Below are 62,504 nucleotides of genomic sequence, written 5' to 3' on the forward strand. Positions count from 1 at the left end.
CCGAGTATATCCATTGCTCTTGGATAGTGGCTGCTAAAAACATTTCTTAAAAAATATCGGTTAACTTCAAAAGATTATAGATACTCATTTCTTTTACCTATTTTCAGGGATGCAGTCCATACCTGGAGAAGTATTTCCAGTTTTCTGGATCATATTAGATACTTCCTGGAAATGGATTAGAGTATTCAGATAAGTATTTTTGTAGCCATTAAAATCCAAAAAAAAGGATTGTGAGTTGTATTATTAGAAAAAACATCCATAAAAAATTATTCTGTTGCAGAGGGCTCGAAACGTAAATATTATTAAGATGAGATTTGTAGCATTTGCTTATTTTTAATGGTTATATATTCTTTTACAATTGAATGGAACATGCCGGGTTCCGAGTAGGATTATTGTTGGATTTGGGTGATATTTTGCCCATTCTGGTTGTGTTTGGCGATATTGTTCTTTTTTTATGTCTGAACGTGATTTGCTTCACCGCTCGCCAGTACGTTTTGTAAACTTCTATAGATATGTTGTTTTGTCCAATTTTTTAAGTAATTTTTGATAATAAATGTTTAATCCAGCTATCTAATCTTCATTTTAATCTGAAATGCTACTAAAATTTATCAATGACTCATTTTCTCCCAATAATTTGTATTCACCCATTTGTGTTAAACCGAAGTTTAGCTTCATATTTTTATATGTAATCCAATCCGAAGTTGAAACATTTTGTAATGACCTGATTCTAATTTTTTTTTTTTTTTTTTTTTTTTTTTTTTTTTTCTTCAGCATCTTAAAATTGAGGCAAAAAAGTTTCTGATGAGGTTTTTATGATGGAGTTCCAGTCAATCATTTTAATGGATTTTAGGATCTACCCAAAGAATAATTAATTTGTGATCAATGTATTGTGGTTACTTTCAAAAGTGGAATCCAAAACGAAACAATCAGACCTGTGACAAACTGAGGTAGGTCCAAGTAGAGAATTAGTACCCATAAATGAAGTAAAATCAAATTGGAAGTATTGAGCAGAAAAAAATAAAAGTCAATCTTCGAAGTTGTTGCTAATCTGTGTAAAGCTTTTTAAATCCCATATAAGATGACGGAGGTTAAAATCCTACTGTATCTAAGCTATTAAGATATAGCTTTTGCCTGCTCATTGTCAAGACCTTGGGGAACGTATAAGTTAACAGTAATGAATTTCTGGTTATTAAGATGGATTTTAGAAGCTAGAATTTCAAATTTATTATTTTCAAAAATCAAAGTAAGGAAAATTCTTCCAGAGGAAATCTTTGTATACTATAAGAAGAAATCCTCCTGACCTAACTGGTCTGTGAGAGTAAAGAATGCCCTATTGGAATTGCAAAGATGATCATATGGTAAAAATGTTTCTTGGAAAATCCAAAACTGAGATGTAGAAAAAGGTGAAAGTTGAAGCCAAATCCTCGTATTTCGTGTTCCTCTATAGTTCCATTGAGCAAAAGGCATGAAAAAAAGAGTAAATGCAACAACGAAAATTAAAAAAGAGAGTGGGGAGAAACGAAATCTAAGTGTAAACAAATTGTCTGGGAAAGAAAGAGAGAGAAAAAAAAACTAACTTGGGGGGGGGGGTCATTAATAGCCAAACGTAGCACGGTGCCCCACTCCTCCAGTACCTAGTTGCATGGGTGTACTAGAAATATTTTACAAGAATTTTATATCATTTTTCTTTCTAGTTCTTTCTAATACGCGATTTTGTATTAGTTTCGATTTGGTTCATCATGATGAAAAAATTTTGGAGCAAAGTCTCGAGAGTTTTTTGTAACCTTTTCATGAGAACAATGGTTTTCTGGTCCATATTTTTCTCTCTCTCTCTTGCATGATGGACTCTACTTTCTTCGTTTGCCGTGGTTTCGAAATTTTTGTTAGTGACGTTTAATTTCACTGCTGTCGCATAATTTGCGTTGGAGGCTTGACTGAAAATGCGTTTGATCTCTCCTGTCTTATAATGGTTTCTGAATTTTAATTCTAAAATTTGCTCTTCTTTCATGTACATAAAGAATGTTTTATAAGTGCCAGAATGCGACTCTTGATAATTGTTACACTTTACTAGCCCTTGGCACAGATTAACGTGAATCGTACCTGCACAAGAGGCAAGCTGGAAATATTTTCACAAATTCTGGTTTAATTAAAAAAAAAACTTAAACATTTTGCTCATTGCCTAGGTTGATCCATGAACGGTTTAATTTTCTGATGTATGAACCAGATTTTAAGCAGAATCCGGTGAACAGGTGCAAAAGTAGTTACGAGGGTGAAACTTCGTGCAATGAATTTTTAAAATCTTCTCATATGGGTAAGGCAATGTAGTTATTAATGTATAATTCAGTCGCTAATTCTTCGGTTGAGATTTTCGTGGGAATTTTGGAAATGAGAAATTGACAGGTAATATTTTACCAAATCACATCAGTAGATACTATAGGCCGGCGTCCTGGCATAGGGGTAGAGCATCTTCCTCGTGATCTAGACGTCCTGGTTTCGAGTGCCGGTTGGGCATGGCGGTTCTTCTTCTGTGCTCTATCTGTGAGGTGCGTGAATGTCCCCCCCCCCCTCCCTTGGAAAAAAGGGGATGTGCAAGCGAATGTGACGCATGCAGTAGCTAAGGCTTACTCTTGGCCCTAGTTGGCTCTACTGAAAAAACAAGAGACGCTCACTCGGTTTAAATCGCTGATAGATAACTGTCAGCGGGCTTGTAAAGTGCCATAAGTCACAACACAACGCAGATACTATAATGTGTCTAGAACTTTTTGAAGGGTAAGAAGTTTAGCTGCACAACCAAGATTCGAGATGGAGAAGAGGAATTTACCTTGACAAATGTGCTACATATTAGTGACATTTAAATGCACAGTAACTGCTTGTTTGATAAATACTTGGAATTTAAAAAGGTTCAAACCGACCGTTTTCTATCCTTATTAGCCATAACAGTATTGGTTGTTTCTAATTACTTTTGACATGAGAGCATAATAAGCTCATTTGTGGGTTTACCACTTAATAAAAATCTGTCAATAGATGAAGAGGCTATATTGGTGGTTCTTTCATATTACTTAATAGCAAAAAATCATACCGATCAGGGCCGTTCAAATCAGAAGAAGTTTCAATTGAGTGACTGAGCTCGTTTTAATTTTTGTAAAAATACTTATCAAAAGCAAGGGAAAGGCAAAATAAAATGGGCAGATCTTGTTTGACTACAACAGAGTAAAGAAATGAAAAAGAACCCGTAAGAGTATCAGATTCGCTTTCAGAAAATCTAACAAAAGAGCTCGATAGAAAACAATCGCTATCTTCGGTCCTCAAGAGCAACTTCAAACACTGAATCGTTATCGTATCGAGCTGCTGTTCAGTTCCTAAACAGAACATCGGCGCGCAGGGTTTTGAAACTTTTTCATCTATTTGGAGATGCTACTTTCGTTTTTAAGTTTGTACTGAGTTTAATAATCGAATTCATCCTATGCTTTAAAATACCCAGCAACCATAGATGGAGGATTATCTTCCAAGAGTTGAAGTTCGTGTAATAGATGATGAAAAGGTAATATTTCGTTTTTAAAAATCGTTTATGTTTCTCCTATCTTCCAATTTTTTTTTCTCTCTCAAAAATATCATTGTATTAAACTATTTTATAACTTGCTCTGCATAGAATCTGTGTTTTTGTTTGTTATATTTATAATATTTATAAATGAAATGATTTAGCATCCGTGATTATATTTAATTTTAAAAAGAGAGACACAATATTGTTTAACAGAAATAATTTCGTAGACCGATACATTGTTCAGCCAGTTGTTTGCTTATTAGATGAAACTGTTGTTGATTTTTTAATTGTTTTGATAATTGTGAAATTATCTGATACTGTTGGAAGAGTGATAGATAAAAAAAAAGAATATCTTTTTATTCAGTTAATGTCTTTCACTTGTTTGACTCAATTTTTTTTCTGCATGTGATATCGAGAATTCCTTTATGAATCATTGCACATCAGATTTTCTGGATTACCCTTCCAAGTATTTAATGATTCCTTAGTTAATATATTCTAAAATTCACTTTTTACAATAAGATGTTTTTAACTTTTTGGCAGGGGGGGGGACATATAAATAAAACTCATACTCATGGCATTACATTTTTCATTCTGTACATGCTTCAAAAACTTCTGTTGGGATAGATATCTTTCTATTTAAAGCAATCTCAAACAAAATTTCCTCAATATTTTAATTAAATACTTTATACCAAGTTTCTGTAAAGAATTCGTGTTTTTATGTTTTTTATAATACAGCTAAAAGATAGTAGTGCTATTGGAACAGTTATTAAAGTTTTTCTTTTAATTGAGAAGATCTTAAAACTTTATTCATTGTTAATATGATCTTGTTGTTTATAAACAGAAAGGACTATTTATTTATTTTCTATACATCAAAATTCTACTTATATCATTTCTAATTTCATCTAAAGTATATGCTTTTTATTTTTATAATGTTTTTCACATCAATGAGTTGTTAACTTTAAAAGAAAAAAGAGAATAAGCACAAAAGTCTGCTATTAGTGATTTTCATTTTTTTACACAAAATAAAAACATTTGTTTCTTGTATCAGTGTTTCTTATTTTATGACATATATTAAAATTGGTATTGATTCAATCTAATCATTGCTTCTTGAAATATGTCTTTGTTATGTATTTTATTATTTCTTTCACATTTATTAAATATTATAGAATTCTTTAAAGCATTTAAAAATAAACATTTTAGTCTTTAATGTAAAAACCTATTTGAACCTTGTTTCTGTATTTAGTCTTATTGTTATGAAATTGAAAAAATATATAATATAATTATTTATTTTAGAATTTTGTTTAAACAAAGATGGAAACTTAATTCTTTACTTAATATGATTTGACTCTGATTTTTATTTAAAGCTTTATCTAATTTTTCTTTAAAGCATTAAAAATATCATAATTTTTCATCCTAATTTTCAATTAAGATTGTAAAGGAGCTTATGTATCTTTCCAAGTCATTTTAGCTAAATTATTTTTTTAAATATCCATGCTATTATTTATTGTATGATATTTTATCTGCTACCTGTTTTAATTTTCTCTCAAAATTCTATATTAACTAGAAAGAATATTGGTGGGTTATTTTTTAGTCTCTGTAAATAATGAATATTAAAATAAAAGTCAAAGGCAAATATTTTAAAATCTGCATATACTAAACTGATTTTAAAATTTTTGAAGTTATTGGAGATGAAAAGTGAGGTCTGAATAATCCAATTTTATTTACTTTGTCTTGATTCTAATATTGAGTTTATTCAGTTTAAGAATTTCTGTAATTTCATTACCATAAACTTATATAAGGTTTTTACTTTTAAAATACATAGCAAATAATTATCTCATGAAACAATTTGTTAATTTAGTATTGTTTCTCCATTCAGCATCTTTTAACTGTTTAATTCTTTTTGTTGTGTCTCGCCTGAGTTTAATTTTTGTGATCACTATCCTTATATGATGCAAAATTAATATTATGAGAATGTAAAATACATCATGGTTAGTACTATCTATTTGAGTTGGTTTGTACTGGATAGTCCAAACTTTTATTGAACAAAGTGAAAATTAATTTTTATTCAGTCATATGCATAAATAATTTTAAATTATTTATACATAAATTATTAAATATTATATTTAAATTATTTATGCATAAATAATTTTAAATTATTTATGCATATGACTAATAATGTAAATGTATTTTAAAGAAGCAGAATATTTATTTACCAATGAAGAATTAAAAAATGAATACATTATTGCAAATAAGAAAAGTATAATTTGGAGTTTGAATTTTCTTTGCTTATATTTTAAGAGTAATTTATTACTGCATAGAAAAACTTGTGTTAATCTAATATGTCATTAAATTTTAAGGGTAAAGGACTCTTTGCGTTGCGTAAATTTAATAAGGGCGATGTGATTTTTGAAGAGCGTCCTTTGGTATGTGCTCAGTTTTTATGGAATCAAGCTTATGGTTACCTTGCCTGTGATTATTGTATGAGACCTTTGGAAACTGCTGAAGAAAATGTTAGAAGACTAACTGGAGTTCCTGACTTGATTCTGCCATATCCTGAATGCTGTGCTACTAAAAAAGATGAATATATTGAATGCCCATATTGTGAGGTAGAGTATATCTAGTGTTGGTTAACTTTAGTGCGAGTTATCTGATCTGTGATGCGATTATTGTATAATGAGCTTTCTCTCATAAAATTTGCAACTAAGAGAAATTGAAGATCTGAAAAAATTTTATATGCAATTATTAGTATTTTGAATTTATCGGTAAAACTATTAATCTATAGAAGTAGTAGAATCAAAATTGAAAAAAATAAAATTATTGTTCTTTGTATTCTTGAAACTTTTTCTTAGCAATTTAGGCTTATGATCTGCAGTCTTTCAAATATCAGCTATAGAAGCATTCTTATTAAAATTCCAAAGAAGTCAAAGTTTTATCAGTGTTGTTATATTGCTATACCACTTTGATATATTCATAAATACTAATGATTTAAATAGTTAGTTAAATTTCTATTAAATTTTAATTCATAGTTATTAATATTGTTACAATTTTCTCACAGAAGATTACATGCCAAATTTTCAGAAACCTCAGTTAGGTATTGAAGGCTTTCAATATTGAAATGTACCATGTCATATTCATCACATCTCATTATTATTTGGATGTAAATGGTTCAACTTTCTCTTTCATTAATGATCAACTTTCCAAACTTTATTCATCATACGACTTCTTTTACTTTGGCATATATAATGGTGTATAAGCTGTCAAACAGTAGTTTTAGTTTCTAATAGACAAATTGATTTCTAATAAATTAAAAAGGAGAGAAATGGGCATAGAATATTCAGACAAATTACTGTAATATTGTAATATAAATTTGTGGAAGAAGGCAAACAAAATTCTTCCCAAAAGTCATACAATTTTCAATCTTTAATAATTTGTAAATGGGATCAAATATTAATTATTCTCATTAATTGTGAAACAGCAAAACAATAAAAAAACATATTCAATTAAAATACAGTTGAGGATATAAAAATACATGTTGCAAAGCCGATATTTTTCAAACTTGGAACTTTTTCATTATCCCCAATTTATGACTTATTTTCATTGATAAGTTATAAGTAGAAATAATCTTGAAAAATGCGGCTATCTTGTGATGCTGTTTTGGAGAGAGAGAGAGAGAGAAATGTGGAAATTATATTGCTGTAAAAAAACCCGGTCAGAATGACTTCGAATTTGAAGTGGGGCCGCGGTGGCTGGTGGTAAGGTCTCGGCTTCGGAACCGGAGGGTTTCAGGTTGGAGACCCGATTCTACCGAAGAACCGTCGTGTAAGCGAGTCTGGTGCAGGTTAAACGTCCTCCCGCTGGTGTGGAGAGGGAGATGCCAGCTCATGTGTCGTCTTCGTCATCTGACCGCGGTTCAAAATTTCGAGGTCCGTCCTCAAATAGCCCTAGTGTTGCTTTAAAACGGGACGTTAATATACCTAAACAAACTCGAATTTGAAGTGAATATACTTGAAGGGGGAACCGGTAGGGCATAAGAAATAAAGTTATAAAGTGTAGTTATAAGTGTAGATGACGCTTAAGTGGCATCACGAAAGTGGATTCGGCTACAAATAACATTTCGAATCGAAATACGACAGCTTTGGCATACGTTGCACTTTAAACCAACTGTACTGTCCAATGCGCATGATTGTTTCGATTTTTTTTACTTAAAAAAATGATTTCCAAATCATTTAATAGTCGTGGTATTGTTAGTGGAAAGCTGATCTACCACGGCAAGATCGTGCCACACTGGATGAGAAAAAAAAATTGGTTTTTAATTATCCTTGCCGCATAAAGAAATTAATTAACCGCGTAAAGGAAGCTAATAATTTGGTTTTTAATTGTTATTAGGCCGAAAACCGTATAAAAAGCAACAATGAAACGCCTGTTAATTATCGCTAGACGCGCAAAATATGTTCAATTTGCTGAAGATAACCCCATAGCCAGAAGTCAGAAGGATTGAGGTTCGGTTAACTTGAAGACCAGGCTGTTGGAAAATGACGGCTGATAATTCTATCATTTCCGAAATGCCTCTTGAACAGTTGCATCAATGACTTTGCAATGTGCGGAGAAGCGCCATCTTGCATGAAAAGGATTCAATCTATACACTTACGCTGTTGAAGTATTGGAATGACTTGGTTGCGCAAAAGACTCATAGCATTTACCATTCACGGTACAGGTAACGGAACCCGCAGGACCATCTCCTCGAAAAAAAATTGCTCAATAAACGATTCCATCAATCCGCACCCCAGAGTTGCTTTTGCAAAATGATGCATGTGCTAATGGATTTACCCATTGCCCATATCCTGAAATTTTGTGTATTGACTAAACCTTGGCGATAGAAATGGGCTTCGTCTGTCCAAAAATTATTCCATGGCCATTCATTGTCTATTTACGTGCAAGTATGAAATTTTAAAGCAAAACCGTGTCTTACTGGCTGACCAGCAAAAGCAACTCCTGAACATGGGTAATTTTATATGGATAGCAATGCAGGATATTGTTTAAAATTTTATGGACCGTGCTCTCATGCATGTTTAAAGATTGGGCAATTGATTATCTTTGCACTGGACGTTTGCACACCACTTCTCGTCCCTTCCTGTAATGCTGTGGCCACATCTTCTATCGATAGCGAGCAATTGGGCTTTTCTCTGCCAGATTTCGCTTCAAATGGACTTGTCTCTTCAAATTTCTTCAAGGCCCTTGGAAGACATCGGACCACAATCTTTTTCCCTATCCTTTAGTGACCGGAATTTCTTTAAAGCTGCTAGCGCACAGTTGCGGTTCTTGTAAAAGAGCTTCACAAGCGGAGCACAATCCTTCAGTGAGAGACTAATGGCAAGCTGCTTAGATGCAATATGAGGAGAACACCACGTACCCGCGCTTTTATAATAAATGCAATGTGTCGTTCGCATGAGTGTTTTTTAATTTACATAGTATGCCGCTTACAGCGCCATCTATTGATACACTTTGGAACTTTTCTTTCTAATTCCGTACCGTTTCCCATTTGTTAGAGTATATTCTGTTCAAATAAGTCATTCTTTTTTTTTCTTAAGTGGTTCATTTTTTTACTGCATTTTGAAAGTTGGACTTTAATTATAATCACTCTGTATATGTAAAAGATATATATGTTAGTTTAAAATAGTGTCTATTATCTGTTTTGCAGTTCTGTAATTTTTGACTACTTAATTTTTTGTTAGCAAAACACTTGTAACATTCAAGAAAGTCTATGAATAAACCTGCAACAGGAAAACTAGATAATATTTAAAATATTTGGTATATCCAATAGATTCAATAATTTTTAAGACTGTGATGGCAAGTTGCAGCTGCAAGCTTGAGACTTTATACCATTAATTTTAATTTTGGCAGCTCAGCATTCAATTTTGCTGTAATGTGAGTGTTATTTGAGAGGACTTCATAACTTTGAATCATAATTAAACTATGATGTAATTCTTGAGCCATCAATCACCCTACTTTCCTTTTTTCTATACAGCACCAATGTGGATATGGTAGATCATCAATGAAGGAGTTAACTTGTACTAAACCTACATATGAGTAAAATTATCTATAGAATCTTGTCTCAAACCTGATATCCATTGTTTTAGGTTGAGAATATATCACTAGGCCTTTACTAAAGGTCCACAATGTGTGTGTACATCATGAACTCACAATGTGTGTGTACATCATGAACTTTGTGTATTTAATATTCGTCTGATCCAATGTATAGGAAAACCAATATGATGGCTGAAACACCCTATGTAAGTGTGTTGCAACAATTTGGAAAGTGATTGCAATTTGCGTAACCATTATCATGTGATGTCTGTCCGTATTACCTAGTCAAAATATTTTCAAAACAAAACATTAGTTTAACTATTAATTATGTGTTTCACATTAAATTATCATTTCTAGAATTCATTTAAAAGAAATTCTTTCCATGAAAGGTATTTAAAATGGTCTTATAAATCTTAAGAATATTTAACATGTGAAAATATAATTGCATTATTTCAAAATATTGAATATTGAAATGCAAAATCAAATTAATATGTTATTTGTTGAGTTTTATAAATGGAAGAATTATGTATGATCATATTTTAGTAGGTGAATATGAATGATGGAAGTTCCTTAAATCATTTGCAATAAAGTCATTGGTCTTTTATATAAAGTGTAATTAACATTATAAAGCAAGCTCAAAATCATTCATGAGTTGAAATTAAATCATTCTTTAGTCTCCACTCATTTATTGTTAATTTTCCTCCCACCTCTGTTATATTTCTAGAATTATGTAGAATTATCATGTCTTCTTGATTGATTCAAAAATGTTATACTTTACTTTGGCATAGGTTTGTTATTGTGGTTATTCTTGCCGGGAACAAGCTTGGGAGCAGTATCATCAAGTTCTTTGCACATCATCTCTGGTAGGAAATACTAAACATCCTCTTGATCAGCTTCAAGATGCTTGGAGGTTTGAAACTTTTCTTGTCTTATTTGCTTTAATCAACTGAAGTGTCATTTTCTCATTCGAAACTTTCAGTTTCAAAGTCTAACATCTCAAGTATTTCTCCCAGTTTTTTAATGTAAACCATTTCAAAAATTCTATATTTTTAGTATGTATTTGTTTTAGTTTTGTTTAGATCATGAGAATAAACATTCAGTTTTATTGAAGGAATTTATTTTAGTTAATTTTATTTATTTTAACTTTTCACTTTGTGAATGTTCAATCACAATTGTCTAAATTCTCATAACAAAAATAATTAACAGAATAGAAATTTTGGAGAAAATTCATTTTAAGTTTAAATCCTTGATGAAATATATATATATCTTTGTTAAAATATCTTTATTGTTAATAATCTTCACTAAATGAAAAATGTAATAATTTTTATATGCCAATTATAAAATGATTGAAATTTAATTTAAAAAGTGTAATTTAAATTATGCCCTCTCAGTGTTAGTGTATTAGTCACCCCTGCCTCTAAGTTGATTTTAAATTACTAATAAAAAAATGTTTGTCAAATTTATTCTAAAGTTATTTTAATGCTTTCTTACTTCATAAATATATTTGGATTGTAGAATGAACAAATTTTATATATGTAGGGAGATGCATTATCCTCCAGAAACAGCTAGTATAATGCTGATTGCCAGAATGATAGCAACAGTAAAGCAGGTAAATTATATATTTTAACTCATTTTATTTCTCTAACTATCTGTACAATTTATAATTATGAATTTTTTCTTTAAATGTCTAATCTGGAATTTTCTGGAATGTCTACTCTGGAATATAGTGCTATGCTCTTGATACTAATGAACTTTAGCTTTTAAATTCAAAACAAATTATTGGAATGTATATTAAATGACAGTACTGAAATGCGTTTCTCCCCCCCCCCCCCCAGTAAAGCCAAATTTAATGATATTACTGGCAGATAAAAACATCTATTGAATTCTTTTTATCTTGTACAAATGAACTATAGTAGTCTGTAAAATGAATTTATGAAAATTATAGAATTCTACAAATTCAGTCTGGAATCCTGCAAATTTTATGTGTTTTAACTTATACAGAACAATCATATAAGAGCACTAGCCTTATATGGAAGCAGTTATACAATTAGAAGCCAACTGTTGTGAGGTTTTCGAATTTCCTATTCAAAACTTTTTCTTATTTTAAACAAATTGCATTCAAAATTGAGCCAACTACAATCTCTCCATTGCTCACCATTAGGTTAATTATAATAGAATACTTCATTTTTGCAGTTCCAGGCCATCAAAATTCTATGTATTTTGCCATATGTGACTTTTGACATATGACATTTTAATGTCAGTGATGATAGTTGAAAACTGGTTCACTTTACATTATATTATAACACATTTATATCAGCAAATTGCTCTAAATCTTATTAAAATCCAAGCTTTATTATTGATTATGTTCTTTGTGGGGATTTTACTTATAGGCCAAGGATAAAGCAGGTGCTGCTCATTTATTTTCTCAGTTTTGTCATAAGACCAGGAGTAAGAATGGGGATATATCACACAAATTGCTGGGCAAGCAGTTTCAAGTAAGTAAATATTGTTGATAAATCAATCATCAAAGAATAAGCTTTCAAAAATGTGTATTCAGTATGCATATTTAAATTAACTAACACTCAGTGATTTGTGAGAGGTTTTTTTTATTTTTATTTCGGGTAATATGTTATTTTGATTCCTCACTTTGAAGTTTTCTTTGTTTAATTTATTTAAATTGTAATTTAGGCTCAAGTAGAACATTTACGTCAGTTGATCATAAAGGGACTGCAAGATGAAGATTTATTACCAGTAAGTCAAATTTATTCCATTTCAGTTACTATATTCTGCATTATTAAATTAAAATGTACTCTTTTTTTATTCTAAAGTTTTTTTCGTTCAAATTTTGAGACAAAAGTTTTTTACTTCAAAGACTTAAAAAGAAAGGCAGCTTTAAAGAAAAATTATAGGATGAACAAATCACAACTTAAGAGTTTTATTTTAATATGTTACAGTCCTGCTATTTCATTTACTTGAGAAGAATTGGATGTAATAAAATCATTTATACTTCTCTGGCAACTGCCTCTAACTTCTGCACACACAAACAAATGGGAATTTTACTCGTAATTGAATAATTTTTTTGGTAACCTCATGCTTCTACATTAATGTTGACATTTTCAGAAATAATGTATCCATCCAAATTAACTTATAATTTGTTAATTTTATGAAATGTTGAAAAAGATCCCAGATTTTTATTGTTAATCTCATAAAAATTAATTTTTTGGTGTGATAATTTTATTTTTTTCATTTTTATGCTTTAGTCAAAACTGAAAATTTGTTTTACAACAGAAGACTGTGCTTCTGCAGTGTTGCAAAAATAAATATTAAAATTTAAAAGCGCATTTAAAATTAATTTTTAAAAATACACGTTTAAATTTAAACATTTTTACCAATCAATACAATGCATTATTATAAAACCAATCAATATTAAAAAAAATATCCTGTGCTTAGAAAATGCACATGTTTATGTGTGTGTGAATGTAAAAAGGTGCTTTTGGGCTAAGATGCTTCATTAGTGTAGAAATTTCCCACTTTATTCTTGTAGCACCCTGATTACTGATTACAAATTCTCTATTCAGGATGTAAGATTTAAACAAATGCAAAAATTGAAAAATAATACAAAAGTTGATTTGAAATATATAGAAAATCATAAGCAAGAACACAGGACAGAAAAGAAATAATCAATAATGCACTGAAATATGAATGTTGGTACTTCTATGACTAATATTATACAGTATAGAGAAGACTTGGCAGCATTCCATGTGTAAATAATTTGAATTATCCCAGTTTGACAAGACTTTACTTTCCAAAATGCTATGTTCATATAATGTTCTATGTTCATTCACTTGCTGCATGCACCAAATATTTCAAACCAATTTCTACATCATCATTTGACATATATGCAAACGTAAAAAATAATTGCCAGTTTGTCGTACTTTCATACAAATTATTACAAGCTATTTGTTCTATTCACATGTTCTGTTTTCCTGCTAACATTATTTATAGAAACCTCTGTCTTTAAGTTTTGTCTGCCAATATATATATATGTAATGAATTTTCGAATCCTGTAGGCTTTTTAATATGTAACATTATTTTATGTGAAGCAGGATGCAGTTTTGAAGACAGTGAAGACACTTTTTATCTTTTTAAATTCTTTTTAATCCATCGGGGAAGCATAATTATTTACAAGCAGAGACGCGGACAAGACGTCCGCCGCAGCACAGTACAAAAGCCGAAGTGGGGAAAAAGGAGCGAACTAAATTATCCCTCGCCTTATGTAACCTTAGATTTTGATAGGGAAAATATTTCTCCACGGTGCTAATATATTAATAAGATTCTGATAGGGATTTCTGACGCCTGTCAATCACATGTAAGGGAAACACAGGGATCTTTTAAGAAAGAATGTGCTGACTGGACATTTTTACCCCTTCACGCCGAGCGTGTGAAAGTATCGGCGTTTAGCTGACTAAGCAATTTTATAAAGCTCCTCTTGAATTAATTAAGTAGAGAAAGTGGAATTGTATCAAGAAATAAGAGAATATTTCAGAATGAAGTTACTATGGGCTAAATTAAGATAAAATCTTAGAAATTAATTAAGTTGAAATTGAAGTTTAAAATATCATTACATATATACATTATGAACTTTGTCATCAATATCATTTTTAAATATATTCTTTTTTTAATTTGCTTTTGTAGAGCTATTAAATATTGAAACATTTTATATTTTAAAAGAAAAATAGAATATTAAAATATCATTTAATGCTACTTTATCATTAAAGTTTAAGATTTTGATTGAACTCATTTTTTCAGCTTTTATTCATGCACCGTATTATGTAGATGTCTGTAAAGAATCGTTTTTACAATGTAGAGGAATTTAACAATTGACTTGTCAATCAACAATGCATCTTGAGAATATTTAATTTATGAAGGAATAATTTTCCCTTTTGTCTAAGAATATTTGGTTTTGTTTGTTTCGAGAATTCAGTATCATAGTATACAAATTTATGTCTTTGTTAAGGTTGTGTGATAAAAAAACGTGTAAATATTATTTTTGAAAAATGTATCATTATCTATTTAAATCTAGTCAAATTCAACATACTTTTATATTTTTTTTCAATTCTAAGTGCTGAGTTTTCCGTACAGTATATTTGTATTTGTTTTTTAAAAGCAACTTTCTTTTTAAATTGTATTGTTAGTGTGAAAATTTACAAGAAACAATCTATGAATTATTGGTGCTTCATCAGAAAATATCTGAAACTAAGGAAAAAATCTTTAATTCAGAAAAAAGCAGCACTTCAGGAGGGTTTCTACACTCATGTCCATAAATTAAGGATAATGTCAGCTCCCGCAAATGAAGGTTCCGAAACAAAACTAACGTGACTTGTTCGTAAAGCCCATCAATTAAACAAAAGGTTAAGAACAAAAAAGATGGTGTTTGTATGATGCCATACATAAAAATTACGATTTTTACTCCCTGAAGCAATTACAAAAAATATTTCCCTTACAAAATCTTAACTTTACATGGTTGGTGTGATGATTAATACATTGTATGTCTCCCAGACGATGAAATACAGTCCATTCAACGCATGTTGAGTATCAAATTATCAAGCTAATCTTGAGGGAGATTACTCCATTCAGCAAGCTCGTCGGCCAAGTATGTCCCACACATGCTCTGTCGGATTCAAGAAAGGTGAGAATGCTGGCCATTCCATACGGGTGATATCCTTAGATTGAAGGCATTCGTTTACGACGTGTGTACGGTGAGGATAAACATTGTCATTCATAAACGCAAATTCTGCGCTCATGGCACCCCTAAGCAAACGCATGAGTCGAGAATGATGTCTCGATAAATTTGGTCTCTCATGGTCCTGATCTGAACGTGCAGATCTGTTCTGGAGCCCAGTATATTTTCATCCCAGAAGACCAATCTTGCACCACCATAACGGTGTCGTCCAATGATGTTTTCTTGGTGGTAATGGGTCCCTGGCTTTCTCCATATGAAATTCCGATGTGAATCAGGCTGAAAACTAAATATGGACTCATCTGAAAACATCACACAAGCCCACTGTGACCGTGAGTGGAACACATGTAACAGGCCTGCGAGCATGTAGACCAGTATGTCCCAAACGTCTGTTCACGGTTTGCATTGAAACTGTCGTACCCATGACTGAAGATAACTGACGAGACAGGTCTGATGCTGAGCTCTGTCTGCTTGTTTTGGCAGTTACGGCAGTCGTCATTCGACGTTGTAACTAAGGGGCGACCTGTAGTGTAATGTCTATTGACATTTCCATCATCTTGGAATCGTTGTAAAAGCTCAGAGATGACAATTTAGGCGATTCCAGGTTCCTAGGATACTTCCATCAGAGTACGCTCACATTCCAGACGGCCGATAACTCTACCACTTAAAAAAACAATTATATTTTTTTCTCTGTATGCGTCCTCTGTGTCCTAACTATTCGGTTATGGCAATGAGCGGCCTACAGAATGCATGTGAACAATTTTACTTCGTTTTCACCATTCCCTATATACCGCTCTCTTACACTCTCGTCATTGTGACGTGCTATCTTGTGGCATCCTGTAATTTGCATATTATTCTTGAAAATGTGTATGATGATTCTACAGGTAAAATTTTTACTTTAAGATTCTATTTCCTTGTGATTCTGAATTATCCTTAATGGATATGAGTGTAAATAAAAGAGATAAAAAAATTTAAGTGGTTCATTTGTTAACATTTTGTTTTAAGAGTTAGATTTTAAACGTTTTGAAAAATGAACTATTTTATTGTTTTCTGAAAAATTGTAATTCATAACAGAAAAAGTAAATGTAAAATTAAATACCATAGTTACTATGTTGGTAATGATACCTTTTCGCTAATAAAAATGCAAAATGTTAATAAAATTAATAATACAGATGTAAGAAAAATTATTAAGGAGCATGATAACTATTAACCGAAAAACAGGACCAGACAAGTGGTTCATATTTTTCACTATAAAAGTTATTCTTTGCTTTAATAAATCTGCTCGGAAACATTCATCATTGGTGCACAAAAGAAAAAACTCTTATGACGGGCAGTTATTTCGTAACCTTTCAATAGTATGTCGAACGCAATGAATAATTCATGATAATACTTGAATACAAATGTTTGCAATTCTTTACATAATTTTGTAGCAAAATATTTTTAAATTATTAATTATGCAGTAGTTCATTGTATTATTTCACAATAGGACTTGAATTTGCCAACTTAAAATCAGATGAAATGTCTTTTAACTAGTTCGTAAAAGCCATTCATTCAGAAATTGAGGAAGTTACTGACTGACAGGAATATTTAAACAATCTATTCAAAAAAATATGACATGTCTTATTTTTAATTTTATTGTTCATTATATTGCGTTTCAGTATTAGTTGTACCTTAAATTTGCCTGGTTTTCAATAATTTTCAGGCTTTTGTATAATATGAATAAAGGAATCTTACTGGTTTTCGTCCGTTTTACAGAGATTTTTGTGCGAATTCAATATTTCTCATTGAAAAATATATTAACTATGTTTCTATTGTAATATTTGCAGTGGTTTACTGCTGATGGTTTTAGATCATTGATTGCATTAGTTGGTACCAATGGGCAAGGTATTGGAACAAGGTAATTATACTTTACACATTTTATCTAAGTTTGTAAAATGCTTGTAATATTCACTTTTGTTTGTTGGAACTTAATTATTATGTTACAGTTAAGAATGTACAGTGTGTGTGCCAACAATTTTTTCCCCCGTTTTCAGAAGTCAAACATCAGAAAATAAGTTAAAAGTGTGTAAAAATTTTGAATTTAAAAAAAATTATAAAATTTTATTTTCAACATTGTGTAAAACTATAAAATAGTTTTGCATAAAGATCTTTTGTATCCTCTATTGTGATGCTGTAATAAAAACATGTTAATGTCTAATGTGGGGGTACAAAATAATACTCCTGTCTATTTATTTCTTCAAAAATCGGATTCGTTTGTAGGAGCAGCTTTAAATTTCACATTTGTTTGTGCAAGAGTGCCACTGGAAACATTTATTATCAATATAAAATTAGAAGACTGTATGCTGTTTACCTATGATGCTTGTTAATCTATCAGAAAAATTGACCCTAAGTCAATTTTTCTGCACTATTCCTATGGTTGTGCCACAAGCATATAAATATGAGAGAAGAATTCTAAATTTGGGAGTCAAAATGGTTCATCTCTTTAACTGCCAATTTTTATCTGAATTATGAATGTACTGAATGTCTTCTGAAAAATATTAAAACTTTAAAAATAAATTTCTTAGTGTGTTTCAGTTGAATTTTAATCTATTTCTTTCTTCATTTGGATAAAAATAATTTGATATTTATTGTAAATGCAAATTCATTTTTTAAGACTTTAATGTCTTCCTGACCTTTTTATGGTTCCTTTTCAGTGCATTTGGAGTTTGGGTAAAGAACTGTGACTCCTTAGATTTATCTACTGAAGAGAAAGAAAAGTTGAATGTATTTATTCATGATCTTTATGAAAATATTGAGAAAGGTAATTTTTTTCAAAGGCTTATTTGTTGTATGCATTTGAAAAGCGTATCAATCAGGTGAAGTCCAGAATTCACTATGAACTATTAGAAGTTTGATCATTTACTTTCTTCTTAGCTTGAATTACTCGTAAATATAAAGAAGCTGCTATATATCTTGTACTAAATTAGCTTTTGTTTTATGTCGCACTCCTAGAAAAATAATATTGATTGAAGAAATGTTTTTAAATCCTTTTAATTGATTTTTCATGTTTGTAAGTGTGTGATAAAAATTCCATTTTATTTGGGAACATTTCTGTCAAAATCGCAGAAACGGCGCCACTAAGGGGCATCCACCCTTTCGTTGGTGAGAAATTAAAACTTCCATCGGTAGAAATTTTTATTGTTTGTGAAGGACATGTAGATCAAAGATTCATATAAAAGAATCTGCTGATTTAAATCCCATCTTCAAATTATTGTATAGTAAACACTCGAAATATGCGAATTTTCCCAGAAATTTGACAACCCGAATAACAAAATTTTCAGCCACACCGGACATTTGATTGAGTTGTCCATTCAGCCAGTAGTTTGCACTACATTTGGAAAATAATGTAATGCAAACGACGGTATACAAAGTGTGTCTTATGTTATATTTTGTCAATTAATCATTCGTCTAAGAAATTAATACAGTGGATGTCCAGTGGATACGGTACGTTTGATTCAGTTGTCGCTCATTCAGACTAATTTGTACTAAATTGCACCGAATGACCGACATGGTGATAAGTGAATGAAATCACTGTTTTTGGTTGATTACTTAAGAAATCAACTCAGTAGATGAAAATTTGTATGAATTATTACTGTCATTGGCTGTTTTGATTACTTGTTGGTTGAACTGTTTAGGAAAATTAGAGTATTATTATTATACAAAGATTGGGGTGTCTGGATAATGCAACGACTTTGTTTTTCCTGATTAAATCTTTACAGAACCCATGAGAAAAGAAAGAAAAACTGTTACTTTTTAACGCACATCAAACTTATGGAAAAAAGGTTTTTTATATTTAGAAAGTTTTAAAATATTTGAATGAATTTTGCAGTGTATGAATATTTTCTCGTGTTGCTCGCTCTTGTCTCATTTTTAAAAGAGCTCAATAGTGAGTTTATTTTAAATAAGTATTTATTAACTTCTTCAAAATGTTAAAATAATAGCACATAGTCGAGGTAATATATTTTGGTAAACAATCCAAATGTGACTAGAAAAAGTTCTTTAACAATTGATTTAAATGACTTCATTTTATATAACATCCATTTGATAAGCATAAGTTTAATGGACTTACCTTAAAATATCGTTCAATATTCAAATTTAATTATTAGTTATTAATTATTTTCACTTGTTTTTCCTATCATTTTATATTGTTTAAGTTTTAAATTAAAAAAAATGTAAAAATTTATGCCCAGTATCAGTTTGGAATATCTCGAAATTATTACATACTTTTACTTACTACCTATTCCCAACCACTGGTTCGATTTCACCAATTTTTATTTCCTATGAAAGCTTGTGTGCTTTCTAAATATGCCATCAATGATCGTTTGGCCTCTTTCACCTTCAAATTTCGAGAGAAAAGGGGGAAAGCGCTATCTCATAGTCTATGAGGGGGGGGGTGCGATAAATTTCCCTGCCATGGTCATTGTACTGATTTTGTTCCATATGAATGCCTATGGAACAAAATCACGTCATCTTGCTACCTCATCAACAACCGATGCGCAGTTCCTCTACATTTCGAGAGATATCGCAAAACAAAATGTTGACCATCAGCCGCAACAAGTCTGATTTCTCTAATTTTCAGCTCTAACTTCTAATTTCGCCACTTTGAAAATTAGCTAACCAATCAGATTCTCTCGTTACTGTGTAGGTGATACTGATATTATTATAACTGTTTTTTTATTATTATTATTATACCTTTGTTGTGATAAGATGTATTTTCGTTTCAGTGTACCGAGACTACTACTTTTCGACGATTCTATCTCGCTAAGGAGTGAAACGCGGAAAAAGGAGCGCATTTCCGGAATTATTCGTCATTCTTTGATAATGATTTCCGTCCCATTAAATACTTTTTCATTCCGTTTTTTCCCCCAATTTGTGTGGGAGTGCCATGTCTTTTCTAACCATACTATTTTATTTTTACACAAAATTGTGTATTGATTGCTTTATATGGTTAGTTCAAGCGCGGCTGTCTGAAGATATCTCCCGGTGTCAATGGCTCACGTGGCAAAAACGCTTTCAGGAGTGGTGTCAAGAATATGTGTTTTAACATCAAATTTTTTATCATTTTGTAAAAAAGTGAATTATCAAATTTTAAGAACAGAAATCTTCAATTTATTCATCAGAATTTAATGTTTACGCCTTTTACAGTAAATGAAAATGGTTTTAAAGTATTTTATTGCCAATTAGAATCTTTTTTTCCCGCAATATTATGAGTTATCCGCGATTTTTTCGCTTTCTAAATCCTCAGATGATCCGATTTCACATTGTTGTTAAATTTAAACATCTCTTTTCATCTTTCCTCTCGCCCCTATTTTGACTAAATTAACGCATCCTGACGCATGCGCAAAAGTATAGAGGGTTTTCGAATCTGTGAATGAACAGTTGTTCATTGAAATTGTTTGACTTGACTCAATTAATCTTATTAATTTTAGCTTCCTTCAATGGCCTAATTAATGATATTAATTTTGTCATTTGACCAAATTTGATTAATGTTATCAACGCAAAAGAAAATACTATTTTAAATTATATAATAATATTGATAGAGCATATTAATTGCTTATCTATGCTTTCAAAGTTTGTGAAATCTTCCGTTGTTTAGGATAGAGCTTCTTTCTTTTATAATGTGATATCTCACAAAGATGGAGATGGATCTTTTATGCCTTATGTAACAGTCAAGAGCTTTCATATGAAATAAAAATTGGTGAAATAGGTGCTTTAAATATTTTATTTAATGGTGTGACTGAAAGTTCTATCGAATTTTTTCCTCACAAAGAGTATACAGTGAAACAGATTTTGAGATTTCATTTTAAAATGAACATTGTGTGTGTGTAATATTTTAAAATTCAATTTAAACTTAATTAATTTCTTAATTTTTAGCCCATATTGACTTCATTCTAGAATATTCTCTTATTTCCTGATCCCATGTTGTTCTATCTAATTAATTCAACAGAAGCTTTGTAAAATTGCTGAATCGGCTAAAAGCCTCAAGTTCCCACACTCCGAGTGAAGGGACAAAATACAGCTGACTTTAACAAATTCTTTTTTAAAAGATCCCTGTGTTTCCCTTGCTTCGTCGGCGCGTGTAGCGAAATCCCTATCGAAATCTCATTATATATAACCACTATGGAAAAAATATTTTCCCTATCGATATCTCATGTTATAAAAGACAAGGGATAATTTATTTCGCTGTTCTGCCCCACTTCTGCTGTTGTAACGCGCTGTGGCGGACGTGCTTTGTCCGCTCTTCTTGTAAATAAATCATGCCTGTCTCCCTGGAGAGAATAAATCGAATTTAAAAATGCGAAGTCTCTTCACTGCTTGTCGCACCTGTATTCTGCTTCACATAAAATAATGCTTTTATATATATATATATATATATATATATATATATATATATATATATATATATATATATATATATATATATAGCTGGAAGTAAATATAAAAATAAGAAAAAGAGGATTAAAATATTCTTAAAATAAAAAAAAAGAATACTAATACGGGCAAGAATATTTATTCCTTGAAAATAAGAATTTCAAAAGGTAATTTTCATCAAGATTCAAGAAAAGAGCCCGACTTGGTAAGGTGGTTTACGCATACTGTTACAACATCATAATGAACTGGTTTTACACCCATGTAAATCTTGGGTTGTAAAAGCACGATTCCTGCTACATGTATCTCAATAACGCAAGGCAGTATCACTTTAATGTTTATTATTTTGTGGATATATTAGGGACTAAGAATAGAAAATTATATTTATAAATAGAAAACAAAAAAACTGCTTTTAAAAAAAAGCTTTTACAATATATTAAAAACGAAAATTAATGTTTTTAACAAAAATTCAATGCAAAAATCATCAAAACTTGTGCCGCAGAAAACAAGATATAAAACCGCTAACAATATTACTTGAAACAAGTAATTCTTAAACATTTATTGTGTACAAATTAAAATGTATCATAACTGTAGTTCCAATTTAATTTAGTTTGAGCATCTGTCTGCACCTCACGCTTTTGCAATTTTTATTTTCACTTCCAGATTTTTGATAAAAAATATTGTCAGTAAATTTAAAGGCGTTTTTTTTTTTTTTTTTTTTTTTCCCCTTTCTTTCTTTCTTTTATTCTGTATCTCGTATTGAATAAAATAAATGTAAATAAGGCTGGAGCAAGCCAAAAAAAGGACCAAAGAACACTATGGTTTCTTTCAGAATATAAGTATAATGGGCCATCGAAAGAAGGATTCTTGAAACTGATAGAAGGATTCTTGAAATTCTAATCTACCATTTTCATTCGATCGGACGTTTGGGATCAGGTGCTTCCTCATTTATTGAGGCATGATTTTTTGTTAGTAATATCAGAAAATTAAGCTGGTTTTGAAAACTGTGGGTCAAATGAACCTTAATTTGTGAAAAATATATTGCATCATTCAAAATACAAAATAATAATAATAATCGCATCAGCAAATCTTAAACATGATCTCTTTGTGAAAGATAATCAGATCTGTGAACAATATAATGGGACTCCATACAATTGCTCTTGTACATGAACACATGCAAAATCAACATTCCTTAAATCATAATGTCTTCTTTTCCCAAACAAGATTCTCTAAATTGAAAAACCCGAATTACGAAGATGAGTTAGTCATCTTTTGAGTTTTGTAACGCTTTGGTTAGAATAGAAATTTTTTTTTTTATCCTGTTCAGCTGCATCTATCATTGTATTAAATGTTTTATATCTTAAGAAGAAAATAAAGGACCCATCTGAAAGCTTTATAGATTTATTAAACCTTTTTTCCCTTGGGCTGCAATCATGAGTGCTTCAGCACTAACGGTTTATATTAGTTCGCATATTTTAAAATGTCGACCAAAATTCTTTTTATAAATGTATTTAAATCAAGCAATCCTCACTTTCACATTTCAAGGGAAAAGAATGGGAAATGATTTTAATGTCTGTTTGTGATTTTTATCAGCAAACTCTCTTCTTCTGTGGTTATTTTCCAATCAAGTATCTGTTCTGATTTTACAATGGAGAATATTAATCATTTACAGAAAATTATTAGTTGATTTGTAATCTTTTTTTATATCTTAAATTTTTTTATTGTACATTTTTATTATTTTCTGTAGTTCAGTTTGCTTTCAATCCACATAATGATTGAATATTTGTTTTACTGCATGGACAAGTAAATCCTTTTGAGGTAAGTTGTTTTTCTCCCTTTTGATTTGTTGTTTTTATGATTTGTTTATTTATTTTGTTTTAAATTATCTTATTTTGTTTGCTTTAACAGTTTTCTTCAGTTGTATTTAATGGAAAAATTGGGAAATTAGTGGAACATTTTATGAAGAAAAATTATATCATTTCCCTTTCTCTTTTTGCTTGCTGTAAATATGATGCTTGGGGGCAAACAACCCATATTGCTTGTCTGTTTATATATCATTAGGATGTATCCAACATTTGGGCTCTGTAAATTTTTTTTGTTGGTCTATATTTATCAAATATATTATTAGAAACAGATTTACTTCTAGATAATTCTTTAAAATGAATGGTGTTTTGAAGTGTAAAGACATCTTTTGTACAAGATATGCTATTTCTAAAATGGGTTTGATTATGTAATGTATTTAAATTGATATTTTTAAAAAGAAATTTGCTTCATTATATTTTTATATATATATATATATATATATATATATATATAATCGTCGATTATAACATATATTCTCCTTGGAACTGTCGTTTGCTTGTCGAGTAAGTGTGCTGAACCCTCACAAAGTGACGATGAAAAATTTCTCATCAATCTCTTTAATGCATTGTTATAACATGTTTAAATTTGTAGCTGATCTTAGATTTTTTATTCTCATGTTTAATTTATTTTTTACCTTAAATTGTATCTCTTCATTCTTCTTTAGAAACTGGTCCATTTTTAAATAATGAAGGTTCGGGTCTCTATCCCCTACAGAGTGCTTGTAAGTATAATATACTCTGTAGTTGCTAAAATGCTCCACTTTTCAAAGATTTTTGTTTTCATTCATTCAAGTTTCACTTTAAATTTTAAATATTTTTGCATCAAAATGGTAATTTTATCAAGCATTCTTTTAAATTGAGGTAAATTCTAATTAAGTGGATGTGATTGCTGTGCTTGCATTGCTCTGCTAAAAATAGACTAAAATACCTGACTTATGCCAGGAATAAATGCTCGAATTGCTGATGAACATTTGATGATTTTGAATTTTGCAATAATGTTGATCAAATCTCAGCATTCTATTTGAAAGTTCCTAATTTCTCTTCATAGATTAAAAATTAATAATATTGTGAAGGGGTAGACTATATTAGGCGATTGCATGATCTATGAAATAAAAAAAATAGCTACTGTAATTACATGTAGTGGCTTATGAATGGTATCGGATGGAATTTTGGGAAGCATAGCAAAGTAATATCGCCCTGAGAACGCGCTGATTAAGATGCTATTCTTATGCATAGTTGGTGTTGAGCAGTGGTTATTGGTTGCTTTAGTATCTGTATTTTTAAAAACCATTATTTTTCACAAAACTTTATTTGGAGTTTGCTACATTCAAATGATATAATCAAGAATTTGGCTCACTCACTGTATCATTTCAAAAATGTTTCAACTCTTTAAGATCGACTGTCTCAAAGTTTTCTAGTGTATAATGAATATTTTATCGCTTCAAATGAGTAACAGATAGTATGTGGTAATAATTTTTATATGAAAGCAGTTAACATAAAAGCAATATTTGTTTGATGGAATGAAAAAATAGTCTCTACTTTTTGGCTAAGCCTGTTCTGTTTGTAATCTTTTCTTCTAAAAAGAAAAAAAAAAAATCTATCTTTATTTTTATAAAAAATTCAAAATCCTCTTCCATAACAAAATTAAGTTTCTAAAAGTACAGAACTACATATGTTTTTGTGCTACTTCAAATAAAGAATTGTGTACGTGTAGTAGAAAGAAAGGAGGGGGGGGGGTAAACCAATAGTAAATGAAGAAACACAAATCAAAATGGTCAACACATCGATTGCTTATCCGCGGATGGAAAACACATGGACTCCTAAAGACGACATAGCGGTTTCGATGTTAAGTGAAAATTACATTATCGCACATATAAGTGAAAAGATACTGTCTTCACTTCAGATGTTATTATAGACCAATGTGGATAAGACAGAAAGTGCAAAACAGGGATACAATATAAATAATTCAAATGAAAAGTGCAAAATAAATAAAAATAATTCAAATATTGATGCAAACTAGAAATGCATGTAGAAACTAAAAGAATATGTAGATTATAAGATAGAAGAATAGCAGTAGTTTTCTATATTTATTATGATTTATTGCAAATGACTGTTCGAAATTTATCATATGGATTAATCAGTAGTACTACATGTTGAAAATTGTAACCCGTTTCAAATAAAGCTATCAAAAACAGGAAAAGAAAATTGCTTTTTAGGAAAAAAAGAATGGAACTGAAGCTAAATATGGCTTTCTTAAAATAAAGCAATTTGATCACTTTATTTGGTCATGGGAACTGCTGGTTAACATTGTAAGGCGTCTTCATGAAACAGAAGAATGTTTCATTTAAACTTATTATTTCGTGATCATCCTAATTCATTCTTTGAATCAATTTTTTAATGGAATTTTCAAAAATTGCTAATTTTCCAGAATGGAAAGCATAAAAATGGTACTTTAAAAAAATACAATAAATTCTGGGAATATAGTTTTGTGAATTAATTGCCAGTACTGAAGTCTACAATTCAGATTTGAATTAAATAAAATTTATTTTTATATGCCTGTATCATGTAATTATTTGGTGTAAATATTGATATTGCTTAATTATTCTTTAAATTATGTGTAGAATTTCTTTTTTTCTGTTTCCTTTATAAATTTTTCATACTTAATTAAATTTTTAATTTAATTTTCCTTTTTTAAATTAATTTATTTTCTTCATTGCACCGTATTTTTCATAATTCAAATTGCAAATTTTTTATGGCTCTAAATTCTAAATGGTTAAAATTTGCACATTGACTTGTTGTGTGTAAATAGCTGAATTTTATGCTTTTATCATAAAAGGGAATGCTGAAAGTTGTTAATTTTGGAAATGGGGTGAATTGTAACTATTAAATAGTTTTTTGTGTGCAGGTAACCATAGTTGTGTACCAAATGCTGAAGCTACATTTCCTTACAACAATTTTACTTTAGTGATGGAAGCAATAAGAGAGATTCAACCTGGGGAGGTAAGATTTTATAACTAAACAAATTTTGTTAAATAAAGGTTTAGAGTTGCTCACGGCTGTACTGTTTTGTGCTTTAAATTACTTTTTTTTTTTTTAAATCTTCCATTTAAATAAAGAAAAATAGTTTTAGCATGGTTACTGTCTTGTGCTATCTTGTATTGCAACAGAGTATTCAAATGTTGTATTTAAATCTGAATTTTAAAATACGGGAAACATAATCGTTTTACCTATGAAACTAATTGTTTCAATTTGTTTGCCATAACAGGTTGTTTTCTCTCTCTTTCTGTCTTCCTAGAAATTAGATGATCATTATTAATCAGCTGAGATTTTTGTTTCAATCTTAAATTTTCACACGAAATTTTTGTACTGTGTCTTTTATTGGTTACTTTACTTCTTAAAAGCTAAAAACACTGAGTATCAAGATTTTTACAATTTCAATAGACTCAAAGAGAAAAACTTATCAAATCATCCATAGTCTTTGGCTTATGATATTGTTTTCAGAATTTTTCTTAAGTATTACACTTTCAATATTGAAATCAGAGTGAAATTCAGTTTTTTCTATGTGGTCATTTTTAAATTAACAGTTCAAAAATAATGGTTGAGTATAATAGTGAAACTATAGAAAGAAAATTGAAATCGAGTTCCTTGGTAGCAAATTATTTAAAGACATATTTTTTAAACTTTAATAAAATTGAAATCAATAAAATGGATGTTGACAGTATCATAATAAGCAAACTATTTATTAGTATCTTAGCAAACAATGTTTTTAAGTACATCACAATATTAGTTGTGTCTTTTCTCTCTTTTGAACACTGATCATTGCTCATGCCATAATATATTGCATAATAAGTAAGTGAAAGTATATCCAAAAATTACTTTTTTCAAAACTATTTTATTTAAGCACTTTGAATTTTGCTGCCACTAGGCTCCAAAGAGACACAATTGAAAAGGACAAGTTATTTCATTCAAATTTTTTATATTTGATTTAAAATGCTCAGAACATGATTCCATTTGGTGCTTCTTTTTAAATTCTATTATTTGGTTAAAATACTTTCATCTTGGTCCATCTACTGAAACACTGTGTAGCAGAAATTATTGTTAAAATATAAATTTTGTCTTTTATTTTAGATTATCTTGTAGACAATTATATATTTTTTATAATGATATAAAAATTAAATGTTCTAAAATTACTTTTCTTCTTCTTCTTGTTTGTTATCCATTGCTTTCTAATGTTTAATTTCTGTTACAAATTTACCTATAGAGTTTCAAAATTATAATTTCTAAAGTTATTTCGTCTCTAGATGTTTTTGAATTAGCTACTACTTTTCTACCTATACATTTCCTCTTTTTTGATTTATATTCCATTGATTTCTTTTCCATTGCTGGTGGTTCGTTTCAGCAATAATATATGTTAACATTAAAATGCAAGCAATGATGAAGTATTAGTGATACTGTGCATTAACTGTCATGATCACTTTGATCTACCATTGCTTGATTTCGTTTTTGTAGCTCACCAAACAGATCTGATGCACAAAAATCCTTATGTCAATGCAGGCATACTATTATCATATTTCTAGTTGCTCCGACCTTTCAAAACATACTGAAAATCTTACCAAATAATCATAATGTTCTTATTTTATGCATGTGTTATTGCTTGGGGCACAATTTATAACATTTCCCGTAGCCTCATACTTTTTCAAATTTCCCTGTTAATGCATTTTAAATTCTAACTTTATCATGCACTTGATCTACCGTGGATCAGAATGATGAGTATCGTCGTTAAAATGGAGACAATACCTACTTCCTTTAAATACTACTCCATACCAATTTTTTAATTTTTGCCAATAAATTAAATATGTTTAATATGCAAGAAGAAAGCAAATTCTTAAAAATTGTTACCGAGAAGATTAATAAAGAATGTGTTGTTCATTTAGTTGTTTCCATTTTTGTGTTCTCTCTAAACTAGCTCATGATAATGACATTCCAAACCTTTCGTAAGTAGATTTCAATTCTTTTTTTAGCACTTTATTCCTTCTGGAAGTTTCTTTGTAAATTGTCAAATGTACGTGTATGTTAGAAACCGACGTGCTATTCTTTAATAATCTTTATTCTTCATTATTTTAAGGAAGTTGGCATATTTTTATTTATTAGCAAGATAATAGATCGCATTTTGATTTTTATTTGATTTTTTCCCATCTTAAAATACATAGATAATATATTTACAGGAAATCATTGTTTGCTACCTTGATGAATGCAACAGAAATCGAAGTAGACATAGCCGAATAAAACTTCTAAGGTAAGTAGTTATTAGACTGTTGAATGATTCCTAAATTTTATTTTTTAAATGCATTAATATATTTGTTCTTTGACTGTAGATTTATCTCTGCAGTTATATGTGATCAAAAGCATTTACCGTTGCATTGTTAATGTATTAAATGAAATGTTTTTTAATAATAATTTTATATTATATTTTTATGAGTAAAAAAGTGAGATTAATTTTGTACTTGAATTAATCAGTTATAAAATTTAAACTCTACTATGTGCTGAGTTTTAAACAAAAAGTCTTTGACTGAAAAAAAAAAAAAACTGTGTTTTCAAAAAATTGAATTTTTTGTATGGAGTTTTTATATAGAATTTAATCAAAATATATAATTTTTAAACACTTAATCTTTTAGATTTACACAAAACTAGACATTCACTAGATGCATTGTAGCAAAAAAGGAAGAAATATGCTCATTCTGTTCAAAATAACCTTTACAGTGGCGATCTTTGGCGCAGCATGGCCAAAAATAGCTTTTGTGCCAAAAAACCAAACTAAACCAAATCCTCTTTTTAATTTCACTATTCGATTATAAATTTCGTTGGCTTAGTGTCAAATAGCACTATCTCAACTACTTTAATGTTGTTTGATAATAAACCAACTATGAAGAATTAGAACAATATTATTTGTTCAAAAGAGGTTAAAATTTAAGCCTTCCAGCTTCAAATAATTTTCAATTATTGAATACCTCCAAATAAGTCGTATCTTGTTTGAGATTGTTTTTTTATGGCTGTTGAGGATCAGTTAAATGCAGTATTCTTGAAAAATCTCAATTTTGTTATGTTCATTTAACATTTTCAGACACATTTCATTATGTTTAATTTGTTCTTCCTCTTTCTCATTATCTTCAATTCATGATTTCTGTGGTTGTTTTTTCAGGGAGAACTATTTATTTACTTGTACATGCCCAAAGTGTGAGAGTCAAATCGGCGATGAAGATGTTACTAGTGAAAGTGAAGCAGAAGCAGAGTAATAATCTTCTTTTGAAATTGTTAAATATTTATATCAAACTGGAATTTATGTTGCTCAAAATACTTTGTGTAGTTCTTTGTTAGTGGTTTTGATGTATGTGTTAATTGTGTTTTAATTGCTGTAATAGTAATTTTTAAGATTAAATAAAGTTTCTTAAAGTATATAGTATGTAGTTAAAAAAAATATCGGAATTTCTTGTAAATAATTGTAGTTTAATACCATTCCAACTTCACCACTCTGTTTTCATTGATAAGTTATTCATACTTTTAATGTTTTATAAAGCTGTTATACTCTTCCACAATTCATTTGTTCTTATTTTTTCTTTGATTAATTTTATGCCTGGCTTATTATTATTCTTCACAAAACAGGGAAGATTTCGAGTAACAGAAATCTATTTTCAGTTAACAAATTTATAAACGACAAATTGTAATTCATTTTTTTTATGTGTGTGGTATAAAACAAGGATGATGCTCAGAATTTTGTGGTTTACCTTAATACTCTTTTTCCTTCAATTGTTCTGAGTACCTTCTTGTGTCTCCACAATATGAAACTTTTGTGCTCCATGAAACATAAAGAATGAGATCGAATAATCCTCTATATTTGCGTTTTGTTACATTTTCCAAGAGAAATAAATTCTAATAATTAAAATAAATTATAGTTATTGCTTTGGAAAGCTAGGATGAGAATTTAGTGTAGACTGTAATCTATTAAAAATTAGTAAAAAATAAAATCATTGAAATTATAATTTACATTTACCCATGTGTGGTATCTTAGACAATTTCAATTTTACCATTTAACTTAAACTTTACTGTATATTTTTTACTTGTTGACAAAGCAAATCATAAAGTGATGGTGAATTCTTGCTTTTTGGAATGGGGAGCGTTATTTTAAAATCAAGTAGTTGCTCTTATGTTGTGCGTTTTCTGCACTTTTAATTGAAACCATCTTTCTTTCCTTGTTTATTTGCATTATTAAAGCTGAACTTTGCAATTCATCTAATGATTCTTATTTTTTAAAATTATATTTATATTCTGAAGAAAAGAAATGGAAGAGAAAGAGATATTTGGTTATAACATCATTTAAGAGTATGGTTGTTGTTGTTGTGTGTTTTTTTTTTTTTTTTTTTTTTTTTAAGCTTTTCCATTTTTATTTTGTTTGATGTAAAAAAAAGCACTATTATTGACTTAGTACCAATAAAAGAATGATTTTTGGAGTACACAGCTTTGTGAATTTTTTATTGATGGGTTTTTTTGTGCTCCTATATATGTACTAGCTCAGTTTTTGATGTGCATTTACAGCATTCTTCCTTGTGACGTTTATATTGATAGTTGTTTTGTCCATCATAGGCAGTTATTTGCTATTCCCTTGTAAAGGCAGGGGGAAAAAACGCTCCTTTAACCAAAAAGAGGTATCAACTATTTCCAGTATCCCACAGATTTCTATGGGATACTGCTTTAACTCTTTGATCGTATGAATATACAGAGAATGCCTAAGATAGTTATGCATATCTAGATATTTTTTGTCTTTTATAATTGCTACTTTAACATAATATCAAATTCAATTATAAATTTTTAATGCGATGTTCATGTCAAGCATGTTGTTGCATGTGAAAAGGGTGCATTGTGATCTAAAAATGGGCTTTTCAATTTATTCAATTCATATTTTTTTCATTTAAGTCAACCTTCATTCAATATTTAGTCAACCTTCATTCTGAAAGGTTGTTTAGCAATCATTCTAATATTTATATTAAGCATATTTACTTTTCAGTATAATTTTAGCATTTGTATATTTTGTCAAGGGAAGTAATTGTAAGTATTGCTTCACAAAACGAAATAAATGAAGAAAATTCAAAACCAGACAGCGTCTGATCGTTTGGAAATTATTTCCTACAAAATTGAAAGCTCATCTGAAAGCTATGTGCACTTCTGTTTAAAACATATTTGAATATTTTAAACCCTAGATCAGAAAGGAAGAAAATGTGTGCAGCTGTAAATAGAGCTATAGAAGAAAAGAACAGAGATAATATTAAATTTTATTATTTAAATTTAAAAAATGGGCATTAATGGCAATAGGCATTTGTTTTGATTTTAATAAAATATAATTATTAAAAATTGATCCTGAAAATTTAATAAAGTATATATTCTCTCCTACTGCACATTAACTTTTCATACTTTCAAAAAGATTCATATTTACAAAAAGAAAGGTGAACTTTATGTTTAGAGTTCCAGTTTTTATGATAATCTGTCTTCTATTCTGGAATAAAATTTCTTATGTGCTCTAAGACTGGCTATCTCTCAAGCATATTGTCCTCTTGTTTTTTATAGGATTAAGAATTTGAAGACAAATTCTGGAGCCAATGTCTTTATTTTGAAGGATATTGTCATCAGGATTATACAATGAGAAAACATGCTATCACTCATGAATATAAATCCATGGCCAGTAACATTTAAAAGGCTCAAGAATTTTGTCTATTTTTGAAAAGCAGTAGTCTCTGTTTCAAATGTGCATTGGTTTGCACAAAAGGCCAGCACGACGTTTATGCAACACCATGACTCCCTTAAAGGAAAATTGTCTTTTCATGCTGTTTCTCTTTTGAAATTTATTCCTGTGCACCTTTTTATATCGTTATATCATAAAAATCAGTTTACAGGTCAGATCTGGAATCATCATAAATAAAAAAAATTTCCTCACTATCTTTAATTCCTTTCACAGAATTCCAACTCTGAGCATTTCTGTGAAAACAAGGGGGTGCAAGCTTTTAACTGTCTAACATCTGTCTAATAATATTGGGGAGTAATTAGATTTATTATTTTTTGAGTGCCAAGATGCCCAAATTCTTCATGAGCATTTTGTAAAACTTTTCTCCAAAGAGAAAAATGTTTAACTATTTTATATAGATTTTTCTTTTTAAGTACAAGTGCATTATTAATATTTTTATATTTAGCATTATTTAAATTTTGATAATGTTTTATCTCATCCATCTCCAATACATGTACAGAATGTTGGAAGTATTGAGCAATAGAAGGCCTTGATAACACATCAGCCTTAACATTAGCTATTCCTTTTAAATATTTAACTTCATAATCAAAAATACTTGATTTTAAAGACCAACGAAGTAAACTTCCCCTTAAATGTTTAACATTTTAAAGCCAAACATGTGCTGCATAATCAGTGTGAAATTTTTTCAAATGTAAATAGTAATAAAATTTATCAAAAGTATCTACTATTGTTAAATATTCCAACTCAGTTATATAATATATATAAATGTGTGTGTGTGTATTTTCATAAGGGCATAAAGTTCTTGAATAATAAGATACAGGGTGTAATCTGCCGGAACAGTCAGGCAGTTTTAGAACTGCTGTAATTGCTGCTTGAGATGTGTCACAGAAAACATGAAGAGGTAAATTAAGATTATATATCTATAATACTGGTTTAGTTATTAAGTTATTTTTTCTATAGTTCAAAAGCATTTTAGCATTCTCCAGTCCTTTGCCGTGGGATATATTTTCAAGAATTAAGGATTTCTTCGAATTTAAGGGCTTTAAAATTTTAGCATTAAAATCAATAAACTTACTATAAACATTTACAGAACCAAAAAAACTTTGAAGTTTTACATTTTTTGGTGGTTGTAATTTTTTGATGTTTTCAATGTTGTGGTTATCAGGAGAAATGCATCCTTCTTTCACTTCAGACCCCACAAAATTAATTTTGTCTTGAGCAAATACACATTTAGAAAATTTTAACTTAATGTGTTTGTTTTTTCACAAATTTGGACGATTTATTTTAAATGATTATAGCGTTCCTATAATTTAACAAAACTAATATGTCATCAAAATAGTGACATGCAAATTTTGAAAATTAATTTTTTTTTTTTAAATTCCACGAATAGTTATATTAAATATTGCAGGTGCATTTTTAAAACCAAAAGGTAGTACTTGAAATTCGAATAAACCTTCAGTAGTTACAAAAGCCAAATTGAATTTATCTTGTTCATGTAAGGATATATGCCAATAACCAGATTCAAGATACAAAAACGTGAAAAATCTTCAGCAGTACTTACTTTGTCTAATAAAGTATATATTCTAAATAAGAGCTCTGCATTAGATTTACAAAGAGAATTAATCTTACAATAATCAATGCAAAGACGACTTTTTCTATTTTTATCTCTTTTATATGCTGAAGTCTCAGAGGAGGAATAATTATTAGTAGATTTTTTTTTTTTTTTATCTACCAACATTTTTACCTGCTTATCTATCTCAATTTCATCAAGCTCCATAGGTCCTTTATGAAAGTGGTAAATCAGATCTTAAAATTATTCTAGGAGGTTCCATTCTTATTCTGCCAACATAATATTTATTTTTTTCAAAAACGTGAGAGTACTCTGACACAAAAGACAACATAGGGTTAAATAGAGTATTTACAATCAAAAGGTGGAAAATTTTCCTCTGAGCCTTATATACTACCTTATACTGATTATCAGCAGTGTTATCATTTTTTATTATATTCAAAGACATTGGATTATTATTTGTATGTAAATTTATATTTTTTTCATTTTGCAAAACTTTATATAAATTATTTATAGATTATGACAAAAATAAACTACAATCTGGTAGTTCCTAAGATCATATACGGAAAGGATTTTCATTTTATATAACTTGATTTAATTTTATTTATTTATCCAATTTTTAAATAAATGCCACAAATTTGGATTAATTGGAACGTTCCATGAGCTTGTTTGACTTGGATCGGGTTTACATTTTCTCTTGGTAAATTAAGTATTTTCACAATATCTGCAAATATGATAGAGGGAGTGGATCCTGTGTCAATAACAATATTAACATTAGTAACTGCACTTTGAGGGTTAGATAGATTGTCCAGTTAGCTAGACTTAGTAAAATGTGTCTTGACGCTAGTAATTATCACTGAACTGTGCCAGTTGCCTCAATAAAAGAATTTTGTCTTATTTCAGTATTTTGTGAAGAACTAAGAGGAACATTCGTGCACAGGGAAACCAAATTGGAAAATTAGTCACAATTTGGTGTTGTCGAAAAGGACACACTTATACCAATGATAGGCATTTCAAATGCCTGTTGTGTTCGAATTTTACTGGGAGAAGATGGTTATCTCTATTGGAAATGTAGATTCTGATTTTGGTTAAAGTTTTTATAGTAAATTGTTTGGATGTGAGCATCGCGAAATTTTGATAGTTTGCCTAATATAATTTTTAGCTCGAGGTACTGATTAAGTTTGGGATCTACTATTAAAATTTTACCTAGGTAAAAAGGATGCGTAACAAAACGGTTCTTTTATTTACAGCCTTATATATGTACACAAAAACAACTTGTTCTCATCTAGGTTAATATTATTTACAAAATTCACACAACAGTTGAAAAATTTATCATGAAATAGTTCCACGATCAAATCAAAGAAAAGACACAAAAAAAAAAAAAACGCTACCGGGCCGTTAACTCAAACGGCTACTCCAGGGGCCGCTCTGGAAATCCACCGATCTTTATCGGGTGGATCGTAATACAGAAACCCGAATCACACGGAGCTTCTCACAAAATCAGGAACACCTTCTTCGAATACGGACGTCTCCGAATTCTTCGACGCTTTTCACTGCTCTCCTCTCTTCTCTCCTTTTTTCTCCAAACCAAAAAACCCGCGTTTTATTTTCGTCAAATCTCCGTCTCTGACTTTCTCATTGGTGAACTTATCACCCAATGGATGCTCAGCAATGCTTCCTTCAATAGTCTTCAGTCGATCGTGGGAATGTCTGTTAATGATCCATCTTTGTAGCTGACACTTCCCGAACACGTTAACTACAATCAATTCACAGTTGACACCGGCTGAAGTCCACCTGACTTCGACACTTAATGACAATGGTTGCTGGTAATTGATCGTTTCTCGAAGATTTGAGGAATCCCTTCATAATGGAAAAAAAATGTTTATGCATTAGGAAATGAAATCTTTAACAAAATTAAACATGATATAAAAGCAGCCATGTACTATAGTATCCAAATAGATTGTACTCCAGATATGACCCATAAGGAACAAACTTCAATCATTATTAGGTATGTAAATTTTGAAGAGAAAATGTTAACTATAAATGTGTTATTTATAGGGTTTATTGAAGTAACTGATGTGAGTAGAGAAGGACTAGCTAAAGCTGAATTGGAAATATTACGTGAGCTTGATTTAGATATTATGAATTGTTGAGAGCAAGCATACGACAACGGTAGCAACATGAAAGGGAACTATAATGGCGTACAATCTAGAATGCTTTAAATCCGCATGCAATTTATGTACCTTGCCTATCACACTCTTTAAATTTATTAATTTGTGATGCCGCTTCCAGCAGTATATATAGTAAAATTTGGGAGGCGGGAATATTGCAACGCTTACACTGCTTATTTCTGCATCTACAAAAAGATGGGAAATTCTACAAATGCATTTAAACTCTATTCTTATACCATTATGTGACACTTGTCGGGAAGACAAAATAGATTCGATTAAGGCAGTGTATACACAGTTTGAACAAACTTGTAATGCCCTAGAAGAATTTATCGATGTAAGTAACGATAATACAGCTGTATCGAAGCTAGAAGTCTATTGGTTTCAATACAAGAAATGCTATTTATTTTATGTTTAATGGTATGATTTACAATATTGTTCAAAATCAACACTCAATAAACTATTTCAAGCAAAAACAATTGTTCTTGACTCAGCCTTCAATTTAGTCAGTAAAATTAAAACTGAAATACAAAATTTGAGAGCAAAATTTAACACACTTTTAGATGAAGCAAAAGTCCTAGCATGTAATTTGAATATTTCAGAACATTTTCCTTAAAAACAAACGAATTCTAAAAAGGAAAAGATTATATTCCGAATTAGCAGAAGACGACATTATAAAAAACTCGGTAGAGGAATTTAGGTGTTATTTTTTTAACACTGTAATTGATACTGGTATTGTACAAACAGTAGATAGATTTAAAAGCATACCAAATATTATTTCTTATTTCAAATTAATCACTGATATAAAAACTTTAGAAAAACATGAATTAGAGAAATGTTCCAAAAACTTTGTAAAGTTTTATAACAAAGATGTAGATGAAAACCTAATCCAGGAAATTTGTTTGCTACGGGATTTGATTTTGAATGAAAGAGATGTAAATAACGCACAAGACATATTGCAATACATACTAAATAATAATTATAATGAGTTATTTCTAAATGTATAGACTGTGTTAAAACTTTTCTTTACTTTGCCAGTTACTATAGCAAGTGATGAGCACTCTTTCAGCAAATTAAAATTAATAAAGAATTAATTTCGGTCAAACATGTGTGCAGAACGCTTAAATGCACTTGCTATATTAAGCATAAAAAAATTGTAATTTTTCTGAAGTATTTGATTTTTTAGCAAAAATAAAATCGCGCATTTAATGTAGATGCATTAATAATATATGTTCGTGTTTGTATTATTATTATTATTATTATTTGGCTTTACAAAAAAAAAAAAAAAAAAAAAAAAATAGAGCCCCAAATGGCTTTTTGCACCCAGGCAACTTTATAGAAAAGGCTGGCTCTGATTCCGGTGTCTATTCAGGACCAGATTAAACACTGAGAAGGCCTTTAATGTATTGCAAATTTCTCGGGCTCTCTTTTCCAAATTCTAACTTCCTAAAGAGTTAGATATCAGGCCTTACTAATTTATATCAGATTGATTTTAATTATTTTATTTATTTTAATTATTTTATTTATTTTAATTATTTGTATATGCAGTTTTATGCAGCAAAATCTTATAATCGGACAAAACATTTAATTATGGGGCCCTTTCGAAAGAGTTGGTTTCAATATTTCTCATTCAAAATATTTAGATTTAGAACAAATTTAAACAAACAGAAAAAAATTTATTGCAACTTTCAGATTTCTTATTTAATTTAAATTGAATTATTTATTAAATTTAAAATTTTTATTGGATTTAAGAATAGGTTTAAAAACTTTTAACGAATTTTTATTATGCTGACATGTTCGAAAGGTTTCAGTCCCTTTCATCCATGGCATGCCACAAAGACCTTTCCTTCGATGATTTTCGTCTTTCTCGTTTCTGATCTGACTCTTTCTTAAGAGGAGAAATGTCCCATTCAGAAAATAAAAGTAAGTAGGAATCTCGGATGCATAAAGAAGGAAGAGAGGAAAATCCGGAATTTGAGGGGGGAGGAATCCGAATCATCATAAAATTAGGAATATTGAAGAACCTTGAACACCTGCTGAAAACATTTGATCCATGTCACCGAAATATACTAACATCATAATGATTTTCTATGATGTTTAAAAAGGGCTTTATAAATATTTTAACAAAATCATTTGCCGTTAAAAATTAAAATGGCAATGCAGGCCAATAAATTTATACAATTGTTAAACTTTTGAGATATTTTCTTCAGTAAATAAAAATTTTAAAAAATCTAATGAAAATTTTACTTTGAATTCTTGTAGAATAATTAAAAGTACTTGGTTTGTATATTATTTTTGTCACGCTTTTTCGAAAAGAAATGGCAAATTTTACTACTAGAAATCTACGTATTATCGTTACATATATTAATTATTTACAAAAATATCCAAACATTTAAACATGAAAAAGCAGGCTCAATAAATATAGAAATAATTGCTCTATAATGCAAAAGTAAGATCTTGAATTTTTAAGAAAATTTAAAAACAATAAATTTCAGTTTAATAAATATTCACTTTTAACAGCACACACGTTTAAAAAGTTCATATATATTTAAAAAATAGATACATGTACTTTCAGATATGGTTATGATTATCAGGGTACATATTTGCATGTTTCATTTTAAAATAAATAAAAGGATTATAAATATAAAAATCTCTAATTTAAAAGTTCTCAGCTGTCAAAAAAAAATTTCATCTTCGCTTTCGCGAAAATGCTTTCACTATCATCTTGTAAATTGATCTCAATCCTTTTGATTGCATCTTCTCTAGCACCAGATTTTGCGAAGTCCTCTTCTTGTGCTTGTTATACACATTTTTTTCAGTCGCCCGCTGTTACGTTTAATAGCGCTTCATTGAGCAATTTCCAAACATCTTTAATTTTGAAATATTTTTATTTGCAATTTCACCTGCATCCAGATAAGTTATATTGTGTTGTGTTGCCAGTGAGTCTAATCACTTCATGTCCACCACTCACCACTTTATTTCGGCAATTATTGTCTGCGTCTAAAAAGACAATTCTTTTACCTTAGAAATCGGTTTAGATGACATCAACTCTTTTAAGGGATTGTATATATTATAAACAACCATCTTTGATTGCCTTCTAACCCTCTGGGTATTCATGATAGCAGAGCTTTTAAAAAAAAGACTTTTTAGCACTATTTTTTAAAAACGATTTAACTTATAATCGAGAACCAATGGCAATAGATCCAACTGTAATGCAAGAGGGAGAAAACGAAAAGATATCGAAACTCTCAACCGTGTAAAAAAAAAAAAAGAAAGAAATCGCTGCTCTCTGCATTGTTGCTAAGGCGGCAGAGTAAAAAATGTGGTCTTTGAAACGCCTATTCTATGTACACAGACTGATAAAAGAAGAAAGTAAGGATTTTTGTTTTTGGTTAGTCTCATTCCTCAGTAAATATAAAAATGTATATTGACATATGTATATATTGATTTAGTATTACAATTATACATTGGTACTGGAAGAGTTAAGTTACATAAACTGGAATAAATCTAAATTTTCTTTTTAAATTATGCTGCTGAATTGAAGATTATACATTGTTCTTTGTAATTTAATTCTTGATGTTTAAAATTCACATATCAAGCATTTATTTCAAATAAAGGCATTACCAATTTTTAAATTGCATAAGTAACCACAATGATTAATTATTTCATTCTTATTCAGATTTGTCAGAAATAATGCGTATATGTCTTCAAATTAATGGTTAAAGACTTTTAATTCAAAACATTCGTTTTTTACGAGATATTTTTGTCTGATTCTTCATTCTACTTTAATAGTGTCCATCTTGTTATTGGAATTGTTTTAAATGTATATATCTTTTCTTGAATGATAATCTTGTTTTGTTAATGATTTTATACGAAAGATCAGAAATAATATGCATAATGTTTCACTTGATGTCTAAACTTGTCATTTCTGTCTGGTTTTTTCATATTCTATGCTTTTAAATAGTGCAGTTTCCTTTTCAGTTACTTTTTTTATATGAGTTTTTATTCTTGCATAGTTTATTTTTAATGTATTCTATTTAATTTAAGACTACCATAAAGAAAATACTTATCATGGTCTCACAAATGTTGTGCATCCTGCGAGAGCAATCCTGCCATTTTTTAAAATTTTTTTTCCGAATTTCATTTAAAATTTTTAACTGACAATAGACTTAATCCTAAATTATTACTTACCTGCAATCTCTTTCAAGCAAAATGTTTACTTTATTTTTCTTTTTTCATTTAAAAAAAAATTTTCTTTTTAGCTAAATTTTTGAAGAGAAATAAAACGTTTTCAGCAGTGTAACACATCCAGAATTTTGTTTGTACCTTATTTATTCTTTACTAATCGCTTTTGGCAACCAACTGATTCGTCGAAATTATTGGTTATAATCAATTCTAGTTAAATCCCTTAAATGTATTTTCATATCCATGATTCTGCCAAATTTTCTATTAAAGCCGTTTTATTTTAATTGCCTTACATATGTTCTCTTCATTGTGTACATGAACCTTTCTAATGGAGACAAGTCTCATGACACTATAACGCTCTTAAACTTAAGCTTGCCGTTCATCAATCTTCTAAATTTCTCAATATTCTGGTTCTTTTTTTTTTTTTTTTCCCATTCATCTTGTAAATTGCATAGATATTAAACAGAATCCCTCTTCTTCAGCTTCCAACCATGGAAGAAAACACATGATTAAATATTTGATGAAACAATGAAAAAATGTGAATTTCTAAGCAACAATGTAATCTATTGTTGGAAATTAAGTAAAAAAAAAAAAAAATTTTTTTAATTGTCAAAAAGATTTAGAAAAATTTGCACGAATATTTCATTAATATCTTTAAAAATTAAAAATTTTCAATTTTGACATGATATAAAGTTTATTTTTGAGCAATAATATTTTCGGAAGCTGTGGAAAAACGGCAAAATTGAGCTTAATTTTAATTAAAATTTCGAAAGAAAAACTCTCCGAGGTTTATATTCCCTCCTTTGAAGTTATATACAAGCCAAACTATAAATATTGCACTGGTATCTGTAGCTCAAACGATCTGGTCTATAGAGCGCCGATACACAGACACTCGCATTATTAGTTTAGATTAGACCCTACAAATAATTTTTTGGGTTAGCTAAAACAATTTTCAGAAAAATAAGTTATGAAAATCTGGCACAAATATAATGTTAATAGCCAATGAGAATTAATTAAGGCACAAACTAAAGTCTGAGAGTTTTGTATTATTACAAACGTTTTGTTCTAAAAGCGGTAGCAGTAATTTTCCGACGGGGAGAAAACAGTTCTACGATGGGGGGGGGGGCAATTTAATAATATTTCTCTTATTACAGAATAAAACACTATTATTAATTTCATTTTAAATAGATATAATTATTTTATATCTATGTTGAATATTATAATAAATTATTTTTGATTAACTATTTGTATGATTTCGGCGTATTAAAAAATGTACTGCCGAAAACAAGCAGTAATCGAAAATAAAGCATAAATACCATAATCTCAAATGAAGTGTATCTCAATGATATTGGAAGCAAATATTCACGTTATTTAAATAATAGCCGAAACATGTGAAAATTCTTGTTAAATTATCATTAATCGTGATCAGCGATTGACAGTTTGCGATAATTGAATGAGATGTATCGAATTAAATAAAAATTTATGATATGAAATCGGTTTAATCAAATGTTAAAAAAACCTTTTATATACTAAATTTGAATTTTTCATTGAGGCATGTGATAACTGGCCTTTTGGCGAAATACACATTTTTTCAGTCATGTTTATTTCTTAGTCGACAGATCAAAAATAGTCGACTGTCGACAGTCGGACAGATCAAGAATAGTCGACAGTCGACTGTCGGCAAAATGCGACATTTGACTCATGTCAGTCATTTTGTCAAATGTTGTCATGTCGGTCATTTTGTACTCAAAACCATGGGCTGAATGGACGATACTTGAATTTTGCCTATATGGGTCTTCGAGTTTCAACAAAAGCCTCATATTTCGATTATTTATTTACTATACACTAATATTAAAAGGTTATTTTACTTATCAGATATCTAGCTCTCTACACCACATTTCTAAAATAATAAAAAATTTTGCACTGGAAACTCTTAATTTCTTGCCTGCGGAAGGGAATAGGAAACAATCACTAACAGGGAGGGAAATTCCTTCTCTGTGTCACTGCTCTTGGTCGTCAGTTGGTCAACTAAGTTGTATATTTTAAAGTTTAAAAGGAGGATTTTCAATATATCTCTGTTTCCTGTATTTTTATTCATGTGTATGTCTTGGATTATATTTTTAAAAATTACGTCGGGTTTTTAGAAAGACAATATTGAGAAAAAGGGAAAAAGTGTTTTCTGTCGTTTTTTAATTTTCCACGACCTTATTTATACAGAGCTAGTGGAAAAGAAGAATAAATGTTATGGAACGCAGTATTAGCAATTCAGAAGCATTATGTATATACAAACTTCCTTAGATTACATATCTTTCAGTAACATTGCATATTAAAAGAACATAATTCAATACTACTGCGAAAGATATATCGCGTTTATTATTTGATAATGTATTACTTAAACGAACTTATCTACTCAATTTTTATTATTTTATATATTTCTGTTCAATAATATATTTTAAAGATAAGGTGGCTATTTTGAATTGTTGTACCTGAAATAATACAACAGTTAGTTGCAACGTTAGTAGAATTAAAAATTAAGTTGCATAGTTGCATCAATCATTATCATGGTAATTAAAATTGTTTCAGTATCTTTACGCAACAACATTAATTAAGCATAAAATAGTATATAATGGCTGAACGAGTTTTATATATTGTGTCATTGAATTTGTGTTTCAAATATATTTCCTATTAGGCTTGTGGTTTAGAATCTAATTCTATAATGTCTAAGTTTATTCTAATAAGCTCAATTTTACTATTTAGTATTTTTCATAACAACTAATTTTACAAAGATGGAACTCACTCCGATTTTGTAGAATTAGTTCTATTAGAATTTCTCAGTTCTAAAACAATTTCATACTTCTTCAAAAATCTCGCTTTAGAAATTAGACAACATTCTAGGGGAAAAAAGCTTCTGTAAAATTCTGACGTAAATATTGAATGTAAGAATGAAATACAAGATAACGATTGCAATAAATATGCCAAAATTTTAGTTATATAACTGCTATATTGATTCGGCAGAAACAAATTCTCAATCTTAAATTTCATACGTGATAGTAGGAAAAAATTAAGTTTAAAGAGGTAAACAGCTTTCAAATTTGACAGAAATTAATATTGAATAGTATCTAATAATCTAATTTCAATAGTTTTTTTGAAATCTCAAATAAGACTTTTTACGACCGTTCAAATGAATTGGAGGATTTAAAAATAATTCTCTTGCGATCACTGAAAACAGAATGCACAGATATATTTAAATACAAACATTTCATTAGTGAATACAATTTTTTGTTTATTGTCAAAACATGATGGGATTTTAGAAAATATCTTGGTTTTATTTTAATTGGAAATTCGTGCGACTTATAAAAAAGAATTCAAATCACCCGAAGAATTTCAATTAAAAACGTTTCCATTTGTCAGGTGTCGCAGTAAATAGAACCGTTTTGATAATTTCTATAAAATATATAATACCTGCATAATTTTTTAGAAATAGGAACATGATATCATTTTAGTTTCCAAGCATTGATTGAGCATTTTCTACCACTGCACTTCCCAAGTCTTGCATATAAGATATTTGTAACCCCTGTAAAGTAGCGCGTAGTCTTCTGATAATTCTAGGTTTAACATTTTCGTTGCATAACTTGTATTGAATATGTGCAGCTTGGTTAATTCTGTTATCTTTCAATTTTACTATAAATAATTAAAAATCTGATGATGATGCTCTAAAAAAAATTTTTTTTGGAGCATCATTTGGTGTGTACTAAACAACTCAAAAAATTGCTTCAACTGATTTTCTGATTCAATTTTTTTTTTTTTTTTTTTTTTTCCCTTTAATACTTAAATTACTTCGAGAGAGAGATTACTTCGAGAAATTACCGATTAGAGACAAAATTTTACAGATAATATTCCTTTTGATTACCCTTTCAGATTTTCTAACTGTGAAACTATATTTGTGGAGGGGATGCAGCGTCTGCTCCTACCGCTTCATCGATTCCCAAACGCCTCGCTGATTGGTCGACTCTTTAACCCCAGCCTCCCCGCCACTGCTGCCTTAACCAGGAGACCGCAGTTCTCCTGGCTGCTCCACTCTGTTTGCTTTCGGCGAGTTTTCTGCCGTTACCAACAGATGGCAGTGTTCAGAAAGTTTCCTCTCTCTCCTCGTCACTGTTTCGCGGCATTACCTAAGCAATTTGGAATCCATGGAGGAGTTTTACTTGCTATAATTATGGAAAGCTCACTTTTTCGAAAAAAAGAAAAGCAATCAGTAACATTTCTGTGACATATCGTATGAAACAAAAAAATTGCAAGTATCTTCTGTTTTCAAGTAAAAAAGGCGAAAAGAGAATATTGGGGGGAAATTTGCACTGTATCTCATAATCTTTTTTTTTTAATTCTAAATGAAATTTCGTATATAAATCCGCTTTATAAATACAATATTATTTTACAAAATAATCGCTATATTTAAGATCCATCACATCAAAGTGAATTATTTACAATTAACTTTCTTCAGAATATAAATATTGAAACTATTCTCTTGGACTTTTCTGGAATAAACATTTTCCTTAACAGAAAATTCAAAATTTAAGAACTTAAGAAATTATTCTATAAAATTAAAAAAACCTACCTCTGAAGCTGACAGCATTCCAGCCATTTGGTTCAAAAATTCAGTAACGATCAATCAACTTCAAATAATTTTGAAATTATTTCAACATCAGTTTAACTCGGTTTACAGCCTTAAACAATGGAAACATGCTCTATTCATTCCGATTTCCAAACCAAACAAAGACAAAACCAAGACTTTTTCCTATCGTCCCATCGCCCTAACCTTAGTTTTTGGCAAAATCGTTGAACATATCCTCATTCTACGCATTACTTATTGTAATGAAAAACTTTATAATATCTGCATGGTTTCATACCCTTCAGAGATATCCAAACTGCAATTTACAACATTCAGATAAAAATCACAAAACCTGATGGACGAAAAAAAAAAAGTTGTAGATAGTGATATTAAAATTGCTTATGATTCTGTCCACAGCAATAGCCTTATTTTTTAAATTCTTATAACTTGGTATAACAGGAAACGAGGCAAATTGTTGTCCAACTTCTTTCAACCCAGACCTTTCCAGTTATCTAAACCCAAGGCGGCCAGCATTTCTGCTGTTTGAATTTATCTGACCTTTTCCTGACATTTCCAGTTTTTTTTAAAGAAATTTCCTTGACTTTTTTCAGATGTTTCTAATACTCTCGGAATGATGTCGCTTTATTTTATTCGCTTTAATTAACTGCATTTGAAAAATTGTTCTACTCTTTTAACTAAAATGTAAATAAAATCTCAATGTAAAATAAAATTTAATGCTCAGAAAAAAAACAACAACATAATTTTCACTTATTGAATTTCAGATAAGCTTCAATTATGTAAAAACATTCTTTTTTTTTTTTTTTGCATATATATTAATTAACACTAGTAGATACATGCGATCTAGACCCATTTTTAATGAACCACAGAGGCAGCGTTAGCAAGGGGAGCAATTGCCCCCCTGTCGGCAACCGTTTGCCCCCCTCCCCGTCGGCGAGGGATTGAGAGTTTCATCGGCAGAAGTCTGCACCACTTCAGGATGGTTGTGGAGAGCTGCATATTCTCGAATATAATTGAAACACTACCTTACACCTTGTAAATACCTACCAACCTTGGGTTCTTTACCCTCCGAAGCTACCCTCTTCCGTTGTAACGCGGACACATCATTTGCCAAAATAAACGATGGGGTGGCAGATAAAAAAGATGCCGCATTTTGTGGCCAATTTTGATCAGCCGACAATGAACGCAATGCGATGGATGTCGAAGAAGTTATACCGTTAGACTTTTAGGCTTTTGATTGATATATCTTTTATCAAACTTGTAAATTGCATTGATTTGGCAGGATATCCGATAAGGTGAATAAGATATCGCATTCGACCGACAATTTCTGAAAGGCCATCTGTGAACTAAATGCGACGGAAGTCCGTAGATTTTTAGACTTTTGATTCAAATATCGTTAATTTAGTTTATAATTTGTACTAAGTTTTGTAATGTAACCGATAAGATGACAGGTGAATAAGATATCGCATTTTGCCAAAAATTTTTGATTCGACGACTAAGAACTCAATTCTATGGATGCCGACGATGTTAAGTCCACAGATTTTTAGACATCTGATTTAAATGTAATTTATTCAGATTATAATTTGCGCTACATTTAGCAGAATAATCAATAAGCTGACAAGTGAATAAGAAGTCAAATTTTTGCCTGCTAATCTTTGTCTTTTGGCTAAAGTGTTATCATAGTTTAAGAGAAAAAATTTATTTTCATCAAGTCTTTCGATTACCTGCAAGTGGAGTTATTAGGGAAATATACTTTTATATTATACATGGATAGAGCGATAGAGTTCTTTTCCTTAATTCAGAATTCAATGTATAATAGTTCTAAAATTAATCTTCATTTTTTCATCTAATTGTTAAATCCTCGGTAAAGAATTGGTAATTTATTTCACTGTGAGAATTCTCCGACTGAACTTTAGTTACTGGTTAAACTAAATTTAATAAAAAGGTATTTTCTCTGGACACTCTTGAGCTATATGCATGCTAAGAAGAGTTACTTTGCTGTAGCCAAATTATGTGAATTCCTTATAAGGCACTGGAATAAGTAAATTGTATAACTATGAATTAAATTTATTTAACATTAAATTATTTGTTTTTTGCAATCTAATTTACAGGCTGCAATTATTATATTATAGAAGTATTACCGATTTCAATTGACGACAAAAAATAAATATATGTGGTATGGTAGCTTTTCAGCTACCAAACTTATCCAAGTGTGCACTAAATTTTTATTAAATAAATTACTACTTAAATTCTTCAGATTCTGCCTCACTAACCACTGTTCGACGAAGACTTATCGCGCATCCGCGCTCGCTAACTACGCGATAAGTTGTTACTGCACTTTATTTAGATTTCTGTTGTCCTCCTACAGAGAACTATCTAAATTTCTGTTTCTGTCATATCTCCATGTTTTAATCCATTTCCTATTTCCCTGTAAATACTCCTCCTATAAACCTTTCCCTTTAACTTTAAATAAATTCTTTTATTTTTAAGAAGTCTCTTAATCCTTCGTTTGCATTATTTTGATCTTAGTTGTGAAACTGAACCTGTAAATAATAAAAGACATCTAAACACCTCGCCATTAAAACTCCCGCCTTCTGAAGAGTCTAACTTATTCTGGGAGATTTGGTTGGACTCCCACATATATGTTCTTGCACTTTATTTATTGTTGAAGATCTCCATTCTATATTTATATTAAGGCAATATAAATTTTGCCTTATTCTTAGGCATATTAATAGATAGTCTTAATTTAGAAAAATATATGTATTTGTGTATTTTAAATGTTTGATATTATTTATTATTCACTTTTATTTAATAAATCATTTAAATTTCTTTAGCAATATTGCTATGATTATTTAAACATTATTGCTATTTCTTTGTATAGGCATAAAAAGGTATCAATGGGACTTTGCTAAGATGCATAAGTAGAATAAAAATAATCTTGTCATATTATTTGGGTCTGTATATCTTTTTCTCTTTTAATTTTTATTTATTTTCCTTTTATTTAATGACAGTGCTTATGCTTTAATATTTAAATGTGTTCTAATGTAAAGAATGAGAAAAAATTAACATGTATTTTAAATTAGTTCTTTGTTGAAAATTCCAGAAATCTGTCTTGATATCAGAAAATGATGAATTTGATGTTGGAAGGCATTGTCAAAAGAATTTCATTTTCTAGCCATTTTGAAGGTGTTCCTATGAAACAAGTTATTTTTTATTTTTCATTCTGGGCAATTTTACTCACTTTTCAGAATATGAATTGATAAACTAAATTTTTTTAAAATTCAGCTTGGATTCGTATAATTTCAATGTTTGATTTTCTTCATAAATATTTTTACACAAAATTCTTCATGGATTACATCTATTTAACAGTACTACAATGAATATTTAAATATTTTTTCAGTTCCATTTTATAGGCATAAAAAGTTTTCTATGAGATTTTGCTGAGAAGCAACAAAAGAGTTAAAATAGTATTGTCACATTAATTATCAGGATGTGTATTAAAATCTTGCTGTTTTCAAAGATTTTCTTTCAATAACAACTTTGTGTTAATATTTAAAATTTGCTCTAATGCAAGAGATCACATAAAATGAACATTAATTTTAAATTAAATCTATGTTGATGAATTCAAGAAATCTGTCTTGATACCACAAATGGTGAACTTGATCTTATATAGGAAGATATTGTTAGAAGAAATTAAATTTGTATGCATTTTGGAAAGTTTTTGTTCCTATTGAAAAGTTTATTATTATTTTTTTATTATTTTGAACAATTGTATTTTTATTAAAACACCAGTTAAAGTATAGGAGAATGTGAAGTCGCTCAACTTACGCTAAGAATGATAAGAAATTACTGTATTTCTTCTTCTTACCACATTCTATTTCTATTTTCCATTGAGTGTGCTGATTGATGATGTATTTTTGTCTATTCTGATTAGAATAATTGATCTCCCTTTTCCTCTCTTCAATGTTTACTTTTTGCTGTAGCATTCACTTAAAATTTATGTTGTAAAGAAAATATTTACAATATTTATTGCTAGACTATCAGTTTTCTTTTAGTTTAGCATCATTACTGTATGATATTAAAACAGAATAGGTTTCTTATTTCAATGTATTCTTTACTGCGTTCTTTATTAAATACTATGAAAATATTGCCTTTTTATGACAATCATCAATATTTTTTAAATTTAAGATTTTCAAGAAAAGCATGAGAATTTGTTATTACTCTTCAATTTTATTTATATATAAAATATATTCTACATACTGATAGTAATGGAATATGAATCTTGTCTCACTTTTAAGAATATAAATTGATAATTTGAATTTTTTTAAAATTCAGATTGGCTGCGTGTGATTTCAATGTTTGATTTTTCTTTATAAGCATTTTTACACAAAAGTCTTCGTGTATTATATTTCTATAACAGTACTGCAATGAGTATTTCAATATTTTTTCAGTTGCCTATTGTAGTCATCAAAGGATGTGTAGGGGATTTTGACGAGAAGTAACAAAAGAGCTATTACAAGAAGTACAAAAGAGTTATATTATTGTCACATTAATTACCTGGATCTGTTTTATAATCTTTCTGTTTTCAAATATTTTTCAATTCAATAACAACTTTGTTTTAAAATTTAGTTTTGTTCTGATGCAAGATAACAGATAAAACGAACATTAATTTTGAATTAGATCTATGCTGATGAAGTCAAGAAATCTGTCTTGATATCAAAAGTAGTGAACTTGATCCTATATAGGAAGGTGTTGTTAGAAGATATTCATTTTGTCTGCATTTTGAAGCTGTTCCTGTTGAAAAACTTATTTTCTTTTTAACAATTGCATTTTTATTAAAGCACTAGCTAATATATAGCAGAATGTGAAGTCACTCAACTTTGGTAAGATTGATATGAAATCAATGTAATTTTTCTTCCTGCGATTTCTATTTGTATTTTCCATTGGAATTGCTGATTTATGATGTATTTTCCCCTGTTCTGATCAGAATCATTCATCTCCTTTAACATGTTTCCATTTTACTCTAGCATTCACTTAAAATGTCTGTCCCAGAGAAAATGTTGAAAGAAGTGTAAAGACTGCCATACTATCAGTTTTCATTCAGATTTTAACATCATTCCTATATCATATTAAGACAGAATAGTTTTCTCATTTCAATACATTCTTTTCTGTGAATTCTTTATTAAATACTATGAAAATATTACCTCTTTATGACAATCATTAATATTTTTTTATTTAAGGTTTCCAAGAAAAGCATGAAAATTTGTTTTTACTCTTGAGTTTTAGTTATATGTAAAATATATTTTTCATACTCATAGTAATGGTATCTGAATCTTGTCTCACTTTTAAGTATATAAATTGATAATTTCAATTTTTAAAAAAATTGCATTGGATGCATATAATTTCAATGTTTGAATTTCTTCATAAATATTTTTACACAAAATTCTTCGTGGATTACATTTATTTAACCATACGACAATGAATATTTAAATATTTTTTCAGTTCCCTTTTATAGGCATAAAAAGTTGTCTATGAGATTTTGCTGAGAAGTAACAAGAGAGTTTAAATATATTTGCCACATTAATTATCTGGATGTGTTTTATATCTATTTTCAAAGATTTTCCATTCAATAACAACTTTGTGTTAATATTTAAAATTTTGTCTAATGTAAGAGATGAGATAAACTGAACTTTAATTTCAAATGAGATCTATGTTGGTGAATTCAAGAAATCTGTCTTGATATCACAAGTGGTGAAATTTATCTTATGTAGTGTGACAATCATTATTGTTAGAAAAAATTCATTTTGTATATATTTAGAAAGTGTTATTATTGAACATGTTTTTTTTTTATATATATTTTGACCAATTTAATTTTATTAACACATGAGCTTTGATATAGGAGAATGTGAAGTCACTCAACTTATGCGAAGATTGATATGAAATCATTGTATTGTTTTCTTGCCACATTCTATTTGTATTTTCCATTGAGTGTGCTGATTGATGATGCATTTTTGCCTATTCTGATTAGAATAATTGATCTCCTTCTTCCCCTCCTAAAGGTTTTCGTTTTACTGTAGCATTCACTTAAAATGTCTGTCATAAACAAAATGTTTCCATGACTGCTAGACTATCATTTTCCTTTAAAAATTTAACATCATTCCTGTATGATATTAAGACAGAATACATTTCTCATTTCAATACATTTTCTTTTCTGTACTTTCTTTATTAAATACCATGACAATATTCAAATTGTCTCAAATTGACTCACTAAAACAAATATTAGTATTTTTTTAATTTAAGATTTCCAATAAAAGCATGAGAATTTTGTTATTACTCTTGCATTTTATTTATATATAAATTACTCTTACATATTGTTAGCAATGCAATATAAATTTTGACTCACTACTAAGAATATGAATTGTTAGTTGTAATTAATAAAAAATTCAAATTGAGATTGGATGTGTAGAATTTCAATCTTTGATTTTTCATCATAAATATTTTTATGCAAAACTCTTTGTGTATTATATTTCTTCAACAGTACTGCAATGAGTATTTAAACTTTTTTTCTGTTTCCTTTTATTGACATAAAATGTTTTCAATGAGACTTTGCTCAAATACAACAAAAGAGTTAAAATAATTTTGTCACATTAATTAGGTTTGTATGTGGTTGATCCTCTTTTTGTTTTTAAAGATATTTCTTTTAATAACAACTGTGTGTTAATATATAATATTTTTTTTGTAATGTAAGAGACCAGATAAAATGAACATTAATTTTAAATTAGATTTATGAAGATGAATTCAATAAATCTGTCTTGATATCACAAGTGCTGGACTATATAGGAATGTATTGTTAGAAAAAATTCATTATGTATGCAGATTGAAGGTGTTCCTATTGAAATAGTTATTATAATTTTATTTTGAACAATTGTAGATTTATTAAGACACCAGCTGAATTATAGGAGAATGTGAAGTCACTCAACTTACGCTGATTGATAAGAAATGATTGTATTTTTTCTTCTTACCACATTCTCTTTGTATTTTTCAATGATTGTATTGGTTGATGATGCATTTTTGCCTATTCTAAATACAATAATTGTTCTCCTTTTTCCCCTCTTAATGTTTTCTTTTTACTCTACCATCACATAAAATGTTACCAAGACTATTAGAACATCAGTTTTCTTTCATAATTTCACTTAATTCCTGCATCATATTGAAACAGAATAGGTTTCTAATTTCAATACATTCTTGTCTGTGCTTTTTTTTTATTAAATACTATTAAAATATTGCCTCTTTATGACAATCATTAATATTTTTTTAATTTAAGGTTTTCATGAAAATCATGACAAATTACTCTTGAGTTTTATTTGCATATAAATAACTTTAACATATTAATAGTAATGCAATATAAATTTTGTCCCACTATTAAGAATATGAATGGTTAGCCTTAGTAAAAAATAAAAAAAAACAATCCAGATCGAGATTATATGTTTAGAATTTCAATCTTATTTTTCATCATAAATATTTTTATGCAAAAGTCTTTGTGTAATACATTTCTTCAACAGTACTGCAATGAGTAATTAAGCATTTATTCTGTTTCATTTTATAGTTATAAAAAGTTATCAATGAGACTTTGCTAATATGCAACAAAAGAGTTAAAATAATTTTTTCACATTAATTGCCTCTGTATGCAGTTGATCCTCTTTATGCTTTTAAAGATTTTTCTTTTAATAGCAACTGTTTGTGAATATTTAAAATTTAGTCCAATGTAAGAAAGAGATCGGATAATATGAACATTAATTTTAAATTTAATCCCTGTCAATTAATTCAAGAACTCTGTCTTCATATCAAAAGTGGTGAACTTGATCTTATATAGGAAGGTATTGTTAGAAGGCATTCATTTTGTCTGCATTTTGAAGGTGTTCCTATTGAAAAATTTTTTTTTGAACAATTGTATTTTTATTAAAGCACCAGGTAATATATAGCAGAATGTGAAGTCACTCAACTTACTATAATTTTGAAATGAAATAATTGTATTTTTTCTTCTTGACGCATTCTATTTGTATTCTCCATTGAGTAAGCTGATTGATGATGCATTTTTCCCTATTCTGATTAGAATAATTGATCTTCTATTTCCCCTCTTGAATGTTTTCATCTTCCTGTAGCATTAACTTAAAAAGTCTGTTGTAAAGAAAATATTTCCAAGACTGCTTGACAACGAGTTTTCTTTCAAAATTGAACATCATTCCTGTATGATATTAAAACAGAATTAGTTTCTCATTTCAATTCATTCTTTCCCGTGCTTTCTTTATTAAATTCTTTGAAAATATTGCCTCTTTATGACAAGCGATCATATTTTCTAAATTTAAGGTTTCCAAGAAAAGCATAAGAATTTGTTATTACTCGAGTTTTATTTATATATAAATTACTCTTACATATTGGTAATAATTCAATATAAATTTTGTCTTGTTATTAAGAATATGAATTGTTTGTCCTAACTAAAAAAAAAAAAAATCAGATTAAGATTGGATGTGTAGAATTTCAGTCTTTGTTTTTTCATCAAAATATTTTTATGCAAAAGTCTTTCTTTGTTACATTTCTTTTACAATACTGCAATGTGTATTTAAATAATTTTTCAGTTGCCTTTTATAGGCATAAAAAGTTGTCTATGAGGTTTTGCTGAGAAGTAACTAATAAAAATATTATTGCCGCATTAATTATGTGGATGTGTTTTATAATCTTTCCCTTTTCAAATTTTTTTCTTTCAATAAGAAATTTGTGTGAATATTTAAAATTTGGTCTAATGTAAGAGACAGCAAAAATGAGCATTAATTTTAAATTAGATTTATGTAGATGAATTCAATATATCTTTGATAGCACAAGTGCTGAACTATATAGGAAGGTATTGTTAGAAGAAATTCATTTTGTATGCATTTTGAAGGCATTCCTATTAAACAAGTTATTATTATTATTTCTTTTGTTTTGAACAATTGTTTTTTTATGAAAATACCATCTGAGGTACAGGAGAATGGGATGTCATTCAACTTATGTTAAAATTGATATGAAATAATTGCATTTTTTCTTCTTGACACATTCTATTTGTATTTTCCAGTGAGTGTGCTGATTGATGATGCATTTTTTCCTATACTGATTAGAATAATTCTTCTACTTTTTCCCTTCTTAAATGTTTTCTTCTTACTGTATTATTCACATAAAATGCCTGTTGTAAAGAAAACATTTCCATGTCTGGCAGATTTTCAGATTTCTTTCAAAACTCATTAACATCATTCCTGTATGATATTAAGACAGAATAAGTGTCTCATTACAATAGTCTTTTCTGTTCTTTCTTTATTAAATACCATGAAAATATTGCCTCTTTATGACTTATTTTTAATTTAAGGTGTCCAAGAAAAGCATCAGAATTTGTTGTTATTCTTGTGTTTTTTTATATGTAAAATATATTTTACATACTGAAAGTAATGGAATATGAATATTGTCTCAATTTTTTGAATATGAGTTAATAATTTCAATTTCAAAAAAATTCCGATTGCTTACATATAATTACATTGTTTGAATTTAAAAATACTGCAATGTGTATTGAAAAAAATGTTCAGTTGTATTTTATAGGCATCAAACATTGTCTATGAGATTTTGCTGAGAAGTAGCAAAAGAGTCGAAATATTATTGGAACATTAATTATCTGGATGCTATTTATAATATTTCCATTTTCTCAGATTTTTCTTTCTATAGCAACTTTTTGAAATATTTAAAATTTTGCCTGATATAAGAGATCATATAAAATGAACATTAATTTTAAATTAAATCTATGTTGATGAATTCAAGAAATCTGTCTTGATATCACAAATGGTTAACTTGATCTTATATATGAAGATATTCTCCAAAGAAATGAATTTTGTATGCATTTTCAAGGCATTCCTATTGAAAAGATTGTTATTATTTTTTTATTATTTTGAACAATTGTATTTTTATTAAAACACCAGCTGAAGTATAGGAGAATGTGAAGTCACTCAACTTATGATAATATTGATATGAAATCATTGTATTTTTTCTTCTTGCTTCATTCTTTTTGTATTATCCATTCAGTGTACTGGTTGATGATGCATTTTTACCTATTCTGATTAGAATAATTGTTCTCGTTTTTCCCCTCTTAATTGTTTTCTTCTTTCTATAGCATTCACTTAAAATGTTTGTTGTAAAGAAAATATTTCCAAGATTGTTAGACTATAAGTATTCTTTGAAAATTTAACATGATTCCTGCATAATATTAAGACAGAATATGTCTGTCTGTACTTTCTTTATTAAATACTATGAAAATACTGCCTCTTTATGACAATTGTCAATATTTTTTTTAATTTAAGGTTTCCTAGAAAAGCATGAGAATTTGTTATTACTCTTCAATTTTATTTATATGTAAATTATATTTTACATACTGATAGTAATGGAATATGAATCTTATCTCACTTTTGAGAGTATAAATTGATAATTTGAATTTTTAAGAAATTCAGATTGGATGCGTACGATTTCAATGTTTGATTTTTCTTCATAAGTATTTTTACAGAAAAGTCTTAGTGTATTATATTTCTTTAACAGTACTGCAATGAGTATTTCAATATTTTTTCAGTTGCCTATTGTAGGCATAAAAAAAGTTCTAGGAGATTTTGATGAGAAATAACAAAAGAGTTAAAATATTATTGTCACATTAATTACCTGGATCTGTTTTATAATCTTTCTGTTTTCAAACATTTTTAAAATCACTACGACATTGTTTTAAAATTTAGTTTTTCTCTGATGTAAGATAACAGAAAAAATGAACATTAATTTTAAATTAGATTTATGTTGATGAAGTCAAGAAATCTGTCTTGATATCAGAAGTGGTGAACTTGATCTTATGTAGGAAGGTATTGTTAGAAGATATTCATTTTGTCTGCATTTTGAAGGCATTCCTATTGAAAAGGTTATTTTTTTATAACAATTGTATTTTTATTAAAGCACCAGTTAATATATAGCAGAATGTGAAGTCATTCAACTTATGGTAAGATTGATATGAAATCATTGTAATTTTTCTTCCTGCGATTTCTATTTGTATTTTCCATTGAAATTGCTGATTAATAATATATTTTCCCCTGTTCTGATCATAATAATGCATCTCCTTTTACTTGTTTTCATTTTACTCTAGCATTCACTTAAAATGTCTGTCGTAAAGAAAATGTTGAAATAAAAAAAATGTAATTAAAGAAATGTACAGACTGCCATGCTATCAGTTTTCATTGAGAATTTAACATCATTCCTATATCATATTAAGACAGAATAGTTTTCTCATTTCAATACATTCTTTTCTGTGAATTCTTTATTAAATACTATGAAAATATTACCTCTTTATGACAATCATTAATATTTTTAAATTTAAGGTTTCCAAGAAAAGCATGTAAATTTGTTTTTACTCTTGAGTTTTAGTTATATGTAAATTATATTTTTCATACTCATAGTAAGGGTATCTGAATCTTGTCTCACTTTTAAGAATATGAATTGATAATTTCAGTTAAAAAAAAATTGCATTGGATGCGTATAATTTCAAAGTTTGATTTTCTTCCTAAATATTTTTACACAAAATTCTTCGTGGGTTACATTTATTTAACAGTACTACACTGAATATTTAAATATTTTTTCAGTTCCCTTTTATAGGCATAAAAAGTTGTCTATGAGATTTTGCTGAGAAGTAACAAGAGAGTTTAACTATATTTGCCACATTAATTATCTGGATGTGTTTTATATCTATTTTCAAAGATTTTCCATTCAATAACAACTTTGTGTTAATATTTAAAATTTTGTCTAATGTAAGAGATGAGATAAACTGAACTTTAATTTCAAATGAGATGTATGTTGGTGAATTCAAGAAATCTGTCTTGATATCACAAGTGGTGAAATTTATCTTATATAGTGTGACAATCATTATTGTTAGAAAAAATTCATTTTGTATATATTTAGAAGGTGTTTTTATTGAACATGTTTTTTTATATATATTTTGACCAATTTAATTTTATTAACACATGAACTTTGATATAGGAGAATCTGAAGTCACTCAACTTATGCGAAGATTGATATGAAATCATTGTATTTTTTTTTCTTCTTCACACATTCTATTTGTATTCTCCATTGATTGTAGTAATTGATGATACAGTTTTGCCTATACTAATTAGAATAACTGGTCTTTTTTTTCCCCTATTAAATGTTTTCATCTTACTGTAGCATTCACTTAAAACGTTTGTTGTAAAGAAAATATTTCCAAGACTGCTAGACCATGAATTTTCTCTCAAATTTGAACATCATTCCTGTATGATATTAAGACAGAATAGGTTTCTCATTTCAATGCATTGTTTTCTGTGCTTTCTTTATTAAATACTATGAAAATATTGCCTCTATATGACAATCGTTAATATTTTCTAAATTTAAGGTTTCCTAGAAAAGCATGAGAATTTGTTATTACTCTTGAGTTTTATTTATATATAAATTACTCTTACATATTGATAGTAATGCAATATAAATTTTGTCTTGCTATTAAGAATATGAATTGTTAGTCTTAACTAAAAAAAATATTTCAGATTGAGATTTGTTGCGTAGAATTTCAATGTTTTTTTTTTCCCCATCATAAATATTTTTATGCAAAAGTCTTTGTTTATTACATTTCTTTTACAGTGCTGCAATGTGTATTTAAATATTTTTTTCAGTTGCCTTTTATAGGCATAAAAAGTTTTCTATGAGATTTTGTTGGGAAGTAGCATATGAGTTAAAATATTATTGTCACATTAATTATGTGGATGTGTTTAATAATCTTACCTTTTTCAAAATTTTTTCTTTCAATAAGAAATTTGTGTGAATATTTAAAATTTGGTCTAATGTAAGAGGCAGGAAAAATGAGCATTAATTTTAAATTAGATTTATGTAGATGAATTCAATAAAACTGTCTTGATATGACAAGTGCTGAACTATATAGGAAGGTATTGTTAGAAGAAATTCATCTTGTATGCATTTTGAAAGCATTCCTATTAAACAAGTTATTATTATTATTTTTACTTTTATTTTGAACAATTGTATTTTTATTAAAACACCATCTTAGGTATAGAAGAATGGGATGTCATTCAACTTATGTTAAGATTGATATGAAGTAATTGCATTTTTTCTTCTTGTCACGTTCTATTTGTATTTTCCATTGAGTGTGCTGATTGATGATGCATTTTTGCCCATTCTGATTAGAATAAATTGTCTCCTTTTTCCCCTCTTAAATGTTTTTTTCTTACTGTATCATTCACATAAAATGTCTGTTGCAAAGAAATTATTTTTCCAAGATTGCTGGACTATCAGTATTCGTTAAGAATTTAACATCATTCGAGTATGATATTAAGACTCAATAGGTTTCTCATTTCAAAAAATTCTATTCTGTGCATTCTTTATTCAATACCATGAAAATATTGTCTCTTAATGACAATCATTAATATTTTTTTTAATTAATGTTTCTAATGAAAGCATGAGAATATGTTATTACTGTTTAGTTTTATTTATATGTAAAATATATTTTACTTACTGATAGTAATGAAATTCGAATCTTGTTTCACTTTTAAGAATATAAATTGATAATTCGAATTTTAAAAAAATTCTTATTGTATGCGAATTATTTCAATGTTGGATTTTTTTTTTTCATAAATATTTTTACACAAAAATCTTTGTATATTAAATTTTTTTAACAATACTGTAATGAGTATTTAAATGTTGTTGTTTTTTCTATTCCTTTGTATAAACATAAAAAGTTTGAGATTTTGATGCGAAGTAACGAAAGATTTAAAATATTATTGTCACATTGATTATCTGGATGTGTTATATAATCTTTCTGTTTTCAAAGATTTTTTTTCAATAAAAAATATGTGTTAATAGTTAAAATTTGGTCTAATGTAAGAAATTAGCTAAAATGAACATACATTTTAAATATGATCTTCGTTAATGAATTCAATAAATCCGTTTTGGTATTACAAGTGATGATTATAGGAAGTTATTTTTAGAAGAATTTCATTTGATATACGTTTTGAAGCTGTTCCTATTAAACAAGTGTTTTAAACTTTTTTTTTTCTATTTTGAACAATTATATTTTGATTAAAACACCAGCTGATGTACAGGAGACTGTGAAGTCAATCAATTTAAACTAAGATTAATATGAAATCATTGTATTTTTTCTTCTTGCTACATTCTATTTGAATTTTCTATGCTGATTGATGATGCATTTTTCCCTATTCTTATTAGAATAATTGTTCTCTTGTTTCTCCTCTTAAATGTTTTCTTCTTTCTGTAGATTCACTTAAAATGTTTGTTGTAAAGAAAATATTTTCAACATTGCTAGAGTATCAGTTTTCTTTCAAAATTTAGAAACATTTGTGTGTAATTTAAAGACAGAATAGATTTCTCATTTTAATATATTCTTTTCTGTGCTTTCTTTATAAGAAACAATGAAAAAAATGCTTCTTTATGACAATCATTAATATTTTCTAAATTGAAGATTTTCTAGAAGAGTATGAGAAGGCGGTATTAGTTCTTGAGTTTTATTTATATGTAAATTTGTCTTTACATATTAATAGTAATGAATAGAAATTTTGTCTCACTATTAAGAATATGAATTGTTAGTCTTAGTTAAAAAAAAAAAAAGATTCAGATTGGGATTGGATGTGTTGAATTTCAATGTTTGATATTTCATCATTAATATTTTTACATAAAATCCTCTATGTATTACATTTCTTCAACAGTACTGCAATGAGTATTTACGGTTTCTTTTTATAGGCATAAAAAGTTATGAATGAGAACTTGCTGAGATGTAACAAAAGAGTTAAAATAATTTTGTCACCTTAATTAGGTCTGTAAGTGCTTGATTTTGTATATGTTTTGAAAGACTTTTCTTTTAATAACAAATCTTTGTTATTATTTAAAATTTGGTCTTATTTAAGAGATCAGATAAAATAAACATTAATTTTAAATTAAATCTATGTTGATGAATTGAAGAAATCTTTCTTGATATAACAAGTGATGAATTTGATCTTATGTAGGAAAGTATTGTTAGAAGAAATTTATTTTGAATACATTCTGAAGGTATACCTAGTGAACAAGTTTTTCAATTTTTGACAATTATCTTTTCATTACAACACCAGTTGATGTATAGGAGAATGTGAAGTCAATAAATTTATGCTATTAATATGAAATCATTCTATTTTTTCTTCTTGGCCCATTCTATTTGTATTTTCCATTGATTGTGTTGGTTGATCATGCAATTCCTCCTATTTTGATCAGAATAATTGATGTCCGGTTTCTCCTCTTAAATTTTATCTTCTTACTGTAGCATTGATTTAAAATGTCTATCGTATAGAAAATATTTCCAAGATTGCTAAACTATCAGTTTTCTTTTAAAATTTAACATTATTCCTATGTGATTTTAAGACAGAATAGGTTTCTCATTTTAATACATTCATTTCTGTTCTTTCTTTATTAGAAACTATGAAAGAATGCCTTTTTATGACAATCATTACTATTTTCTAAATTAAAGCATTCCAAATAAAGCATGAGGAGTTGTTATTTCTCTTGAGTTTTATTTAAATAGAAAAGAAATTTTTCTTACATATTGAATGTAATGCAATAAAAATTTTGTCACACTTTTAGGAATGTGAATTGTTAGTCTTAATTTTTTTTAAAAATATTCAGATAAGGATTATATGTGTAGAATTTTAATGTTTTATTTTTCATCATAAATATTTTTACACAAAAGTATTTGCATATTACACCTTTTTAACAGTACTGCAATGAGTATTTAAACATTTTTTTTTTTTCTGTTTCCTTTTATAGACATTTAAAGTTGTCTATGAGATTTTGCTAATATGTAAAAAGAAATTTAAAATATTTTTGTCAGACTAATTATGTCTGGATAAGTTTTTTTCTCTTTCCGAATTGAAAGATTTTGCTTATTTAATCTTTAAGCATATTTTTTTAAATATGCTTATAAAATTTGTTCTAATGTAATATTTAAAATTTTATAATATATTAATGGTGATTCGAAGTGAGCAGTGGACTGTACTTTTGCTTAAACTTCTTTATTTACACTATATACACTCCTTTTACGGTGAGTAGATCATATAATACATGGCTGATTGCGGTATTGCATTGCGGTTGGCTTTGTTAAGCCTTACAAACTGAAGTTGTTTACAGCTTCTGCGGGGGCTGGGGAGCCGATGCGGGTCAACGTTCTAATGAACCCCTGAAAGACTCGACCGGAAGGGCGGGTAAAGGGGTTGCCGTAATTTTAACATTGCCAAATTTGGCGTTAAGTGACATTCGCGTGAACATACTGCCCGACCGTGCAATGTCTCTCAAAAGTACAAAGACGTTGCACACAATACATATAGAAATACAATAAATCTTAAATTGAAAGTTAAATTAACAAATGCAAAATTCAGTATGAAAGAATATATACATAAAGTTCAAATACACATTAAAATACAATGAAGACACTAAATACTACAGAATAACTAAATTCAAACTACTAGATATATAAGTATGCAAAGACAATACAATAAACAAAAAATAAATGAACATTGGTTCCAATTGGCAATTTGGCTAATTTCGTAATTGGGCGTTTATAAGTCCCTTTGGCTGTTTTAACAAGGCACACTCGAATAATATTATCTTTACCATAAAAAACCTTAACAACACGTCCTAACAACCAAGAATTAAGAGGGACATTGTCGTCTTTGACTACTACCATGGTACCGACACTAATGTTGTCCTTTTGAAAGTACCATTTTGACTTTTGCTGTAAATGATTAAGGTAATCTCTATGCCATCTAAACCAAATATATTGGGTTATTTTAGTTACCCTTTGCCAACGTTTCAAGGCATTATCAGAAAAATCTGTTAAATTTGGTTCAACAATTGCGGAAATAGGTCTACCAACTAAAAAATGTGCGGGGGTTAAAGCTTGCAAGTCATTTGGATCTGAGGAAAGCGGTGTTAATGGTCGAGAATTTAAAATTCCTTCTATTTGATTTGCTACAGTTAGGAATTCTTCATAAGTCAATTTTAGGTTGCCTACTGCTCTTAAGAAATGAAATTTAAAGGACTTAACTCCTCCCTCCCAAATTCCACCGAAGTGCGCCGATAAGGGGGGGAATGAAATTCCAATTAATTTTTTCTGAGCTTAGATAATCTGCTAACACATTATCTGGATTACTAACTATCTTGTATAGTCTTTTCAACTCATTATTGGCACCTACAAAATTACGACCATTGTCTGTAAAAATAGTAGAAATTCTGCCTCTTCGTGACATAAATCTTTTTAGGGCAGCTATGAAAGAATCTGATGTTAAGTCTGAAACAATTTCAAAATGTACTGCTCTCGTTACAAAACATACAAAAATTGAGACATAAATTTTTTGACGAGGTCCTTTTCTTTGAAACTTATTTTTAATAAAAAACGGACCACAGAAATC

General features: G+C 28.9%; 1 protein-coding gene across 2 annotated transcripts; it reads left to right on the top strand.

Annotated features, from left to right (window-relative positions):
- Positions 1–786: 786 nt before the first annotated feature.
- Positions 787–32,582, top strand: LOC129960742 (histone-lysine N-trimethyltransferase SMYD5-like). Of its 2 annotated transcripts, none has more exons than XM_056074354.1 (13): positions 787–947; positions 5,899–6,147; positions 10,414–10,535; positions 11,165–11,234; positions 12,016–12,120; positions 12,314–12,376; positions 17,192–17,262; positions 18,059–18,165; positions 24,301–24,357; positions 26,541–26,635; positions 28,861–28,931; positions 29,835–29,924; positions 32,252–32,582. In XM_056074354.1, exons 2-13 carry the CDS (start codon positions 6,022–6,024, stop codon positions 32,325–32,327), a joined length of 1,053 nt encoding a protein of 350 aa, XP_055930329.1. In that variant the 5' UTR covers positions 787–947; positions 5,899–6,021; the 3' UTR covers positions 32,328–32,582. The 2 variants fall into 2 exon arrangements, with proteins under 2 accessions (XP_055930329.1, XP_055930327.1); XM_056074352.1 differs by lacking the exon at positions 787–947 and adding an exon at positions 3,365–3,541.
- The last annotated feature ends 29,922 nt before the right edge of the window (positions 32,583–62,504 follow it).

This window comes from Argiope bruennichi, chromosome X2 (assembly GCF_947563725.1).
Source record: "Argiope bruennichi chromosome X2, qqArgBrue1.1, whole genome shotgun sequence".
NCBI classification, from domain to species: domain Eukaryota; kingdom Metazoa; phylum Arthropoda; class Arachnida; order Araneae; family Araneidae; genus Argiope; species Argiope bruennichi.

Bases quoted from the DNA above. Each gene is read 5' to 3' on its own strand.
- LOC129960742 (XM_056074352.1), top strand. From the start codon at position 3,491: ATGGAGGATTATCTTCCAAGAGTTGAAGTTCGTGTAATAGATGATGAA. The intron at 3,542-5,898 runs GTAATATTTCGT...TTAAATTTTAAG, and splicing joins GTGTAATAGATGATGAAAAG to GGTAAAGGACTCTTTGCGTT. The intron at 12,377-17,191 runs GTAAGTCAAATT...TAATATTTGCAG, and splicing joins AAGATGAAGATTTATTACCA to TGGTTTACTGCTGATGGTTT.